The 68948-nt window shown below is 53.5% G+C and overlaps 3 protein-coding genes across 6 annotated transcripts; 2 read left to right on the top strand and 1 right to left on the bottom strand.

The window, feature by feature from the left end:
* The first annotated feature begins 18613 nt into the window (after nucleotides 1–18613).
* On the top strand, nucleotides 18614–29316 carry SLC1A5 (solute carrier family 1 member 5). Its single transcript, XM_061388756.1, has 8 exons — nucleotides 18614–19872; nucleotides 22187–22229; nucleotides 22683–22730; nucleotides 23554–23720; nucleotides 25621–25854; nucleotides 26584–26778; nucleotides 26924–27058; nucleotides 28482–29316. The coding sequence occupies exons 1-8, from the start codon at nucleotides 19310–19312 to the stop codon at nucleotides 28714–28716; spliced, it is 1620 nt and encodes a 539-aa protein (XP_061244740.1). The 5' UTR covers nucleotides 18614–19309; the 3' UTR covers nucleotides 28717–29316.
* Nucleotides 29317–30941: 1625 nt separating this feature from the next.
* On the bottom strand, nucleotides 30942–44194 carry FKRP (fukutin related protein). 2 transcript variants are annotated; one of them, XM_061388757.1, is made up of 3 exons: nucleotides 44155–44194; nucleotides 42601–42662; nucleotides 30942–38002 (listed from the first exon to the last, which is right to left on the bottom strand). In XM_061388757.1, exon 3 carries the CDS (start codon nucleotides 37961–37963, stop codon nucleotides 36476–36478), a length of 1488 nt encoding a protein of 495 aa, XP_061244741.1. In that variant the 5' UTR covers nucleotides 37964–38002; nucleotides 42601–42662; nucleotides 44155–44194; the 3' UTR covers nucleotides 30942–36475. The 2 variants fall into 2 exon arrangements, with proteins under 2 accessions (XP_061244741.1, XP_061244742.1); XM_061388758.1 differs by lacking the exon at nucleotides 44155–44194 and adding an exon at nucleotides 42977–43685.
* Nucleotides 43785–68720, top strand: STRN4 (striatin 4). Of its 3 annotated transcripts, none has more exons than XM_061388751.1 (18): nucleotides 43785–44098; nucleotides 50969–51072; nucleotides 51556–51629; nucleotides 52648–52726; nucleotides 54752–54949; nucleotides 57087–57228; nucleotides 60385–60544; nucleotides 61072–61185; nucleotides 61547–61641; nucleotides 63481–63656; nucleotides 63747–63794; nucleotides 64158–64279; nucleotides 65344–65514; nucleotides 65650–65790; nucleotides 66249–66347; nucleotides 66529–66615; nucleotides 67321–67558; nucleotides 67785–68720. In XM_061388751.1, the coding sequence occupies exons 1-17, from the start codon at nucleotides 43814–43816 to the stop codon at nucleotides 67488–67490; spliced, it is 2265 nt and encodes a 754-aa protein (XP_061244735.1). In that variant the 5' UTR covers nucleotides 43785–43813; the 3' UTR covers nucleotides 67491–67558; nucleotides 67785–68720. The 3 variants fall into 3 exon arrangements, with proteins under 3 accessions (XP_061244735.1, XP_061244734.1, XP_061244736.1); XM_061388750.1 differs by having other exon boundaries at nucleotides 61526–61641; XM_061388752.1 differs by lacking the exon at nucleotides 43785–44098 and adding an exon at nucleotides 44337–44539 and having other exon boundaries at nucleotides 61526–61641.
* Nucleotides 68721–68948: the final 228 nt, after the last annotated feature.

Raw genomic sequence — 68948 nt, 5'->3', positions numbered from 1 at the left:
TCAAGGAGGGCTTCCAGGAGGAGGGGACACCCAGCTCCTTGCAGAGTCTCTGACATCCCTCATGGAAACCTACCTTTCCGGCTGCCTCTGATAAAACTTTCCATCACTCCCTCAAATCTAGCCACACTGGCCTTCTTTCTGATTCCACAACTCTCCGAGCTCATTCTCATTCCTCTGAGCCATTGCACTTGCTGTTCCCTCCTCCTGATTCTCTCTTCCCAGTTCTTCACCAGGTGAACTCCTTCTCCTCATTCAGACTGCAGACGACTTACTCTTGTAGTTTTTAGTTCTTTTAAAGAATTCTCTTGTTTCTGGTTCCTACTGACTCCTTTGTTTCCTGCCCTTCCCAGCTAGGATGTGGCCTCTCCTTAACACTTGCTCCCTGACCCCTGGCAGGGTGCCTGACAAACCCTTGATGCCTGGTAAATCTGTGACATGAAGGAAGGAAGCTAAGACCTCCGGGCTAAACCAGGGTCCAGGGAAGAGGCAGGGAAAGGAGTTCCAGGCGGAGGGAACAGAAGGGACAAAGGCACTGAGCCTTTGGAGAGGCAGTTGGTGTTTCAGAGGCGCTGAGGAGGTGGTGTGTGGCTGGAGGGAGGCTCCAGATGAGGGAAGCAGGGAAGCGGGAGGAAGAGGCGGGGAGAGGAGCAGGGAGCGGGAGGAGAGAGGAGGAGGTCGGAGGATGAGTGGGAAGGCAGAGGGAGAGCAAGAGAGAGGAGTTTGTATCCGCTGACGCTGACCGGCTGGGGAAAGTGGACTCTTACGGGGATATTTTCATGTAGAGGCGGAGCTGTCTTTTTTTGGGAGACCCGCCTGTCTGGCTTGCAAAAACCCCAGGCTTGAGGGACAGGGCTGGCCTCCCAGAGCCTTCTAAGGGCTTCGTGGAGAACATTCCACAGTCGGACCTTCTGGAACAGGCCATGAAGGCTTGGCAGCCGCATCCGGCCCCCGCTCCCAGGTCACTGCCCTGGCCTCCTCCTGGCTCAGGCTTGCTCTCCTGGGTATCCCAGCTCACACGGCAGCCTGTGGCAGTACTTTTAATAGAACACTTGAAAAAAAATATTAATAGGTAATTAAAGGCACATGGCACAGATTTCCAAAGGCACACAAGGGATACAGCGAAACCTTTCTCGTCTCCATTCCCCCGGAGCGCTTCCTGCGAGGCTCTGGGGCCGGCAGTCCCTTGGATTTTCTCCCAGAGACTGTCTGTCGTATGTAAGTACAGCTAGGGGAATATTATTCAGGTTATTTACACCATTCTGCAGCTTATTTAAAAAAATTTTTTTTTATTCATTTTTAAAAAACTGACCTAGAGTTGATTTACAATGTTGTGTTAATTTCTGGAAACAAAGTGATTTAGAATATATGTGTGTGTGTATTTTCAGATCGTTTTTCATTTTAGGTTATTGTTGCTGTTATTGTTCGGTTGCCAAGTCGTGTCTGACTCTGCACAACCCCGTGGACTGCAGTACACCAGGCTTTCCTGTCCTTCACCATCTCCCAGAGTTTGCCCAGGTTATAGGTTATTACAAGAGATTGAACAGAGTTCCCTGTGCTATATACAATAGGTCCTAGTTTATCTAGTTTATATATGGTAGCTCGTACCTGTTAATCCCAAACTCCTAATTCATCCCTCCCCCCTTTCCCCTTTGGTAAGCATAAATTTGTTTGCTGTGTCTGATTCTGTTTTTTAAATAAGTTAATCTGTATTTTTTTTTTTTTTTTGGCCACAGTGAGGCTTGTGGGATCTTAGTTCCCCAAGCAGGGATCCGACCAAGACCTCAGCAGTGAAACTACTGAATCCTGCCCACTGGTGGTTAGTCTTGTTGTCCAGTTGCTAACTTGTGTCCACTGGACCACAGGGAATTCCCCATCTGTATGATTATTTTTAGATTCTACATATAAGTGATATCATATGATATTTTTCTTTCTCTGTCTGACTTCACTTCGTATGATACACTCTAGATCCATCCACGTTGCTGCAGATAGCGTTCCTTCATTCTTTTTTTATGGCTGAGTAGTATTCTATTCTGTCTATGTACCGCATCTTCTTTACCCATTCATCTGTTGATGGATACTCAGGTGGCTTCCATGTCTTGGCCATCGTAAATAGTCTATGCTTCATTTTTTTACCTAAGTGTATACTTATTTATTCAATAAATATTTATTGAGCACCCTATATGCCAGGCACTCTTCTAGGCACTGGAGTTAGATCAGAGAAGAAAACAGACAGAACCCCCTGCCTTCAAGAAGCTAATATTCTAGTGGGGGAGACAGTCAATGAATAAAATGACAAGAACTTTTTTTTTTGGCTTCAGGGTCATGGGGGGTCTTAGCACTCCATGTGTGATCTTAATTCCCAGACCAGGGATTGAAGCCACGCCCCCTTCATTGGAAGTGTGAAGTCTTAACCATTGGATCACACGGAAGCCCTGGCAGGTATTAATACATTTTAACATTACATAGTAGGTTGGATGGCACAGTCAGTGCTGTTGCTAGAACATAAGGCAAGCAAAGAAGGTGGAATGTTGAGGAGGCTGGAAGGTTTCTATTTTTTTAACAGCGTGGTCAGAAAAGGCCTCGATAAATGTGGCATTTGAGTAAAGGCCTGGAGGAGGGGAGGAAGCGAGTCATGTGTGTTATGTGAGTGGGAGAAGGGTAACAGCAAGTGCAAAGGCCCTGAGGTAGGTGTGAGCCGGAAGTGTTCCAGATCCATCCTGGAAAGGAGAAGTAACGGGGAGGGCATGTGTATCTGTGGGGGGTGCGATAGAGTCCTGCAGAGCCTTGTCTGTAAATCGACTTTGCTGTTTCATCTTGGAACTGTTCCGTGGTGTGTGGGTGCCAACTTGTAACAGTTTGTGAGGGCTGATTGCTAAACTTCTGGGAATTGTGCAAGCCTGTCATTAAGGATAGCTTTTACCAAAACTTAAATTATAAAAATTTACAACTCGGTAAGTTTGTACATTGCCTGGGAAATCCACTGGACAGAGGAGAAAGGCGGGCTACAGTCCATGGGGTGGCAAAGAGTCGAACATGACCTAACAACTAAACAACTCAAAAAATTCTGTTATGCACAACGATAAGTAGGCACAATTTATCGCTTCTTAACTGTTATCCTAAAGGAAATCAATCCTGAATATTCATTGGAAGGACTGATGCTGAAGCTGAAGCTCCAGTACTTTGGCCACCTGATGCAAAGAGCCAACTCATTAGAAAAGACCCTGATGCTGAGAAAGATTGAAGGCAGGAGGAGAAGGGGACAACAGAGGATGAGATGGTTGGATGGCATCACCGACTCAATGGACGTGAGTTTGAGCAAGCTCCAGGAGATGGTGAAGGACAGGGAAGCCTGGCATGCTTCTGACTATGGGGTCACAAAGTATGAAAATCTCACATCATGGTGAGCTATTGAGGAGATCTTCCAAGTTCTGCCTTCAGTGAGGCCACGTTGGTAGCTTACAATCAGCTGTGATGGAAGTATTAACACTTCCGTACGTGCCTGTGTGCCAAGTCACTTCAGTCCTGTCTGACTCTGCAACCCAATGGACTGTAGCCCGCCAGGCTCTTCTGTCCGTGGGGATTCTCTGGGCAAGAAAAATGGAGTGGGTTGCCATGCCCTCCACCAGGGGATCTTCCCGACCCAAGGATCAAACCCACTTCTCTTATGTCTCCTGCCTTGGCAGACAGGTTCTTTACCACTAGTGCCACAGACACTGGCAAATGCTACATGTCAGGACTGTTTCTTCCCCCAGAGACCTGGCAGTTAAACATTTACCAGCCCACCAACCTAATGCATAGAGATGTGGCTCATTCTTTTGTAAAGCTGCATAGTACTCCAATGCACAGATGGGCCATGGCGTAGCTTGCTGCTACCTTCCTGACGGTTGTTTGACTAGCATCCAGTCTCTTAGGCACACAAACAGTGTTGATTTCCCGCCTGTGTGCCTGTAACGGTAGGATCAACTCCTTGAGGAACTGCTGTGTCAGAGGCCATGGGACCTTCTAATGTGAATGCCTCTTGCCTAATACATCTCCATGGAGGCTGTACCAATATCCACAGCCTCCAGCAAATGGGTCAGAGTTCAGAGGCTTCTTCTAAGGACGCAGATTTGATTGTGTCACTCTGCTGTTTAAATCCTTAAATGACTTCTGCTGCTCCCAGGACAAAGCCTTCAGGTTTTTACCAAGGTCTAGGCCCCTCATCATCAGGCCTTGTCCTTTTCTTTCTGCAAGTGGAGGGTGGCACGATGACCCCCCTGTGACCACTCGTAAATTCCACATTGCAGTCACCTTGATCATCTGCTGTTTGTCCCCGGAAATGGGCCATGTTCCCACCTACTCTTGTTTGTTCATGCCTGTACCTTCCCTGGGAATTACTTCCCAGCATCTTAATCACCTGGCTAACTCCCACTCCATCGTTCTGTCCCTTTAGAAAAAAAAGTCATTTATTTTAGTTTTGGCCATGCTGCATCTTACTTCCCCAACCAGGGATTGAACTTATGCCCCCTGCAGTGGAAGCTCAAAGTCCTAACCACTGGACCGCCAGGGAAGTCCCAATTATGTCCCTTTTTGTTTCAAAAGGCTGAAAACCCCAAGGTAACTGTCTTCTGCAAAATCGGGAATTGATCAGCTCATCTGAGTAAAGGAATCACCAAGTCGGGTTTCAGGAGTTTCAATGATTCCATGAAGCCAGTCTTGGCCTGTCAGCTCTGTTCTCTTCAACATCGGGACTTTTTGGCACCCCTGCCTTCAGAAAGGTGGCTCAGCAGGTAGAGAATCCACTTGCAGTGAGGGAGATGCAGAAAATGTGGATTCAATCTCCGAGTCAGGAAGATCCCTTGGAAGAGGGTATGGCAGCCCACTCCAGTATTCTTGCCTGGAGAATCCCATGAACAGGAGCCTGGCGGGCTACAGTCCATGGGGTCGCAAAAGAGTTGGACACAACTGAACTGATTGAGCACTCACGCACGCACGCCTTTAGAAAACTCCCTCATGGTCAGAGGAGGCAAAGAATTAGAGGTGGAAAAGAAGGTTCTAGGCAGAGAAAACAGCCCAGAACCGGTGTTCGTAAAGCCAGATCCTGACTGGGTGTGGTGGATAACCTGATAGGTTCATAACATCCTGCCGGGTGAACTCCAAGGAGAAGACAAATTCTTGCCCCCATGCTAAATTCTTCAACTGAGGGGACTTCCCTGGTGATCTAGGAGCTAAGACTTCACATTACCAGTGCAGGGGGCCTGGGTTCAATCCCTCATCAGGGAGCTAGATCTCGAATGCTGCAACTAAAGATCCCAGATGCGTGTGTGCTCAGTTGCTTCAGTCGTGTCCGACTCTTTACCACCCTATGAACTGGAGCCCGCCAAGCTCCTCTGTCCATGGGGATTCTCCAGGCAGGAATACTGGAGTGGGTTGCCAAGCCCTCCTCCAGGGGATCTTCCCGACCCAGGGATCGAACCCCAGTCTCTTACATCTCCTGCATTGTCAGGCAGGCTCTTCACCACTAGCGCCACCTGGGAAGCCCCAACTGAGACCCAGCACAGCCAAATAAAGAAATAAATATATGTTTTGAGAAAAATAAATAAATTCTTCAACGGAGAGGCAGGAAGAGCTGCTTGGGTTCCGGAGGTAGAAAACCTGGGTTCAAATCCTGGGGTGATGAAAAATATTCAGAACCAGGTCGGGGTGATGGTTACACACCACTGGGAGTGTGCTCACGGTCACTGAACCGGACACTTGAAAATGGTTGGCAGGGTCACTGCCACGTTATGTCTCCTTTACCACAGTATAAAAGTAATGAGGCTGACGATGCAAAAAAAAAAAAAAAAAAATAGAATAAAAACACAAAGAGGAAAAAAAGCCTGACTTACCACTTATCAACCATACGCCTTCTCTGCTGTTCAGTCACTCAGTCGTGTCGGGCTCCTTATGACTCCATAAACTGGAGCACACCATACTTCTCTGTACTCTTGTTCATTGGACTATAAAATGAAGACAATAATAGGCCCCCCCCACCACCACACCTGCTTATTTAGAGCCTCAGGTAGATTAACACATGTACAGTCTTTGGGGTAGTATCTGGAATCTAGTTAAATGTTCAACAAATATTAGTTTTGATGGTTAAATCAAAATATTGGGTGGATGGCCCTGTGAAATAGGCCAGATGCAAAAGGTTACTGCTTTAGCTTGTTCGGGCTGCTACTCTGACAAAAAGCACAGATGGGGTGGCTTATGAACAACATAGATGTATTTCTCAGGACTTCCTTGGCAGTCCAGTGGTTAAGACTCTGCTCTTTCAATGCAAGGGGCATGCATTTGAATTCCCTTAGTTCCTGGCAAGGTCCAGGAACTAAGATCCCACAAGCTGAGTGGTGTGGCCAAGAAAATTTATTTTTTGAACATGTATTTCTCACAGTTCTGGAGGCTGCAAGTCCTCAATTAGGGTAAATGGTTGGCTGAGGCTCTTCTAGGTTATAGACTTCTCACTGGATCCTCCTCACATGGGCAGAAGGGCTGAGGCATCTCTCTGGAGCCTCTTTTTAAGGGCGATAATCCCAACCTTAGGGTACCACCCTCAGGACCTAATGATCTCCCAAAGGTCCTACCTCCTAACACCGTCATCTTGGGGGTTACATTTTTTTTCTTTACATGCATATATATCTATATTTTTAGCTTCTTTTCCTTTATGGGTTATTACATGATACTGAGTATAGTAGGCACTTGTTGGTTATCTGTTTTATGCATGTGTGTGTGTGTGTGTGTGTGTGTGCGCGTGCGCACGTGCACACTGTGGTTTCCCTCATATACAGGTGGCGTCAGTGGTAATGAATCCATCTGCAATGCAGGAGACGCAGGTTTGATCCCTGGGTTGGGAAGATCCCCTGGAGGAAGGCATGGCAACCCACTCCAGTACTCTTGCCTGGAGAATCGCATGGACAGAGGAGCCTGGTGGGCTGCAGTCCATGGGGTTGCAGAGTTGAGCACAACTGATTGAGCATGCACGCATACATACGTTAATCACAAACTCCTAATTTATTCTTCCCCCCTTCCTCTTTGGTAACCATCAGTTTTGTTTTGTTTTTTCCTATGTCTGTGGGTCTATTTCTGTTTTGTATATAAGTTCATTTGTATTATTTAAGATTCCACAGGTAAGTGATATCATATGATCTTTGTCTTTATCTGACTTCACTTAGTACAATAATTTCTAGGTCCATCCGTGTTGCTGCAAATGGCATGATTTCATTCTTTTTTTTTTAATCCCTGAGTATTATTTCTTGTATAAATATACCGCATCTTCTTTATCCATTCCTCTGTTGATGGACATTTAGGTGGTTTCCATGTCTTGGCTATTGTGAATAGGGCTGCAAGGTAGATTTCAACATATGAAATTGGGCGGGGGGAGGGGATGCAAATACTCAGACTATCACAGTGTTGTAGGATTCCATTTGTCTGAAAACATCCAGAATACGCAAATCCTTAGAGACAGAAAGTAGACTAGCGGTTGCCAGGATCCGGTGGGAGGGGATGCAGGGTGACTGCTGGATGGGTGTGGGGTTTCCTTTGGGAAGGTGATGAGAATGACTCAAAATTACTTAGTGGCGATGGTTGTGCAATGTTATGAAGTTACTAAATGCCACTGTGTCATACACTTTAAAATGGTTGATTTTTATGTGAATTTTACCTCAAACATTTTTTTCCATTAGTACTTTGGAAAAAAAAAAATGGAATGTATCTTGATGTCCTTCTCAGACTGCGAAGCCTTGAGACTTCGTTGTCCTGGATGGACTGGGCGCTTCTCTCTTCCAGGGACTGATAAACCACCCCTACGCAGGGCCTTAGCTGGCTTGGCTTACAACTCATCCCCTGGGTCTTGCAATAACTAGCTGTGGGTCTTTGGAACTCAGCTTCCGTGTCTGTACCAAGAGGGACTTGGACCCATTGGTTTCTCTTTTTTTTTTTGGCCATGCTGTGAGGCTTTCAAGGGCTTCCTAGGTGGCTCGGTGATAATGAGTCCCCCTGCCAAAGCAGGAGACACTGGTCTGATCCCTGGGTTGGGAAGATCCCCTGGAGAAGGAAATGGCAACTGATGCCAATATTTTGGCCTGGAAAATCTCATGGACTGAGGAGCCTGGCAAGCTACGGTCCACGGGGTTGCAAAGAGTCAGACACGACTGAGTGACTGAGCACGCACGCACGCACACATGTGAGGCTTGTAGGGTCTTAGTTCCCCAACCAGGGATTGAACCTGGGCTATGGCAGTGAAAGCGCTGAATCCTAACCACTGGACCTTCAGGGAATTCCCCAGACCCGCTGGTTTCCAACGTGTCTTCAGATTTCACAAGCCCAGGCATTACTTGAGCCCAATACCGAAGCTGAAGCTCCAACCCTTTGGCCACCTGATGCGAAGAGTCAACTCACTGGAAAAGACCTCGATGCTGGGAAGGACTGAGGGCTGGAAGAAGAGGGGGTGACAGAGGATAAGATGGTTGGATGGCATCACCGACTCAATGGATGTGAGTTTGAGCAAACTCCGGGTGATGGTGAGAGACAGGGAAGCCTGGCGTGCTACACTTCATGGGGTTGCAAAGAGTCAGACATGACTTAGCGACTGAACAACAACAACAACGAGGTGGTACCCCTTCACCCTACCCTTCACCGCTAAATGCAGACTCTCTCCCAGCTCTAGGATTTTGTTCAGGGCCGGGGAATCAGCATTCAGACACCCACCCCCGTATTGGACTGCAGACTCTAACTCCTCTCGAAATCAGGCCACCTGCTCCTCACTCCTCTCAGAAAGGGAGACCGGGGCTCCTGGGACTTTTCTCCCGGGATCCAGCTGGCTGCACACAGTGATGGGAGGGACCGGGCACTCCAGGTCTCTAGCCCCAGGCAGTCAGAGGTGGCCATTGTCTGCAGACTCACAATGTCCTGGTCCTTCGGGCTGGCCGCCTTCAGAGATGGAGCCCACACAGTCACAGGAACAAACTGTGTGGTTATCCACCCTCAGAACTGGTTCCTGACAGGGCCTCATCCTTTACAGCCCCAGGGCAGCCTAGTGTCCCCTCAGCCTGCCACCGTCTGTGGCTTGGTTTGCCTCTGACCGGGGCTCTCTAAAGAGAAAAGCTAATAATCACAGTAATAAAAGCCTCCCCAACATACTGCCTCTTAATACATCATCCAGACCCATGCGAAGGGCTTTGGTCATGCCATTTGTTCGTTTCTTGTTTTTTTGGTTTTGTTTTTTGTTTGTGCTCTGCTGGATGTGGGATCTTCATTCCCTGGCCAGGGATTGAACTTGTACCCCCTCCAGGGGCAGCACAGTCTTAACCACTGGACTGCCAGGCAAGTGCCCTCTCACATTCTCTTACACCACTGGGGTGGAAACTCCATTCATCCTGTTTTAGACCAGAGGATCTGAGGCTCAGAGGTGGAATCCTTTGTCCAAGGTCAGCTAAGGAGTGGGCAGGCTCATCTCTCTGGCCCTGCCCCCTCTGCCTTTGATCATTTGATGTTGTTGGTCAGTCGCGACGTCGTCTGACTCTTTATGACCCCATGGACTGCAGCACTTCAGGCTTCCTTGTACTTCACTGTCCCCCGGAGTTTGCTCAGACTCGTGTCCACTGGGTCGATGATGCCATCCAACCATCTTGTCCTCTGCCGTCCCCTTCTCTTCCTGCCCTCAATCTTTCCCAGCATCAGGGTCTTTATCAATGAGTCCATCATCATAGCCTATCTCCCTGGAAGCATCAAATATCTTTCTCTGCTGGTCACCTGAGCTCCTGGACACCTGTGGAGTCCCAGGGCAGGGCCTGGAGTGGTGGCAGGGTCGACTTCCTTGGAAAACAGCTCCCATGGCCTTGGCTGATCTGGGCGAAGGGCACTGTCCAACTCTCCCAGCTCTGGGCCTCGAGAAACCTGAGTTACATGTTGCACACAAGCTGCAGGGGCCGGACAGCCTACAGTTGGGGGAGGTGGGGCAGAGCAACCCAGACAAGCCCGCTTTTAAATAAATAACTAGAGAGGTAGGAAAGGAAGGTCTGGGCCAGTCTCCAGTACCCCCAGTTGCAGCTTCCCAGCCAGGCCAGAAAGCATGAAGTCCCCACGATTCTTGGCCCTGATAGACCCAAGGGTTCTGCTTCCTCGTTTCCTTCCTGTTTCTTAAAGACTCAACCCATACTCCCAAAGTCCCTACTGTGTGCCTGGCCCCACGCAGGGCGATGCCTGGGGGGATTCAGCAGTGGTTGAGAAGGTCCCCATCCCCAGTCCAAGGGAGGGCACAGACTCATCCCCAGAGAGTGACCAACCAGAGTGGGCAGGGCTGGATGGGGGAGTCCAAGGCGCTGGTGGGGACTAGAGGGACACCTGAGCCGGCCTCAGGGTCATGGAGACTCCAGGGATGCCTCAGGGGAAATCTGAAGATCTTAGTTACTTGAAGAGAAAAGCATGTGAGAAAAAGAGGTGAGGAAATAGGTCTAAAAATTTAAGGAGGGAGATCACGCGGGGCTCCTTCGGCCACCGGTTTTCAAGCTGTTTTGAATTAGAGACACCATAAAGTGTTTATTTTGCACGCAACACAGTATGTGTATGAACAAGTATGCACACACATGCATAAATTAAAATTTCACGAAACAGTAATGACTTGTACACTATGTTCTATTTGACCTTTTTTTCACTTTTTTAATCGAAGTATAATTCCTTTACAATGTTGTATTAGCTTCTGCTGTACAACGAAGTGAATCAGCTATATGTACGCGTGTATCCCCTCCCTCTCGAACCTCCCTCCCACACCCCTCCTCTATTTGACATTTTGAAAAATTAACTGCTTGGAACCCACTACTTTATTTCATGCCCTATTAATAGGTTAACACTGGGGTTTGAAAATATAGATGTCCAGGCTGTGCTTAGAACACCTGGACTCCAATCAAAGGAGGAGAATTCTAGAATCAGCAGGCGTGATGTCTTAGGTCAGCTCAAGGATTCTCCCATCCTCCTATCCCTCTGGGAACGTGGTGTGGTTGTACTTACCTCCCTTTGGAAGGTAGCCTTGAAGCCCAGGAATCTGCATTTTAACAGACAATAGGAGCTGTGAGACTTGGGAAATTTAAGAAACAGTGATGTAGTGATAAACTCCGAGAGGACAGGGCAGAATCTGCTTTGGCCATTTGCACAGACCCCAGAAGGTGCTTAGAAAACATGTGTTCAAGGAATGATTTTAACTTCAGTCTTTTTATTTCTGTCTACCTGATCTAAGGCTTCCCTGGTGACTCAGTGGTAAAGAATCTGCCTTCAGTGCAGGAGCCACAGGAGATGTGGGTCCAATCTCTGGGCCAGGAAGATCCTTGGAGGAGGGCATGGCAACCCACTCCAGTATTCTTGCCTGGAGAATCCCACGGACAGAGGGTCGCAAAGAGTCAGACGTGATTGATAGCACTTCTCTCCAGCTTCAGTTCTCAGTGATTTCCTGCTTCCACTCTGCCGGATGGAACTCTTCTTGGTTTCATAAATTTCCCATCTCCAGGTCTTTGCCCTTTCTGTCTCCTCTGCCTGTTTCCTTTTCCTCCTCTCTTCACTGTATGGCTCTGACATCCTTCCAAATGCACCTCATATGTCCCCTCTTGCAGGAAGCCTTCCCTGACTCCATTTCCCAAGCTGGGTTTCCCCTCTGAGCTCCTCCATTCCAGCCTTACTCACTCTGGGTCATCACTGTCTGTCTATCCCGCTGGATTCTGAACCCCAGGAGAATAGGAACTAGGCTCGTCTCAGCCACTGATGGGTCCCCAGTGCCACCCAGAACAGGGCACCCAGTAGGTACTCAGAAAAGGTCCAGTGAGTGCATGAACGCAAATCTGAAGTAGGAGGAGAGGCCTGATCACAGGCTTGATGGAGAAGCCTGAAGCCCTGGAGTTTACTCAATCCCTCCTGAGGTCAGACACCTAGTCCTCTAGGGAGGATGAAGTTCAGAACTATGCCCATTCCACAGGCAACAAACTGAGACCAAAAAGGACCTTCTTGTTCTCATCCCAGCCTTCTCCTGGACCCTCTCACCTCCTTCTCAGAGTCTTTTTTTTTTTTTTTCCTAATGATGAAATCTGAATCTGGGTAGGAGGTTTGGCTGAATAGCAAGAAAGCTGGCCGAGACCAGTTGTCTGTTTTTCTCTCCGAGCCTGAGGAGGACAAGGGGTGGGACCTGAACCAAATCCTCAAACCCTGCCCTCATGGCTGGGACCCACTCTGTACTTCCTGAAGGTTCTGGGATTCCAGGATCCCTTGAGTTCTGGAGCCTTCTCCCTTCCTCCCCTCCCTGTCTGGCAGCCCTGTAGGCGGCCAGTGACTAGACCAAGCCTGGCCCACGCTCATGTTGCCCAGCTGGCCTGGGTTGCTTCTCCATTGCCAGGGGCTCTAATTAGCAGGAAGGCTGCCAGCAGCTTGCTGGTCCCCAGCCTGGCCACCTGGTGCTGGGTCCCACCTGGGACCTCTCAGGCTCTTTTGCTCTGTGGTCCCTGGGGCCTGAACATTCCTGGGCAGAAGCACCAGTCCGTGAGTCTGCGGGAACTCACAGAGAGCCTTTTTTTTACTTTCACCCTTAGGTATAATGTCGATATCAAAAAGTCTTCGGAGCTTAAAATACCATGAGGCTATGATTTGCCAGACACCAAGCCAAGCATTTTATACACATGAACTTGGTTCACCCTCCGTGACCTTGGAGGCAGATGCTACCCTTTAAGCCCATTTCACAATCATGCAAACTAAGGCTGGAGGATTGAGTGACTTGCTGGAGGTCATTCAGCTACTAAGCCATGAGACACGAAGATGATGGCTTCATGGTGCCGTGCTGTACTACAAAGCCACAGACTTCCTTCCTGTAAGTTTCCATTCTGAGCAGTTTCTGTGAATTCTTGCAGAGATAGTCAATGCAGAGGAAACATTTATATATATTTTTTTAAATTTACTTTATTTTATATATTTTACTTATTTTTAATAAATTTTTATTTTAGTTATTTAACTTTATTTAATTACCTATCAATAATTACCTTAAATGTAAAGGGTTGAATGCCCCAACCAAAAGACAAAGACTGGCTGAATGGATACAAAAACAAGACCCCTATATATGTTGTCTACATATTTTATTTTTATAAATATTTTAATTAATTAATTAAATTTTTGTTATATATTTTTAATTTATTTTTATTTAATTTTTTACGTAACTGGGAGGCATGTGGGATCTTAGTTCCCATCTACCTAACAGGACTGACCCACTCCAGTGTTCTTGCCTGGAGAATCCCAGGGACGGGGAAGCCTGGTGGGCTGCCGTGTATGGGGTCGCACAGAGTTGGACACGACTGAAGCGACTTAGCAGTAGCAGCAGTAGCAGTAACAGGACTGAACTCGAGCCCCCTGCAGTGGAAGCACAGATTTTTACAGATTCTTAACCACTGGACCACCAAGGAAGTCCCTATATACATATTATTATATGTATACGTATATTTTTTGTTATATAGATTGTTTTTTTCCCCCACAGATGGTAGGGTGCCCTGTCTTATATACTCGTCCTGCATCTTACCTTTATTTCCTTAGCAATATTTCTTGACCACCTGATTTGGTACTGAAAGCTGCCCTCCACCCAGATCCCCGTCTGTCTCACTCTATCTGGTGCCTCTCAGTGGGTCAGGAGGGCTTCCCAGGTAGCACTGTATAAAGAGTCTGCCTGCCAGAGCCAGAAACTCAGGCTCCACCCCTGGGTGGGGAAGATCCCCTGGAGGAGGGCATGGCAACCCACTCCAGCATTCTTGCCGGAAGAATCCCATGGACTGAGGAGCCTGGCAGGCTACAGTCCCTGCGGTCGCAAAGAGTTGGACACGACTTAGTGATTAAACAATAACAACAACAAAACGTTCCATTCAGTGGATACGGTTTGTTGAATGATTGAAGGAATGAATTACTGAATAGACAGATGCCTGGCTAAAGAGCTTGGACTTTGTCCTGAGAGAAGCCACTGGGGTGACTAGATTAGATCTGTGCTTTTGAACATTCTAGGCTCTTCTCATGTACTTGTCCCTTTATTCTTTCCCTGGATTTGGTCCAACCCCTCCCTATTCCAACTGGGATGCCTCCTCTTCCAGGCAGCCCTCCTTGACCCCTGGTCCGGGTCAAGCATCCCGTCTGGGCTCCTTCAACCCAGCTCTGCTCGCTCTGTGTTGTCACAATCGGAGGGTGTGTTTGTCACCTCCTCTGGACTGTGATTCTCCAGAGGATAGGGTTACGACTATCTTGGTCATTCTTGGATCCCTGGCACCACCTATCATAGGGCCCAAAGCTGTGATCAGAATAGATGATGGTCCCTGGAAGGAAATAGCTCTGCTTGGGATGGGGATCAACTGTAGGATAGTTGAGGTGTCAGATAAGGGTTGAGGACACCTGAGTTCAAATCTCCTGCCCAGGTAGGGGTGGGGCCACAACAAACCTCATTATCCTGTCTGCTTCCAAGTCACTAAAACGGGATTGATCTCAAAGATTAGTGAAGATCTGAAAATGTTTGATAGCATCCACACAAGGGCAGAAACCCCTCCTGCTGCCTTAGAGGTTTGGACCAGGTTTGATCCCTGCTCAGGGAACTAGATCTCACGTGGCACAACAAGAACCCAGGTGCCGCAACCAAAGATTCTGCATGTTGCAACTCAAAGATCCCACTTGCCGTGATGAAAAGTTTCCACGGGTCACAGTGAAGATCAAAAATCCCACGTGCGGAAGCTAAGACCCAGGACAGCCAAAGAAGTTAATTAAATAAGTATTTAAAAAAGAGAGATTTCTTCCCAGATTGTCCCAGTGGGCTCCTTCTTGTCATTCAGATTTCATGGCAAATGTCACCTCCTCAGAGTGGTCCATCCTGTACTGTTCTTGCTGTATCTGCTGGGCAATGAACGGTTTCTCTTTCTCCAGATCTTATTCCCACCTGAAAACCCAAGTTCATTTCCTCATCTCCCCTTGCTAGAACGCTAGTGAGGAGTTTTGTATGAGTTATTATTTTTAAATTTTACTTAGAAAGTTTTTATCAAAGAATGGTTGATTTACAATGTTGTGCTAGTTTCTGATCTCTAACAGTGATTCAGATATATATATGATTCATATATATATATGTATATGATTCAGATGCGTATATATATATATAGTTTTCTTTTCCATTATAGGTTATTGTAAGATTTTGAGGGAATTCCCTGGTGGTCCAATGGTTAGGACTCATGTTTCACTGCCAGGGCCTGGATTCAACCTCTGGTTGGGGAACTAAGATCTTGCAAGCCACATGGCATGGCTCCCCCCCAAAAAAATAATGAATATATTTCCTGGGCTTTATTTTTAATTTTTTCCTTACTGTGGAATCCCCAGCACCTTGAATGGCACTTGGCCCCTAGTAATGGCCCAAGGAGTATTTGTGGAATGAACAGAGTGCTGAGGAATTGTCCCCTCGTGTTTTGCGTCAGGGGTCTCTGTGTACACCATCAAATTCACACTCACAGTGACTCTAGGACAAATGCGGAAACTGATGCTTAGCTGATAAGTGGTGGAGCCAGGACTCAAACCAGTCTGTGTGGCTTTAGGGCCCACGTTCTGTGTCTAGCAGAGCGCCAAGCATGTGGGAGTTTAACGTGAGTGTCGAATGAATACAGCTTTAGACTCGGAGGGTAGGGTGATGGACGGGGGCCTTCTGAAGTAGGAGGCATGGAATCTGGGAGAATTTAGGAGGGAGAGCATCCAAGAGACCCAGGAAGGAGGTCTATATGGCCACTTGTGCCTGGGTGGTGGGCTGTTCAGGTTCTGGGCAAATTCTCTGCTCGGTTTGGCCCCTTCAGTTCCTGCCAGATGTCATCATAAGCTCTCAAAGCTCCTGTCCAGGCAGGTGGAGGGTTAGGGCTGGCTGAGACCAAGTGACCAGGAGGAATAATTTACCACCAGGGGCAAACACCATCTGGAGCTGGTTGGGGACTCCCAAACCATGTTCTTCAATAATAATGACAATAACAACAATAGGGTCTTCCTTGGTGGTCCAGTGGCTAAGATTCTGCATTCTCAACACAAGGGGCCCAGGTTCAAATCCTGGTCAGGGAACTGGGATCCCACACGCCACAAGGAAGATCTAAGATCCCGTATGCCATAACTAAGACCTGGTGCAGCCAAATAAATAACATAAATGCCAAAATATTTTAATAACATAATAATACTTATTTATTTATTGCTTCTGGGAAGAAAAGCTATGACAAATGTAGACAGTGTATTGAGAAGCAGAGACATTACTTTGCCAACAAAGTGATGGCAAACAGTCAAAGCTATGATTTTTCCAGTAGTCATGTACAGATGTGAGAGTTGGACCATAAAGAAGGCTGAGTGCCAAAGAATTGATGCTTTCAAACTGTGGTGCTGGAGAAGACTCCTGAAAGTCCCTTGGACAACAAGGAAATCAAAGTGGTCAATCCTAAAGGAAATCAACCCTGAATATTCACTGGAAGGACTGATACTGAAGCTGAAGCTCCAATACTCTGGCCGTCTAATGCAAAGAGCTGACTCATTGGAAAAGACCCTGATGCTGGGAAAGATTGAGGACAGAAGGGAGTGATGGCATCACCGACTCAATGGACATGAGTTTGAGCCAACTCCAGGAGATAGTGAAGGGTAGGGAAGCCTGGCATGCTGTAGTCCATGGGGTTGCAAAGAGTTGGACATGAGTGAGTGGCTGAACAGCAACAACAAATATTTTAGAGAGATAGTGACAACAATAAGAGTAGTTATAGTTAACTTTATAGGGGTTAACCTGTACCCCATCTAAATACTTTGAATGTAGGGTCTCATTTGATCTTCAGTACCCAAGGAGGTCTGAGCTACTATTATTCTCCCCATTTTACAGACTTATAAGTGAAAACAGGCTTATAGAGGTGGTGACTTGCCTAAGGACCCACAGTTGCTTCAGAAGGAAGCTTCTGAGATGATCACTATCAATAGTCTTTACAAGTGTGAACACCTGATACGTTATCAGAGAACAGTCCAGGTGGGAAAGAAGTAGGATTTCAACATGGCCAGGAGAAGGAGGAGATCACAACTGATTCCCTTTAAGGGTAGGGTCTTGAGAGGCAGGCTTGCAGCTCCCAGCTCCCTTCAGGTGTGGCTTCAAGATGAGTGACTTCCTCTGGCCATAAGGCCCAGTTTTGCCCATCTGGAGAATGGGTATATTAGTGGACCCAACTTCACCAAGCAATTTTGGAGATTCCAGTGAAATCAGGCATATGCATTCGTTAAAAACCAGCAGGCGTTACTAATGGTTTGTGCATTTTGTGAAAAAGGACTGTGTACAGGGAATTCACTGGTGGTCTAGTGGTTAGGATTCAGCACTTTCATTGCCCAAAATGTGGGTTCAAGCCCTAGTCAGGGAACTAAGATCCCACAAGCCAGTCAGCATGGCCCCAAAATTAAAAATAAATAAATAAAGAGGACTGCATACAAATATTGAACTGTGATTAATAAATGCATCCTTAATTGTTTAGAAAGGGCGCTGATATTTGCAACTTACTTTGATATGTAGCCAAAGAAGGTGAATGGGTAGATGGCTAGAGAAAGATAAATGTATAGAAATTGTATATAGAAGTATGGTGAAATAACTCTAGACTCTAGGTCTAGGCTATATGGATGTTCACTGTAAAATCCTCTAAACTTTTTTGTATCTTGAAAATTTTCATAATAAAAAGAGAAAAATATTTGGTGAAAGCAAAAGCCTTAGATTAAACTGAATTACCGTTTAAAATAGATAATTGCAAATTACCTACCTAGGGGGAAGTGGATTACAATCTTCAGTTCAGTTCAGTTGCTCAGTCGTGTCCGACTCTTTGCGACCCCATGAATCGCAGCACGCCAGGCCTCCCTGTCCATCACCAACTTCCGGAGTTCACTCAAACTCCCGTCCATCGAGTCAGTGATGCCATCCAGCCATCTCATCCTCTGTCGTCCCCTTCTCCTCCTGCCTCCAATCCCTCCCAGCATCAGGGTCTTTTCCAATGAGTCAACTCTTCGCATGAGGTGGCCAAAATATTGGAGTTTCAGCCTCAGCATCAGTCCTTCCAATGAACACCCAGGACTGGTCTCCTTTAGTATGGACTGGTTGGATCTCCTTGCAGTCCAAGGGACTCGCAAGAGTCTTCTCCAGCACCACAGATTCAAACGCATCGATTCTGCCATTAATCGACACGTGTGGGGCTCTGAACTGAGAACCTTTATTCTGAAAATTATTAACATCATTCACGTGAGGGATCTGTATTTTACTTTGACATCGAGGAACAAAAAACCGGAATTTAGGGTGGAAGGAGCTAAACAGATTTACACGATAAGCCCCCCGCGGATCACCTGGCACTTTCTAGATGATTTGGCTCCACGGACTTTTGTGATTTAAAGCCCCCAATCCTAGCCTTTGGCGGGAAAAACAAACCTCCTCCCAACGCCCCGCCCCTGCGGACCCTCCACGCCCCATCCGGACCCCGCCCCTGAAAACAAACTCTGTTATTTAGCCTTCCCTCGGGGTGCCTTGGCCCCACCCCGGTCCTAAGTCCCGCCCTATAAGCGCGAGAGCCAATCAGCAGCGGCGCGCTGGTCCCCGGCTCTCTCCCGCCTTGCCCGAGGATTCTAGATCCCGCCAGCTTCCGCTAAAGCCACTCAGAGCCACGCGGCGCGCTCGGGAGGTTTGGTGTAGGCTAGCAGCTGTTTACTCCTGGGGTCTCGGGCCGCCGCCTTCGGCACCCCGGGGCTTGAATCTCCCCTCTTGGACCCAAGAACCTGGCCCCCTCTCTTCCCGGAGCTCCGTCTTCTGGCCCCCAGACTCAGACTCCCCAGCCCTCTGTTTCCAGGACCCCGCCAACCGCCAGGTTCCCGCCTCCCGGATCCAGGCGTCCCGGATCTGAGCCACCAGGACCTAGTCTCTTGAAGACCTCCGCCGCCCGGACGTCTTCAACACTTCCGGAGCCGAGGACCCCAGGGTCCCATTTCGAGAACCTCCCGTATTCCTAACCCCGACGGTCAAGAACGCCAGCGCTCCCACCTCCCAGCTTTCAGCGCCGGACACAGAGAACAGAGGAACCCCAGCGCCCAGCCAAGGGACTCTCAAACATTTCAGCTTCTAAGAGCCAAGGAACTTGAGCGCTGTGAACTCACAACTGCAAAGAATTCTTGAAAGTTCTAGCCTCCGGACTCTGTTAAAGTTTTAAGGAACGTCAGCGTCCTGAGAAGGAACCCCAAGCGCTCCCAACTTGCAGGCGCTAAAGGAACCCCAGCGGCGTTCATCATGGTGGCCGATCCGCCTAAGGGAGACCCCAAAGGGTACGCGGCGGCGGAACCCACCGCCAACGGTGTCTCGATGTTGGTCCCCATAGAGGACGTAGGCTCGTTAAAAGGCGGCCGTTGCGGTTCCGGGGATCAGGTGCGTCGCTGCCTTCGCGCCAACTTGCTGGTGCTGCTGACGGTAGTGGCCGTGGTGGCCGGCGTGGCGCTGGGGCTGGGGGTCTCGGGAGCCGGCGGCGCGCTCGCCCTGGGCCCCGCGCGCCTGGAAGCCTTCTCCTTTCCGGGAGAGCTGCTGCTGCGCCTGTTAAAGATGATCATCTTGCCGCTGGTGGTGTGCAGCTTGATCGGCGGCGCCGCCAGCCTGGATCCGAGCGCGCTCGGGCGCCTGGGCGCCTGGGCGCTGCTCTTTTTCCTTGTCACCACACTGCTAGCGTCGGCGCTCGGCGTGGGCTTGGCGCTCGCGCTGCAGCCGGGCGCCGCCTTCGCCGCCATCAACACCTCGGTCGGGGCCCCGGTGGAAGAGGCCCCCAGCAAGGAGGTGCTCGATTCGTTCCTGGATCTTGTGAGGTCAGAGCCCGCCTTACCTGGTGGAGGGATGGGGGATAGGGGTGCTTCAGCCTGGTGGGAAGGGGAGTCGCCACGTGGACGGAAGAGGGGTTTGGGGTCCTGGGGTGGGAGGCCCGGGACATCCCCAGGGCCTCAGGAAAAATGGGGTGGGATAGTTGGGGGGGCTCTGGGGAGGGTCAGGATAGGGAGGGTGAAGACGCAGTCCTGGAGGTTTCTAAATGTGAGAGCTTGGGTACATAAAGGGGACCCCACAGGAGAGTGAAAGGCATGAAAGTTTTAGGAGTGATGCTTGGCAGCTGGGGTGGTGGGGAGGGTGTGTTGGGGGGGTGCCTAGGGGGACCTCTGCTGTGAAGGGGGAGGATGCTGAGGGGATATTGGAAGGGAATCTTTGAGTGTTGGAGGGCCCCAGGATGAGATTTCTGGATAAAGATTTAAGTCCCCTGTCCGGATAAAAGTTTGGGAGCCCTGCATCAGGGGGCCCTGAAGGACTTGAGGAGATTGGAGAGGACCCCCCCCCAACCAGGCCCTCTACCCACGTGGTTCCCCCACCACGTGTCACCCAGACAAAGCCAGGTCCTTTTCTGAGCCTCTCTTCCACGCCTCGTTCATCTGTGCTGGACCGTGCATGCTGCCACCTGTGCAGCCTTACCATCCCATTTCCTGTTCTGTCTAGTCCCCAGCCGCCCTCCGCTGGCACTAGGCTGCCCAGAGAGGGGGCAGATTCTTTTCCTTTGGGCTTTTGCTCCCTGCGCCTCAAGAATGTCTCTTCTCCCTTTTAAGGAGGGCGGACGGGCTGGGTCCACATGGCCTTGCCTCTGAGGGCTGCTGATTCAGTGTCTCCAGGTTGGTTGGGGACTTCCTGGAAGTGGCAGAAGGAAATGACGAGTCACGGAACAGGGTTCCCCACTGGCCTCTTGACATCAACACAGGCTGATACTGGGGGAAGGCTGGGTGTCCAGAAGTTAACGTGGGTGGGCACCTCCTGGGTCAGGCAGATAGCAGCGTCCCGACCCAGCCCTGGCTGGCCTGGCTGAGTACAGGCTGACCTGCTGACAGGCAAGCCACCTGAAGGCTGTTTTTATGTGTATAAGCTTTGGTGTTGTGCCAGATCCAGGCACACTTGGCCAGTCACTCGACAACTGACCTGGAACATCTCAGAACCATCCAGCTTTATAAGCAGCTGACACACAGCTGGACACAGGCACGCAGATACACGGCTGTGCCATCTCACCAACACATGGGCTTATATCGTCACACACACTGGGCACTGCCACCTTTTTAGCACAAACAGCCACTCACTGATGCTGCCGATCACACCAACATGTGAAACCTGCCTAAACACAGCTCGAGAGCACATAGACACTCACATACACCTTCAGGGTCGCACATCTCTAAACACTAACCCGCGCCCCCCCACCCCCACCCCTAGCTGCGTACCCGTGGCTTTGGTGAAAGGGAGGATCTGAGGTTGCCGAGTAGTTAGGACTGTGAAACCAGCCAGCAGGGCTCAAATCCCAGCTCTGCTGCTCCTGCAAGTTTCTTCACCTGTCAGTGCTTCAGTTTACTTTCCTGTCAAATGGGGATAATAGGGCCCCGCCCCAAGGGCTGTTGGGAGTCTGAAATGAGTTGATTTATATACAGCACTTAGTCCAACGCCCATAGTTGCCTTGGCTGTTATTTTTGTCTTAACCTGAGAGACAGGGGGCTGCTGTCTGACTCCCTCACACGCTCTATGGGATTTCATGCATGCTGCTGTATCCTTAATCACACCGACACCCTTACACAAGAGTGGCCGCATAAACAAAGATGCCTTCACGACAGCACAGGCAGTCCTTGTCACTCTGTCACCAACACACCCAGGTCTTCCCCACACCCTGCAAGCCACCAGGCAGCCCCCAGGGCCACCCCTTCCTCAGGCCTGAAGGAGGAAGTGGCTGATGCAAGATGTCTTGGGTATTGAGGCTGCTACAGGGGTGGAGCCCAGGCCCTGTAGCCCTGCCCCAGTGGGCATGGGAAGGGCATGGGAAGCTGGCATTCCTCAGTCTCAATCAACACTCCCTTGGGGCTACAATACTAGTCTCCTGGGGCCCCAGGAGTCCAGCTCAGACTCCCCACACCCTGGAAAAATGTGCAGGGCCAGGTCCATCTCTACCTGGCTGAGGCATGGTTGGGGACCACGTCTGGGTACAAATGGGGCCTCTAAGGTTCCCTTCACCCCAAGAAGCCAACCCAGTAACCCTGATACCCCCTGATCTCCTGCCTTATCTAATACTCCCTACCCCCCCCCCCACCCCGCCCATGTTTCTTTCTGCAGAAATATTTTCCCCTCCAACCTGGTATCTGCAGCCTTCCGCTCAGTGAGTCTTTGGGGGTGTCCCTCGGGGTTGGGGGGGACAGGGAGGGAGACAGGCAGTCACAGCTGCTGGATGCCGGATTTGGGGTGGCACCTGGAAAAACACAGATGCCTACCTATTTATAGCCGTAGTGCGGGGCTCCTGGATGACCTATGAACGAAACCCATCCACGCCTCTCATGAGAATATGGGTTCTGAGCCCCGTCTGGGTTCTAATTCTAGCTGGGCGACCCTGAGCAAGCGCCTTTACCTCTGTGAGCCTCACAGTTTCCACCTCTGGAAAATGGGGGTATGAATGGTCCTACTGCAGTGGGGTTGATGGTGGGATGGAACAAAATCAGTATAAGGGATGCCTAGGGTGGGCTTTGAGTATTAACAGAGCCAGGGTTGGATGGGGGAGCCTCGATGACAACTGACAAAGACAATTGATCCTGACTCTTCCCAACCCCTCCTGCAGTACACTACCTCCTATAAGGAGAGATTGTTCAACGGCACCCTGGTGAAGGTAAGAGGTGGGAAGGGTTGGGGTGGGTGAGGGGCTGCACCGTGGCCCATTGCTGTGGATTTTTTCATTTTGTTCTTACCCGTCTTGTGTGCCCTCTGGGTCTTCTAGCATTTGGGGTGCAGTCTGTTTTAAATTCTCTGAAGCCCCTCCCCAATTTCTGTCTTTTCTGCCTTTCTGGAATCTCCATTTTGCCCTTCTTCCTCCCTACAGCCATGCTCTGATCTGGGTTGTTACTCTCACCCCCACCCCGCTTCAGCCTGGCTTTCCAAAGCGCAAACCTGACCTCTCCTCTCTTCCACCTAAAGCCCTTTCCTGCTCCTGAGTGCCCTCGGAAGAAAGCCCAGGCTCCTCACCATAGTCCATGGGGCTCTGTGAGGCCCCAGCCCTGCCCTTCCGCCCACCCAGCCCCATCTTGTGACTCTGCCCAGCCCATTCTACCCCAGCTTCTTTCTCTTCTTTGAATGCCTGGATTAGAGTCATTTCTAGGTTGTTGCATATTGTTACCTCTCTAGAACCTTCTACCCCTTCCCTGCTTTACCTTGTTCACCCCTAGTCTCCAAGTCTTCACCCTCTCCTCCAGGAAGTCCTCCTGATCCCTCTCCTCTGAGTTTGGCAGCACTGCCTTCCTCAGTTCCCATACTCCCTTGGGTTCTCCCTTGCCCACTCTGGGTGGTCCCTGGACCTGGACTATGAGCCTTTGGAGGAAGGGGCCTGGGGAATGGTCTTGTCTCTGCTGGGTCCCAGCAGTGCTCAGGACAGGCCCCCAGTCCCTGTGCAGGTTGACCAAATGGGCCCTCCTGACCCCATCTGTTCTTGCCCAAAGGTGCCCACTGGGGGCGAGGTTGAGGGTATGAACATTCTGGGCCTGGTGGTGTTTGCCATCATCTTTGGCGTGGCCCTGCGGAAGTTGGGGCCCGAGGGAGAGCTGCTCATTCGCTTCTTCAACTCCTTCAATGATGCCACCATGGTGCTGGTCTCCTGGATCATGTGGTAAGTGATGGGAGTGGGGACATCTGTCCCTTCAAACCAGATCATCTAGATTCAAATCTCGCACTGACTGTTCCCTGGCTATGTGACTTTGGACAAGTGACTTACTCTCTCTGTGCCTCAGTTTCCTTATCTATAAGACAACAGTGCTGTATTCCATGAGAGCTAAGACTGATCCCAGAACCTTCTTGATTCTACTGCTAAGTCGCTTCAGTCGTGTCCAACTCTTTGCAACCCTTTGGACTGCAGCCCACCAGGCTCCTCTGTCCATGGGGATTCTCCAGGCAAGAATACTGGAGTGGCTTCCCATGCCCTCCTCCAGGGGATCTTCCTGACCCAGGGATGGAACCTGTGTCTTCTGCACTGGCAAGCGTCTTTTTTTTTTTTTTTTTTTTTTTTTTAACCACCGAGCCACCTGGGAAACCCAGTAGAAAACTCTCAGAGGTTGGGTCAGAGTAGGCTCTGCAGCTGGATAGCCTAGTTACCATCCTGGTGCTGCCACTCCCCAGCTCTGTTCCCTATGACATGTTATTTATCCTGCTATGCCTCAGTTTGCCCATGTGGAAAATGGAATCGATAGTACCGGGCACAAGTGAGTTAATATGTGTAAAGTTCTTGGGTCAGTGCCTGCCCCATAGCGTGCCTACAATAAATGAGCTTAGCTAATATTTGTCAAGTAATGGTGTAATTTCTGGGCGCATCCCAGTGGCTAAAGTTCAGGCATTTGGCCAAACTGTGGTACACAGGTGGCTGGGAAATGGTGCTTTTCTTCTGTTACTAAAGAGGAGAAAGGGGGCACCTCCCTAGTGGTCCAGTGGTTAAGACTCCACGCTTCCAATGCAGGAGCCCTGGGTTCCACCCCTGGTCAGGGAACTAGGTCCACATGCTGCAGCTAACTCTCAGCACAGCCAAATAAATGTTAAAAGTAGAGGAAAAGGGGTTTGAAAACAAGTAGCTTTAGTGATCAGACAGTCGAGGTGATGATGGGAGCCCTCCTGGCAGGGAGGCACGAGCAACCCCTGGGATCTTCGCTCCAGGAGTTAGAATAAATCCCAGCTGAAGTCTAATTGTTATTTAGTTGCCAAGTCGTGTCGGAGTCTTGAGACCCCCATGAGCTGTAGCCCTCCAGGCTTCTCTGTCCCATGGCATTTCCCAGGCAAGAATACTGGAGTGGGTTGCTATTTCCCTCTCCAGGGGATCTTCCCAACCCAGGGATCGAACCTACTCTCCTGCATTGGCAGGCAACTTCTTTACCACTGAGCCACCAGGGAAGCCTAGCTGAAGTCTATGGACTTCACTTATTGGGCACAGAAAGCTTTCAACTCATTTCAACTGGCATCTCATTTAATCCTCCCATAGTTCTTGTGAAGTTGGTAGCATTATGGGTCCCTGTTTTATAGACCGATTTGATTTTGCTTAATGCAACGACAGCTGCAAGAGTCTCAAAATAAAAGCTCCCTCATGGGGTTGTGGTGAAGATTTCCATCCTCTTCAAGCACATCATAAAATGCTTCATACCTGGGAGCTGTCATTAAGACATGAGTCACAATCCTTGTTTTTCATGGAGAGACAGTATATTGGTTTAAGTCATGTCAGCTGCTGTAACAAACCCCAGAAAATGTAAATGGTGTGCATGGTGGGTGTTTCTTTCCTGGTCATGTGTTAAGTGCAGTTCTGGTGGGTGACTCTACTCCAAGTGGTGATGGAACCACCCAAACTTCTTTTACATCCCAGCAGCACCATATTCAAGAGGAGAGAGTGGCTGATGACAGGGGAGGTGTCCAAACATCAGCCCACGATGCAGTGGGCGCTTCCTTTGAGGAAGGCTGAGATGTGCCCAGCACAGTGCCTGGCACTGGGTAGCACATGATTAGAGGTGGCAATCTGTCTCTTGGATAATTAGGTACGCCCCTGTGGGAATCTTGTTCCTGGTGGCCGGCAAGATTGTGGAGATGGAGAACGTGGGGCTGCTCTTTGCCAGTCTCGGCAAATACATCCTGTGCTGCCTGCTCGGCCATGCCATCCATGGGCTCCTGACACTGCCCCTCATCTACTTCCTCTTCGCCCGCAAGAACCCCTACCGCTTCCTGTGGGGCATCATGACGCCGCTGGCCACCGCCTTCGGGACCTCCTCCAGGTATGACCTTGGAGCGGACCAGGACAGGGTTTTTAAGAGTAGGGGATCTGGAGTGGGCATCTGATGTCTAAAGAGCCCTAGAATTTTGTTTGTGGGACATGGGATCTGGCACAGAGGCCATACTTCAGTATGTTTCTCATAAGGTCCTGGAAAACCCCTCTTAAGAAACTGCTGTCTTGGAGATTTATTCCTCCCTTTCTGAGAAGCCCTCCCCGCCCCCAGGCCTGCCCTTGAGGGACTCTAGGACCCTGGATCCAACCTCTCAAAATCTCCTTCCACCCCTCCTGGGTAGTTTGTCCATCTGCTGGCCCTGTCCCCTAGAAACCCAAACCTCCCTACAGCAGCCTAGTCGAGGTCTGTTATAGGTAGAGGGAAGGGGTGTGAGTCAGCGAGCACTCAGAATTTAGGTATGAGTCTTTATGTGTATTTGGCGAGTAGTGGTCGGTACTCTCCCTGGGGGTCCTGGACTCTATTTTGGAGTGCTTTCATTCTATGGGATCCCTAGTGCCTTCTATCTCTGGGAAGAGAAGGGCATGGAGGGCTGGGAGGTCTGGGGGTGTGGGAAGCAGGGGGCGGTCTAAGGTGGTAGGCGGAGCTTGTGCCCCAGTGGAGGTGCTGTGGGCGGGGCCTGACCCAGGGGCTGGTCAGGGGCGTGGCTTGGGCGGTGGGCGGGGCCCAAGTGGCCCAGCCTAGGGAGCGAGCAATGACTCTGATCTGTGGTCCTCGCAGCTCCGCCACGCTGCCGCTGATGATGAAGTGTGTGGAGGAGAAGAATGGAGTGGCCAGACACATCAGCCGCTTCATTCTGCCCATCGGTGCCACGGTCAACATGGACGGTGCCGCCCTCTTCCAGTGTGTGGCTGCAGTGTTCATTGCACAGCTCAACCACCGGTCCTTGGACTTCGTGAAGATTATCACCATCCTGTGAGTGTGGGGTGGCTGCGGCAGGGACCCCCGACCCACCTGACTCCTCCCTTGACAACAGAGAAAACCTGGGCAGAGCAGCCGCCCCCCGCAGCTCCTCCCACTACCCAGGGACCTTCTTGTGACCTCCCTTCTCCTCCCCTAGGGTCACGGCCACAGCATCCAGTGTGGGTGCGGCGGGCATCCCATCTGGAGGGGTGCTCACTCTGGCCATCATCCTCGAGGCGGTCAACCTGCCGGTTCACGACATCTCCTTGATCTTGGCCGTGGACTGGCTAGTGTGAGTGTGGGTTTGGGATTTCAGGGTTTGCCCAGGCGTACTCCTGGGGAAGGGAATGAGCAAGAGGGTCATTGATAGCCTCTGAGCAGAAGAGGAGAGGAAGGAAGGAATTCTAGAAGAAAGGGGAAGGGATCTAGAGTATTCCAATCAGAGGGAAGGAAGGGATCTTTGGGGTTCCAACAGGAACCCCAAAAAAGTAGCATGCCCTGGTAGTTAATAGAGTAGACTCTTCAATCAGGCTCCCAGATCAGCTGTTGCTGGCTATTATGACCTTGGACATAAGATGTGTAAGATTATTATACATAATATTACACATAAAAACTTGATCACACATAAAAACTTAATCTCCTTGTGTCTCAGTTTCTCCATCTGTAAAATGAGAATAGTTTCTCCTGAAGGATTAGGTAACTTAATACAAACAGCTTTCTTAGAAGAGTAAGTGCTACATCATTGTTAGCTATCATGATGAAGTATTAAGAACCTAAGAGATTAGAAGACAGTTTAGTTTCAAAACTTAGAGAGTTACCATGTATCTTAGCAATACCACCCCTATGTTTAAACCCAAGAGGATTGAAAACATGGCCACAAAAACTTGTACATGATTGTTCGTGGCAGCACCATTCATAATAGCAAACAGGTGGAAACAAACCGAATACTGATCAGTTGATAAATGGATAAGCAAAGTGTCATATGTCCATACAATGGAATATTACCCAGCAATACAATGGAATGAAGCAGTGATAAAAACATACATAACATATGACCCTTGAAAATATTATGCTAAGTGAAAGAAACCAGACTCAAAGGACCACATTGTATATGATTCCATTTATATGAACTGTTCAGAAGAAGCAGATGTATAGACGAAGTAGATTAGCGGTTGCCTAGGGCTGTGGTGTGGGAGGAAATGGGAAAAAATTGCTTAATGGATACAAGGGTTTCTTTCTGCCATGATGAAAATAATCTGGAATTAAATAGTAGTGATTGCCTAACTCTGAAAAAAAACTAAAACCCACTGAGTTGTATGCTTTTAAAGGGTGAATTTTATGATATCTGAATTAGATCTCAATTTTTTTTAATAGCATACACACTCACACAAAATGTATAAGAAGAGGAAGGAAGAAGATCCTTAGGGTTCTAGGGAGTTCAGGGGGCCTGAGGGAGAATGTCGTATTTCAGAAGGAGAAAGAGGCATTGAGGGCTCTTCTGGGGCCCCCAGGAAAGGGAGGGGTGACTTTTTGAGGTTCCAGAAGGAACGAATCTTGTATTTTACTGGAAGGAGGATCGCTGGGGATCCAGGGAGAATGGAGGAGATCTTTGAGGTTCTAAAGCAGAGAACTGCATGATGGGGCACTTGGGATTATGAAGATAATCCCTGATCTCTCCCCTCCCACTTACTTCCCTGTCACTGTTCCCCCTTCAGGGACCGGTCCTGTACCGTCCTCAACGTGGAAGGTGATGCCTTTGGGGCGGGACTCCTCCAGAGTTACCTGGATCGCACAGAGAACTGCAACTCCGTGCCGGAGCTGATCCAGGTGAAGAGTGAGATGCCCCTGGCCGCGCTGCCGGTCCCCGGCGAGGAGGGGAACCCTCTCCTCAAAGGCTGCCCGGGACCTGCTGGGGATGCTGACACCTGTGAGAAGGAATCAGTCATGTGAATCCCTGCAGAGACCTTCCCTGCCCCATGGGGGTGCTCTGGACATTGGAATCATGGGGGATGGATGAACGGACAAACAAGGCCTCTTGGAGGGCCCTGGCCACACACTCGGGAGCCATGGGCCTCAGCTTCCCTCCCTGTCGTCAGATCTGGGAGGCCTCGCTGCTGGGGTGTATGTTGCTTGTGTGTGAATGAGTGTGTGTGTGTGTGTGTGTGACTGTTTCCAAATCTGCCCAGTCCTCAACTCCTGGCCCCCACCCAAGGCTAGGAAACCATATAAGAGAAGTAGCATGGCCTCCACACCCCATCCTGGCAGCCTGCCTGGCCTTCCTGTCTCAGGGCATAGGGCATCATGGGAAATTCTGCTCTCTGAGAGCAAGGATGTTCTGACAGGTTGCTGGCTCCTTTTCTGGTTATTTTAGTGGCTGTGGCTGTGTGTGTGTGTGTGTTCTGTGACTCTCCACGGTACATCCCACCCTGTCCCCGGGCCCTCTGTCCCCTCCACAATACCAAACACTCCTTGGGAACACTGAAGGGAGACTCATAACATGTTGCTATTACTCTGAGGATGTTTATAACAATAAAACTGTCAGTTTGTAGTTTTATCTCATCAGATGTTTGTAAGAATTTGACTAAAAATGCTAGCTATGTGGAAAACAACAGAAAATACAAATAGGACTTCATTGAAATGAAATATTCTGCTTATCGAAAAACACCATTGGAAACCACCATGAGATACTGGTTCACTTGGCAGGGCAGCGATCAAAAGCAATACCACGTGCTGATGGGGTGTGGAAGTGGATAGAGCCCGTGTTGTTGCTGGTGGGAATGCAAAATGGTATAGTCATTTTGGAAAATCACTGGGTGATTATGAAAATGGGGTGTTTTAATGTCAAAGCATATATTAAAATATCTACTTAACCAGGGAGCTTGTGAGTCTCAGTCCTGGGAATGTACCCAAGAGAAAGGAAAGCTCCTATTCACTCAAAAACTGGTACACAGATGTTTAGAGTTGCTCTCTGTAATTGCCAAAACTTAGAAACATCAACTGGATTACTGGGTACAAGCATCATTTGATGAAAGGCTGCTGGGCAAAAATATATAGATAGATAGATACACTCAATGTGATGCATCTCACAGATAATACTTTGAATGGAACCGGAAATAGTAAGTGCCTTATAATTCCATTTATATGAAGGTCTACATGCTAAGTTGCTTCAATTATGCCCAACTCTGTGCGACCCTATGGACTATAGCCCTCCAGGGATTTTCTTGAGATCGAACCTGAAGTGGGTTCTTTGCCACTAATGCCACCTGAGAAGTCCCATATGAAAGTCTAGAGCAAGCTAAACTGGTCTATAATGAGAGAACTCAGAACAGTGGTGACTGATTCCTGGGTCAGGAAGATCCACTGTAGAAGGGATAGGCTACCCACTCCAGTATTCTTGGGCTTCCCTTGAGGCTCAACTGGTAAAGAATCTGCCTGCAATGCTGGAGGCCTGGGTTTGATCCCTGGGATGGGAAGATCCCCCGGAAAAGGTAAAGGCTACCCACTCCAGTATTCTGGCCTGGAGAATTGCATGGACTGCGATCCGCAAAGAGTAGGGCATGACCAAAGAGTAGGACGAGACTGAGTGACTTGCACATGAAGATCTATCAATTTGGAGAGGGCAGAAAGGAACTTTAAAACAAGCTGTAGGGCATGTGCCATCTTAGTTCCCAACCAGGAGTTGAAATTGTGCCCCCTGCCTTGGAAGCTCAGAGTCTTCATCACTGGACCACCAGGAAAGTTGAGGGCAACTTTCTATGATGGGAAATGTGTATCTTGATATGACTGATGGTTACACAGATGTAAACAGTTGAGAAAACATTAACTGGTACACAATACGTGGGTATTCTCTCTCCTAGGTATTTTATCTTTTAGTTAAAAGTTTTGTACCACCAGTGGTAAATTCCTTTCCCACTGTAACCATCTCCATAGTAATGCAGTTTCCTCTTGGTATCTTTTTTTTTTTTAAGTCTTTGCTGAATTTGTCACAACACTGCCTCTGTTTTGGTTTTTTGGCCCCTGAGGCATGTGGGATCTTATCTCCCCAAGCAGGGATGGAACCCACATCCCCTGCATTGGAAGGCAAAGTCTTAACCACTGGACTGCCAGGGAAGTCCCTACCTCTTGATATCTTAAGTCTCATTACCCTAAAATAATGGCTTGCTCTTTTTTTTAAAAAAAAATCCCAATTTGCTGTTTGAATCAAAAACTTGCTGTGTAACTGTTGGCAGTCCTGTTTGAATCCCTGATGCGGAAGATAGCAATCAAGGCTCATCTGTTCTAACAGGATCCTGTCTTGTGCATTGTTGAAGCATATTACTCCTGACTGATAGTCTCTTCCCCTCCCTGGGTTGGTATGTAGACTTCTGCAGGTGCCTGGAGGCACCACCAACATGGATCCAATCATAAATGTTATCTTGTAGCTTTGACCTTTCTGGAGAGTTATTTAGTTACATCTCCTGATCATTGCTGTGTGACCCAGAAAAAAGATTCATATCTGGTTCTGTGCAAAACTGTGTATTGTGCACGAACATAGCCACTCATGAGTCCACTGAGTTGAAAAATTGTTTTCAATGTTTTCTATTATGCCAAAATCCTTAGTGGGTAGTTATAGAAATGTTTGATAAGAGTGTTGAATGATATTTAGGGAAATCATTTGGGGCTTTTGGGTGGAGAAAGAGGTGTCTTATTTTCCTCAATTGAAACAGTTATTTATTCTCCAATTTTCTATTTTGTGCTTTTGGGGGAATGGATTAGATTTGGGTGATGAGGGGTGGCTGTTTAAAGAGATAAACACCTACATATGTAATAAATTGTGTATACAATCTATGTAGAAAATACATGTACATATAAAGAATATGTAGTGGCCAAATTCTGCTTTCTGGGGGGTCAACATTATTGAGTATAACTTACATACAGTAAACTGCCTCAGTCAAAGCACACAGTGGGAGGAGGTTTGTGGGAGGAGAACTGTGGGATCTTAGTTCCCTGACCAAGGATCGAACCCATGCTCCATGCAGTGGAAGCTCAGAGTCCTAACCTCAGGACCACCGGGGGAGTTGAAGGATGAGTTTTGACAGATACTTACACTCGTGAAAAACCACCACCACAAAACACAGTATTCCCACTGCCTCCCCAGATTTCCTCATGCTCCTTTGCAGTTATTTCCTTCCTTCGCCCCGGGTCCAGCCACCACTAATCTGCTTTTGATTCTGAAGGATTTCCTTTTGTCTCTTAGAATTTCACAGTAGCAGAATCGTACAGTATGGAGCTTTCTGCATCAGCTCCTTTGACTCAGCATAATGCTTTAGAAATTCAGTCATGTCTTCACATGTATCAGGAGTTCATCCCTCCCCCTGTCCACCTTAATTACTGAGAAGTATTCCATTGTCTGGATGTATACAGCTTGTTTCATGTGTTCAAGGACATTGCATCGTTTCCAGTTGGGAGTTGCCGGGCATAAAAGTGCACTTGTAAACATGTCTTTGTGTGCCATTCGCTTTTCAGACCAAATACTCTGTAATGTCCAGTGGTGATACACAAGAGACGCTACTTAGTAAATGCGTTGGCCCATCTGACAGCCACTGAGACATTTCCTCCCACTGTGCCTAGTGTTAACCCTGGGCTGCTGGGTCAGGGGGAGATCTAGGGCGGGGTCCCCAGAGAGAGCCAGGGTAATAGGGTACTCTTGGTGGTCCAGTGGTCAGGGCTCTGCACTTCCACGGAAGGAGGCATGGGTTCCATCCCTGGTCTGGGAAATAAGATCCCCCATGCTGCACAGGGACACAAAAATTAAATTAAACAAGAGGGACTCTTGGCAGAGACCATTTACCAATGAATTAATAACCCGTAAGTTAATGCTTTTGTGTTTAAACCACAGGCAGGGCCACACCAGTGCTTGTGCTGACTTCCATGTCAGCTCTGGGAAAGTCCTCTTGGTTCTCCTGAAATGAGGTTCATAGGTAATATAACCCACTCACACCTGATATTAAAATGATTCCAAAAAGCAGCAAGGTCCTGCTATGCAACACAGAGAACTAGATTCAGTATCCTACAATAAGCCATAACAGAAAGGAGTGTGTGTGTGTGTGTGTGTGTACAACTGAATCACTTTGCTGCACAGCAGTGATTAACATAACATTGTAAATCAACTATATTTGGATCAGAAATAAAAATTTAAAAAGCAAATCCTTTCACACACACAAAATAATCCCATATTGCCCAAACTGTAAGAAAAAGGAGAAATCAAAGAATAGGAATTTGGGACTTTCCTGGTGGTCCAGTGGTTAAGAATCCACCTTCCGACGCAGGGGATATGGATTTGATCCCTGATTGCGGAACTAAGATCCCACATTGTGGTAGGCCACCCTCCCTTCGTGGTGCCTCAGATGGTAAAGAATCTGCTTGCCATGCAGGAGACACAGGTTTGATCCCTGGGTGAGGAAGATCCCCTGGAGAAGGGAATGGTTTACCTTGGCTTCTTGCCTGGAGAATTCCATGGACAGAGAAGCCTGGTAGGCTACAGTCCTGCCAGGGGTTGCGAAGAGTCTGACACGACTAAGTGACTAACTCTAGCTGCTGCTGCTAAGTCGCTTCAGTTGTGTTCGACTCTGTGCAACCCCAGAGACGACAGCCCACCAGGCTCCCCTGTCCCTGGGATTCTCCAGGCAAGAACACTGGGCCAGCCCGCAATTACTAAGCCCGAGAGCTCTTGAGCCCATGCTCCACAATAAGAGAAACCTGTGTACCGCAAGGAAGACCCAGTGCAGCCAAAATAGCAAATAAATAAAAACTAAAAAAACGATAAAAATTTATAATATGTATTTCAATATGCAGATATGTGGGGCCATCTCCCCAGAAGCTGAGAAAAACCAAACATTTACACCTGTAAAGTAGGCAGCTCCCTAGTCTGCTATAAACACACAACGTAGGTATCAAGTTACTGAGAACCAGGTGGAACATGATTTTTGGATATTGTTGACAATCCCTGGCCAAGCTTTGAACAAAACCTGATACTCCCCTCATCTTTCATGGTAGTTGCACTTCCTGGAAAATTCAGAACTAGTGAAAACCACCCAGTAAGGACTTGGTGTTTGCCCAAGGAGAATCTAGTTCTGGACTTGGATAATTCTTAACCAGGTTTTTCCAAGTAGGGCTAAAATTTCGTTCATTTGTGCTAATGTGGATGGGCTGGTTGTTAAAATATTGAAAAAGCTTCCGTTCTGGCTGGTGAACAGTATAAGAGTAATTGAGAAAGCAGTACAATTCAAAAAGACAAATTGCAACAAACTTATTAGTTCAAGTTAGTTGTTTTGATAGGTTTTCTGTCATCCCATTACTTAGTGGAATATAAAGATATTGAACAAAGTGATTACACAATATTTTAAGGGCTAGAAAAGTCTCAAACGTAATTGCTGTAAGTTCAGGAACTGCAGAGAGTTCGAAAAAAAAAAACACCAACACACTAAGTTTGAGTCTAAGAGAAATTCTTTATCTACTGAGATCTCAAGTTTCTAATGATTCTCATTTAATGGAAAGTTGCTAGAAGCATATGATGTGGTTCCTTTCTCAAACCACAGCTAAGAAAAGGTTGTTTTAAATATATATATGTACATATATTTCATGTATATATGCATATACAGCTGTGTCAATCAAGAAGTCACACCAACAATTTCTAAATGAAACAAAACCATTACCATAATTTAAGTGATTTGAGCTTCAAGTTAGGTTCTTGGCAATAAGAAGTATGGATATATAGATAATTTTGATCATTTTGAGAATTAAAAAATATTTTTAAAATGTGATATATATATTGATTTATACATTTATATTACCATACCAGTTGCAAAATATTTTGAATATCACCAGTCCTTCGTGAATGTCTGATGGGACATTTTGAAACACTATGTGACAAGGGTCCCTGCTTCGTTGTGTGCAGGTGCTCTGCGTATAAGACATTTCCCTGGACTGTGCAGAGAGCCAAGAACACTGTCCAACCACATCGATAACCTGAATCATCCCCGTAAGTTTCCAGAATGTTCCCTGGGAACCCAACAGACTGCCAGCAGTTGGCAGGTTCAGTGGTTAGAAACAGAGGCTGCATTATAAGAGGTCAGGCTTGGGATGTCTGAGCCTCTGGAGATTGGGCCGAAGTGGCATTTAGCTTCTCTTGCTGGTGAAGCCTTCTCCTCCAAGGGCTTCACACTTCTGCAAGATCACCAATCCCTCCACTGGTTCAGAGAAGCAGTGACTTGCCTACGGTCACAAAGAAAGACAAGAGCCACACTTGGTCCTGACTCACAACCCCTTTACTCCTGCAGGTCAAGGATCACCGTTACCTACTTCTCAGGTGCATACTGAGGTGCAGGGAAGCAGAGTCCCTCATGGCCCAAGTTCATAATGGGAGGACACAGCAGTCCTTGGATTTGAACCCAGGCCTCTCCCTTTTCAGAGCCTGTGCTCTCAAAGCCAAGTGCACATACCCAAGGGGTGTGCAGGACATGTCACTGGGATAAGGCTGATCAACAAAGCCCTCTCTATTTTTTAATTTTAAAATGGAATAAGTTGAGCTGTATTACTAATATACAGAATGCCAGTAGTGCCTGGATATAATTTAGCAATAAACACTCATATTGGAGGTACATGTCCAAGCAGGATTTCCTCTGAGGTGCCCGATCACCAGAGGAAGGCTGCCACCGCGTCACCTGCTAAGTGGTTTGGCTTCCCAAGCCCCCACCTTGGGGTACCACATCTGCAAAGACGATGTGGGCAACGGCAGTGAAGTCTCCAGACTGACAGCCTGGGTTCGAGTCCCCCACTCTGACACTTCCCAAGCTGTCTGGCCTTGGACAAGAGACTTTATCAGTTTTCTCCTCTGTAAAATTAAAATAATAGCAGCTCTCACCTCAGACAGTAGAGGTGAGGGATAAGTCAGTTACTCCGTGTGAAATGCTGAGAACGAAGCCTGATATACAGTAAGTGCTCAGTAAATGTGAGCTATGAGGACTGTTCATCCTGCCTTGCGAGTGGGCGAACAGGTGCAGAGAGCTAAAATAATGAGGTAACACAGTTTAGTGGCCTGGGGCTGGGATCCAGAACCATATCTGCATCTTTGAGCTCTGAGCCTGCTTCCTTCTCTCCAAGATGGGGTGAATAGCAGCATGCACCCCCCAGGGCTCGCCCAGGAGGGAAGGAGGTCATTTTCTGAAAAAAAAAAAAAAAAGGGGGGTGGTGGTGGTGGTGGTGTGCAGATTGTTATCCTGTCCAGCCAGGCGCAAGAGACCAGAGCGAAGACCAAAGTCTCAAAAGACGTTAAAGCCAGTGAACCCAGGTCCTGGGCTTATGCTTGCCTTGGCACCAAGGTAGGACAAGGTCGCCCTCTAGTGGCGAAAGCAACTCAACAGCCAAGCGTCCTGGGCTCTGCGCTAGACTCCGAGGGTTCGCGCGCAAAACCGAAGGAAACCCGAGGCACAGAAAAATTGCAACAAGACAGTCTGACCCCAGAACCTACACTCATATTCTCCTTCTCTTTCAAAAACTGTCCCAGCCCCAGAGCCCCGGTTCTGGAACTCTTGGGTAGGGCGCATCCTTGACATCCGGGGCTTGGCGGTTTCGCATCCCTGGCCCGCCCACCAAACTCCAGCTGCACCAAGCAGAGGACAGCGCCCTGTGCCTGAATGTTCTCTGGACGCCGGGAGCAGGCACGGCAGCTTCAACTGCTTCCCCCCAAACTCAGGAGCGCCGGGTTGGGATATTCGGGGTTCTCGATGACCCCGGGGCCAAACTTGAGTTCCAGGAAGCGGCGGTAGTTGTTAGGCGCCTGCGCCACGAAGCCTGCAAAGGGCAGGGGCACGAGAGGTTGCAGGAAGTGTTCGGGGAACTCGACATCCTGCCGGTGGTCCAGCCACGTGTCCTTGGTCATGACCCCGTTCCGGGGGTAGAAGGGCCACAGGTCCACGTGCAGGTGGTTGCTCTCGCTGTACTGCACGCGGAAGAAGTCGCCCTCCACCGCCTTCTCCCACACGAAGCCGCGCTCGTCCACCACCGAGCCTGCCTCGGCGCCCCGCAGCTGCTCGCAGTTGCCCACGTCCTCCAGGTAGATGCCCAGGTCCACGTCGTAGTCCCACGGGATGATGTCCCCGTGGCGGGCCGCCCCCAGCAGCGAGCCGCCTTCCAGCCAGTAGCGCACGCCAGCCGCCTCCAGCACGCCCACCACGTAGCGGGCCGTCTCGCGCAGTGCGCGCAGGCAGCATGGGGGCGTCCAGCGCTCCTCGTACAGGTAGGCCGGGGTGTCGCCCACAACCGTCCCGAAGCAGCGCGGGGTCTCCTTGTTGCAGCCGAACCACTCGAGGCGCCCGCCCTCCCAGCTTACCAGGCGGACGCCCAGCGCTCGCAGCAGCGCCGCCCGCCGTGCGCGCCCCTCACGCTCCGCCTTCCAGCGCGCATGGGCCGTGGCCAGTGGAGGCTGGCGCGCCACGCCGAAGGGCAGGTCCAGCATTTGCACCGTCCAGCCGCGGAGGGCGGTCTGCAGGAAGAGGCCGGTGCCCACGGGCCGGGCCAGGGGTGCCGAGAGATTGAAGAGGTCGCGGGCGCGCAGGAGCACCACGGCGTCCCCGTCCAGGGCGTCGCAGTGCGGTGCGGAGGGTGCTGGGCCGTAGCGGGCGGTCCACTCCCGCAGGCTGACGTTCAGGGCCAGGCACCGGGCTGGGTTGGCCGAAGCGATGGGAGCGGCCACCAGGCGTGCGCCGCCCGCTCGGAGCACCTCGACCATGCGCTCCAGCTGGCCTGGTGCCTCGGCCCTTGCCCCGTCGGGCACCAGGGCCACGTACTCGGTGGCCACGTACGTTTCCGGGCGCGAGGCTGAGGCGGGTCGGTCCAGGGCGGGCTGGAGCAGCGCCAGGCGAACGTTGGGAATGCGGGGCAGGGCCAGGGGCGGGTAAGGGAGCGTGTCGGCCACCACCACCACCGGCTGGGTGGGCTCTTGCTGCAGGAAAGAGTCCACCAGCTCGGGTACCGCGTTGTCAAAGGCCTCGAACTCTCGCACCAAGATGGTGACACGGGGGCCAGAGGTGGATCCACGGCGAGAACCCCTGGTCCGGGAGCTCCTGGGCTGGTGATGCAGCCATGAGACGTAGAACAGGACCAGAAGGTTGAGGGTGATGGCGGCTGCCAGGGCAGCCTGGCAGCGGGTGAGCCGCATGGGGCTGAAGTCAGGCCCTAGCCGAGCTTCCGGGGTATCCTGGGGTGGGGGTGGGGTGATAAAAGGGGAGACTGGAACTGGTGTCAGAAACTCCCCCACCCATCCTCAGCCTTGTCTTCCTCTCCCAGCCCTTTATTTTTCAGTTCTTACTTTTCCTCCTACAGGAAGCCCTCCCTGATCCCAGGCTGAGTCTGGGATCCTTCAGCCCCCTCCCTGGTCTGCTTCAGCCTCCCCCAGGTTCTCTGACTCTAGCTTACCACTCTAATTCATTACGGGTAGGGACCAAGCTGTGTGAGGGGGGTCCAGAGCCTGTCTTCGTCACTGTTGGGTCCCCACAGCCACCCAGCCCAGAGCCAGGGACACACTAGATGCTCAGAAGTTTTTATCAAATGAACCACCTTCCCGTCTTCCTTGTTCAATCCCACCCTTTTATTCATTGTCAACTTCTTCAGTTTCGGGTTCAGTTACAAATGCCCAGACCCCTTCCTTGTCTGCTCTTACCCCAGGTCTTTTCCTTCCTTCCCCTCCCACACTGTGGCCCTGGGGTCAGAGCTGTGGCCATCCAGCCCCTCTCCCCTACTGTCTCCTCCTCACTTCCTCAAATCCTGTGCCATCTGGCCATCTCTTTCCTGATGATCAGCCAGATGGTTTTGCAAGAAAAGCTAGAAGTTTTGAGTCAGAAATTCCAATTTGTAACGTTGGCCACTAATTAATTTTCTTTTTTAATGGAATGGGTCAAACTCACAGAAACAGGAAGTAGATGGTGGTTGCCAGGGACCATGGGGAAGGAGAAAGGGAATTGTTAGTTAATGGGAATGGAATTCCAGTTTCGCAAGACAAAAAAGTTCTGGAGATTGCTTCCCCAATAGTATGAATATACATAACTCTACTAAACTATACACTTGAAAACAGTTAAGATGACAAATCTTGCTATGTGTCTTTTGTTACAATTAAAAAATCATTTTTTAAAAAGTAGAGTATGTGCATGCTAAATCGCTTTACTCGTGTCCAACTCTTTGTGACCCTATGGACTGTAGCCTGCCACACTCCTCTGTCCTTGGGATTCTCCAGGCAAGAATACTGGAGTGGTTTGCCATTTGCTTCTCCAGGGAAACTTCCCGACCCAGGGATTGAACCTGCATCTCTTAGGTCTCCTGCATTGGCAGGCAGGTTCTTTATCACTAGAGCCACCTGGGAAGCTGCTCTCCCCACCCCCAAAAAAGTAGAGTGGGCTGCATCAAAGGAAAGGCTATGCTCCATAGAGCACCCTCTACGGTCTATTCACTGGTCACATTTCTAGGCAACCCCCAGGTGGCGCTGTCTCCCTTTCCTCATCACAACTTGCTTGCGCGGGTTTCCAGCATAGAAGGAATAACTAACTCGCCCCATTTTGAGCAGATACTCAAGAAACAGTTTCCCCACGAAGGATCATCTTAGGTTCAATCCATCCCAGAAAGGGAGACATTAGAGACCCAGCTAATCTTCCTCCCTCCTGAGTACTTCTGACCCCTCCTCTTCATTCCCCCAGCTCCTGCTTCAATCCAGGTTCACCCAGATCCCCACTCAGCCTCCTCCTGGTCTCCTGACCAAGCCCCTTCCTCATGGTAGCACAGGGGTCTGCAGAAAGCACACCTTCTCTTGCTCAGAATCTGCCATGGCTCCCTAGTGCTCTGGGGAGAAAGTCTAAGTTTCTCACAATGTCCCACAAGGTGTGACCTGCCTGCCCAGCCTTGTCTCCTGCCACACTTCCTCGAATTCTGAGCCTAAGCCATCTTGGGCTTTGCTTCAAACAGGTCTTATTCACCCCCACCACACACGATTTTTAAATTTTTTCTGGCCATACTGCACTGCTTGTGGGAGCTTAGCTCCCTGACCAGGGATTGAACCCAGGCCCACAGCTGTGAAAGCTCAGAGCCCTAACCACTAGACCACCAGGGAATTCCCAAACAGTCTTATTTCTAAGCCTTTGCATATCCTGTTCCTCCTGCCTGGAAGAGTCTTGAACACCTTCTCCCCATGCCTCTCTTCCTCTGGAGAACTCCTGCTTATGTTCAGGCTTCAGCTCAGATGCCCCCCTCCTCCAGGAAGCCCTCCCTGAACCACCAGCTGAGTGAGAAATTCCCTCTAGGCTCCCAGAGCCCTTGGGCTGCCCGTTCTGGTTTGCCACTGTCTGGGAATGGGTCTGTCTGCCCCCACTAGACGGTGAGCCCCAAGAAGACAGAGCCAGGGCTGTCTTGATCACCGCTGTGTTCCTTGCATGCAGCTGGACACTGAAAATGTACTTGGAGAAAAGATGATGACCTGGGACATGGTTTCTGTGTGTCTGTGTAGCCCACTCAGGTCCCCAGGGCTGCACGGGGGCTATGTACCTGGGGCCCTGCCCTGGTCTCCCTGTCTCTTCTCTTTCACCCACCAGGAACACCCTCCCATCCCCTTCAGCCATCCAGGCCTGCTTGTCCTTCTCTGATCCAATTCAGATGGCGCTTAAGAATCTGCATTGCACTTTCAGAGTGACTTGTTATTCTTTAGGACCTTGGAATTGACTTCTGGACCTTCCATGGACCCCTCCTTCCTTTCACCCTTCAGCATCTATTTGTGGAACTCTACAACGCAGAGGGCACTGTCCTAGGCAGTGGGGACCCAGCCGTGGACACATAAGAGACAGACGAGACTCCTGAGCTCGGACAACGCACATTACAGTAGGGGGAGGAGACTTTGAAACCACAGAATGTTTGGGGTCTTAAAAACCTGAGAATTTTAGCACTCAGGTACACAGAAGCACAGAACAGACCCTTAGGTGGTTTCAGAATCGTCTAACAATTCTAAAGAGACCATCCTGGGACTTCCCTGGTGGTCCAGTGGTTAAGACTCTGCGCTTCCAATGCGGGTTCAATCTCTGGTCAGGGAACTGAGAATTGCACATGCCGCTGTGTGGCCAAAAAGTAAAAATTAAAAATTGAGGACTACATGGCTTCACTTACAAAAAAAATAGAGACCATCCTGCTGCTTCACCCTTGTCCTCTATGGTCTGGGTCCCACTCGGAGCCCAGAGGGATCCTGTTCCACTTTGACTTAGATCCTGTCCTGCCCGCGTCTGCTCTCAAACCTTCTGTGGCTGGAGACTGACTCAAATGGAGGGCCAGAGTCTTCACTGGGACCCACAAAGCCCCACGTGATCCCTGCCCTCTCCCACTCAGCTGCAGTCACGTGGACCACCATTCTCCAAATACACCCGGGAGACCTCAGCTGCAGCAGTCACTTGTTCCCTCTGCCTGGATGCTCTCCCGGCCCAGCAGCAGCTGCATGCCCCCCACCCCCGCCTCGCCAGCCATCAGACCTTGGCCCCTTCCTTTGGCAACCCTACTTAAAACGCCTCACCCTATCACCCTCATACTTCCTATGTCTTTTTTCCTCTCCTAATAGTTCTCATGTAGATGTGACTTATCTTGTGTCTTGTTTTGTCTGTTTTGTTTCATGTTGTATACCTGGAACATGGCTCAGTACCCTGCCCACTCCAGGTGCTCAATAAATTTGCGTGGAAAGAATGACTGATTCCTGTTATTCAAATGTGGAACCTGAGCCCCAGAGAGAGGAAGGTCAGAGGGAGCAGAATCCAGGTCTCCATCCCCCAGCCCTGACTTTCACTAGGCACTGTCTGGCTGACTCTGGGCCAGGAGGTGCCCAATAGAACACAGGACGGGAGCTGGTTTCTCAGAGACCGGTGGGTGTGTGAGCCAAACGAGGAGATGATGGGACCAGCGAAGAGAGAGAGAGGACTCATCTAGTACCGTGACAAGTTCGGTCTTGGCTTTCCCAACTGTAAAGACTCAAAAACACTGGGGCCAAGTGGGTGAAACGAGGCTTCTGAAAGATCATAACAGGATCATAATAATATCAGCAATTCTAGCCACTCATGCTGTGCCAGACTGTATTCTAAGCATTTTACCAGTATAAACTCGTTTAATCTTCACATTTGATCACATTAAAAGATGAGGAAACTGAGGCACAGAAAAGTGAAGTCACTTGCTGCAGGTCACACAGCGGGGAAGTGGCCAACCCAGGATTGGATGGGGAAGCTGGGTTCAGAGTTCTGATTTTAGCCAATAAACTTGGCTGTCTCTTTTGGGTCCACAAAGACAGTCCGACTCAGCCCATCTTCAGTGAGACAACCCTCTTTTCCCAGTCCTCACCTAACAGGTGCTTTCAAAGCTGAATATGGCCTGTTAATTAATTTAACTCGTTACTCAACAAACAGGTATTTATTGAGTGTCCTCTGTGTTCTGGAGACCCAGGATGAACCAGACAGTGGTTGGGCAGGTCCTTCCAGAGGCTGTAAGACAGACAAAATCCCTGCAAACAACTTAGAGACAGAGCAGGAAAACAAAAGCGGGTGTGAGCGAGAAAAAGTGGTCAGTGAGGAGAGGATTGTTAAGCTGAGACTGTCCTGCCATTGCCCACGAAACAGTGTAAGAGGATCGATACTCACTTCAGGCCAGGCTTCACCTGGCCTGAGTCTCAATGGCTGCATCTGTAGAATGGTAATGTGATGGATAAAGAAAACGTCTGACGTGTGGAGAAACCTTTGGGGACAAGGGCAGTTTCCCCATGAGTGCTGGTAACACTGAGGGATTTCTTACCTTTTAGGTTGCAGGATGAGGGAGCTTCAGGGGGGCGGTTCCAGCCCAGCTCAGCTGCACCGCTGAGGGAAGGAGAAACCAGGAGACCCCAAATCAGTCAATTTCACACAACAGAACACAATTTCATCTCACCTACAAAAGTGAGATGGGAAGGATGTCATAGCAACGTGTAACCACCCCTTCTTTCATAAATGTGTCCAGAAAGGTCAGACTCGGAGTGACAGAAGGTGTTACCACGACAACCCCTTCCCTAGACCCACTCCATCCTGAGAGACAATCTTAAAATGTCCTTTACCGTGGTGGGTCTTAGGGTCACTGGAAGGGGGACTGCCCCCATTACCATAGTAACCAGGACTTCGCTTTGCTTGTTTCTCACCTCTCTGGGGATGGGCCAGGCCTTGTAACCATAGCAACTACTTCTCAGCAGAGCATCTCCTCTAAATAAAAACACCTGGTTGGTTTGGTCCACAGACCTCCCACGATGGGAAAGGGGGAGATGGTTACCATGGTAATGCCAACTGTGTGGCTGCGGGGAGGGGCTGGGAAAGAGCTGCTTCCCTCAGCAGTGTCCTTGGGGCTGGGGTCCTTTCTACCTGAGTGCTAGGTGAAGTTGCCATAGTAACCGATGAGGGTAGGGGCATAAGGACCACCAGGGACTTGGGTTACCTTAGCAACCTCTTCCTGGTGCAGGGCCAGGAGAGAGTTGGAGCTCCATAACCACAAAGGTGGAAGGGAGGGGAGGCTAAGGGTGTTCCAGACTGGGAGGAGTTACCATGACAACCGACCTGGGCCAGAAATCAGGATGGGGTCATTGCTGAAACCACCCCTGGTGGTAGTTCTTTCCCTCAAAGAGTGACAGTGATTGTGGAGGAGAGTGCTGTTTGGGTCTGGAGAGGGCTAGAGTCTTTCTTTGGGGTGAAACGGGAGGAGGGGGGGTAGAAAGCGGTCCCTCCCCAAGTACCGCGTTTCCCAGGGGCGACCCTCGCGCGGGGCCTGGATCGCGTTTGCCCTCCTCCGGGCGCGCGCCCCCTTTCCGCCCCGCGCCCCCTCCCACGCGCGCGCCTTCGGGGTCGACCCGGGTGGGCGAGGCGCGCGCCCGACTTCGTTCCCGTCACCCGCCCCCCCGGCCCCCACCGAGCGCGCGCGCGAGGACTGGCGCGGCCGCGCAGGCGCGCGAGGCACAGCGGGCGCGCGGGCCGGCCCCGGGGCCTCCATGATGGAGGAGCGAGCGGCCGCCGCCGTCGCCGCCGCCGCCTCCTCCTGCCGCCCGCTGGGCTCCGGCGCGGGCCCCGGCCCGACGGGGGCGGCCCTGGTCTCCGCCCCCGCCCCCGGGCCCGGCCCGGCTGCCAAGGGAGGCGGTGGCGGCGGAGGCAGCCCCGGTCCCACAGCGGGACCGGAGCCCCTGAGCCTGCCCGGGATCCTACACTTTATCCAGCACGAGTGGGCGCGCTTCGAAGCGGAGAAAGCCCGCTGGGAGGCCGAGCGCGCCGAGCTGCAGGTGAGCACACCCCCGGGACCCCCGACCCTCGCCCGCCCGTCCCGGCCCAGCCTCACCCGCCGCCGCCGCCGCCGCCGCCGCCATCTTGGAGCAATGGCCGCCGGGACGGCCGGGGGGGCGGGAGGGGACGGCGACCGGCCGGGAGCCGGAGTGAGGGGCCGGCCGAGGGGCGTCCGGAGGGCACCCGGGCGGCCGGCGGCGGGAAGGGGGCCCGCGCGGTCGCCGGGAGAAGGCGGCGCGGGCGACTCGAGCCTGCTGAAGGGGGAGTAGGAGTGAACCGGCTGGCGGAAAGGTTCCTGAGAAAGTGGCCTCGGGAGGCCGAGGGGACCCCAGGAGAGGTCGGCGAAGGGCGTTGGGAGAGGATGGAGGGGTCTTGTATACGAGTGAGCCAAAAGCTCCCAGGGTGCCGCACGAGGGACTCCGCATTCCGTCCCCGACCAGGTGCGCGTTGGAGGTGGAGCCCGATGGACCCCGGGTGGGTGAGAGGGGGCGTCGGGGGTGACCTGGGATCAGCCGGGGGCGAGACCGGGGCGGGGAGCCCGTGTGAGTCGAGAGAGGAAGTCCGGGAGCCCGGGACGGGTGGGTGTTTCGGAGCGTTTGGACTGGAGGGACTGAATGACGGCTGTGTTGAGGACTCCAAGGATGCGGAGCAAGGTCTCCGGGCGGGAGGTGGGGGGGCGTGAAGGTGTGTGACCTCTCCTCTGAGGAGGAAACTTTGGGGAGCCCCGGCAGGCCTGGCTTCCGAGTGCAGGGTAGGGGTCCCAGGGTTGGAAGCACGAATGGAGGCAGGACGTGAGCCAGGAGCCTGTGTTGGAAGAGAACGGAGAGCCGAAACTCTTTGGGGATATGGAGGCGTGGGGGCCCCCGCCGTGAGATGGGAGGTGTGTGGGATGTCAGATGGAGAACCCCCGAAGTGGAGTATGGGAGGGTCAAACTTGGCCAGCTGTGGAGAGGGGCGGTGGGATGGAGACAGTGAAGAGGAATCGGGGGACCTGGGGCATGGCATGGGGAGCCTTTTTGTAGGAGCAGGAAGACAGCCAGAGGAAACATTTCAGAAAGATCCTGGGGTGGGAGGTGTTCGTGGAAGTTTCTGGGAAAGGATCCTATGGTTTGTGGAGTAGATTCGGGGAGGGAGGTGTCCTGAGATGTTTGGAAGAGGCTGAGGAGCTGGGCTGGGTTTTGTGACCTTGAGAAGTGTGGGTCAGTTGGCACAGTGTCCTGAGGAGCCTGGTATCCCAGTGGCAAGGATTTGGAGGGTTGGGGCATTGTGAGCAGAAGTCAGTATCTCCTTCTAGCATCTGGTCTTTCCTCTTCTGAGTTGCTGTTTCGTATCTGGTTGAGGTGGGGACCCAAGTAAATAACCAGATTAGAATTTTCTTCCTAGGATGACTAAAGAGAGCATCCCACACTTCTCCCACCCCGAAAGGGATCTTCACTGTGTGGTAGCTGAGGCTTGGGGTTAGGGTGGGAGAGAAAGCCTTATGTAAGTACCCCTTGCTATGGTATCCCATCTCCACTTCCCGAGCGCTTGCCCAGGGTCTTATTATATCTTCTCAATACCCCCATTGTGGAGACAGGGCCAAGGACATTGCCCTTATTTAGCAATTATAATAGCAGCTGCTATTTATTGAGTATGTATTATGGGCAAGACACTGTATTAGACACGGCAGATACATGGTATCGCTTAGTCCTTGCAACATCCTGGGAGGGTGGGGGATGTTATTCCCCTTCCCTTCCTTTTCAAAAATAATCAAAAGAGGAAGTGGAGATTTGGAGAAGGTCAGTAATATATCGAGGGTCACAGCCTGTGGGTGGCAGGGGTGGTCTCTGGGCTTTCAAGCCCATGGATTATACCCATCTGACGCCCAGGACAGATGACAAGCTTGTTTCAGGGCAGCTCAGTGACCTTCCCAGGATCATCCACGCGGTCATAGCAGACCAGGGTACCCTACAGCACCCACCATGCTGCTGCCTCATCTTTGAGACCAGCAAGAGGAGAGATGCGCGTGCTCCTGCACTTAGTGATCCTTCTTGGAGGCTGAGCGGAAGTGGTGGTTTGTGCCCCGTCGGGCTGTCCTTTGTCCGGGCTCCAGCGTCACTTATTTTGTACTCTCTTGTTGTCGTTGTTCTGTTAGATTAGTAAATTTCAAGGATCTCAGAAGTGCCTGTGTGTATAGATGTACACACACACCCAAGTGAGTGAGAAGGGAAGGAGCCGCTCCCCCAAACCCTATCATTGCTATAAAAGTAATTTAGCTCTGTGTGTGTAATATATGAAATCCTATTCTGTTCGGTTTAGTCACTCAGTCGTGTCTGACTCTTTGTGACCCCATGGACTGCATCACGCCAGGCCTCCCTGTCCATCACCAGCTCCCGGAGTTTACTCAAACTCATGTCCATCGAGTCGGTGATGCCATCCAGCCATCTCGTTCTCTGTCGTCCCCTTCTCCTCCTGCCTTTTACATCCTATTACACGCGTCATTTTGTGACTTATTTTCACGTACTTATACATCTTTTGCGCTTCTTTCGTATGAGCACACAGAGCGCTTATTATTTTTGGGAACTGCACCCCGCGGGTGTCTGCGCCCACAGCTCATTTAGTTTGTGTCCCCTTAATGGATTTTTTGGTAGTTTCCAGGTTTTGCCCATTGGAAGTGGCTGCAGGGACTGTCCTCGTATTCCCTCTTGTGTGAGTGTACAGCAGAATAAACAGGTGGGGTGGAGGAATAGACGTGTTTATAAACTGGTGATTGGTTCTGCCAAGTTGTCCCACATTTACACTCCCCGCAGCAGCACCTCTTTTTATACACTTTTACTTGAGCACTTATCACTTAGAGAGGTGTGACTTCTCCCGCGAGAGCCTTCAAGGCCTGGACTGCGTCAGATTCCCCATAAACCCCGAATACCTCTTCTCCAAATAGCTTCTTTGTGCAGCTGCTCCTGGCACCAGACAATCAGTGTGGGGGAATGGCAGAAAAGGCAACTTCTTGGGAGGTCCTGCCAGGAGGCGCCCGGAAGATGGGAGCAGGGAGCTGGCATCGTGGGGGGATTCTGAGAAGGAGGTGATGAGGTTTCTGCCCTTCAGAAACTTCCAGGCTAACGGAGAAGGCTGGTTTGCGCAGGGGGTTACAGAGGTTCGCACGCAGTTGATATTTCAGTGGTGTGGCTGTGGCACTTCTGCAAAGGGCTGTGAGCTTTTTTGAGGACAAGAGGAACCTCGAGGGGGTGGGGGTGGGGGTCTGACTGGACATTCAGGGATGAGCAGGGGCAGCGAGTACACTGTTGCAGGTGGAGAAGATGGGGAGCTGGTCCCCGCCCCCTGCCCCTCCACCGCCCCTGCCAGCCTCACAAGGAGCTCTGAGGGATCCACAGGGACTCAACCCTGCCAGAGCCTGGGGAGGAGGGAGTGGAGTGCAGGAGACACAGGGCCAGATGGGACTGAAGGGCCCGGGAGCTGGGGGACGAAAGCTTGGGATGGGGAGAGTCAGCAAGGGCTCCGGGGAGGACTGAGATAGCCAGGTTCCTCCCGTGCCGCCTGGATGGGGAGGGAACAGCCGGAGGAGAGGCTGCCGCCCTGTCTCAGTGGCAGTGGGCGGAGGTGCTGGTTGGGTAGAGAACTTCCAGATGCCAGCCTTGCCTGCCAGCCTGCCGCGGCCCCGGCAGGTCAGGCAGCCGCGGCCGTGTGGCTGTGACCGCTGGTGTGCGCAGGGTGGGAGGGCCGGGCCCCCAGCGCTTCCCCTCTCTGTGGCATTCCACCAGCTCAGGACACTTCACCCATGTGTTTCTGGTTCTCCTTCTCCTTTCTTTGCCGGAGGAACTGGGAAGCGGACCACAGAGCAGAGTGATATTCTCGCATCATCATTGGATGGGCGCTCAGGGAGCAAGGGAGGCCATGGGGGGTGAGCAGGGCGTGACTCTTACCCTGCTTCTCCCCCTCCACTTTCTTCCCCCACAGGTGAGGGCCACCTCCTTAGTACCCTAAACCCACTCCTCACCCCCCTGCCTGTTCCTGGTTTGAGCCCCCGTCATTTCTCTCTGGGATCTGCCTCCTTCTGTGACTGGTTTCTGGGCCTTTAGCTTGTCCCTCTCCCTGCCCCCGCCCCTGAGCAGGTTTGATGACATCTCTCGTCTGCTGAAAAAGCCCTTCCATAGCTTCCCCTGTGTTTTACGGTGGGTTTCAAACTCGTTTGCATGGTCTGTGATTCTTTGTCAGGCCGACAAGCTTCTCTTGACTTCCCTCACTAACCCTTTTACGCATTCTCAGATGGAGCCATACCGGCCCTTGTAGAGTTTGCCGTTCTCTACCAGCTGCGCATTCCACCCCTGGCCGCCTGCTAACCAGGCTCAGGTCTCAGCTGAACTGTCACTTCTTCACAGAGGTGTCCCTCCTCCCCACCCTCCTCTGTTCCCTCCTGGGGTCCGAGTCGAGTCGTGTGTTAGCTGTGGCTGCTTGTGCCCAGCCCGTGCCCTGGACTGAGGGCTCTGTGGGGCCAGGAGGCGCTCATCTTCTCTGTTACTCCGCCAGCCCCGCACCCTGAACCTGTCCCATCACAGGCGGTCACCAGTGTCCAGTGGGGAACGCCTGTGGGCTCAGCAGGCGGGGCAGGCACCCAGTATCAGAAACTTGTGGGTGGAAGCCCAGAGTGGCGAGGGCATAGGGAGACGGGGACCTGGGGCATGTGTTTGGTGATCAACCTCGTCTTCTCCGCCACTGCCCTCACCTTCTAAAACTCACTCCGGACAGCGTTGATTTGGGTGGCTGAGAAGATCCACAAAGGACATGAACTCAAACTCCGAAGATGTTGATCACGTGTGGCCTTAGATATTTATGTACACACGTGTTGATTTAAAGCGTAGAGAAAAGAAGTATTGGGAGGAGTCCCTTTCTCTCAGTGGACAGGTGAGGTTTATTTTCTGTAGCACATCTGTGACACATATTTATTTGTTCACTGCTGGTCCCACACCCTCCTCTAAGATATGAACTTCATCTTGTTCGGTTCTGTGTCCAGGATTGTATCTGATACATAGTAAATATTTGTAGAGTGAATGAAAGACACTTTTGTTGTGCGTTAATACATGCAAAGAAAGGAAGTCTGCCCTTGCAGTTATACTTACGGGGTAAACTCATTAGAAGTGGAACTGCCAGGACAAAAGGAGTGTGTATTTAACATGTTTGTGGATGTGGCCAGATTGCCCGCTGGAGGGGTTTGTGAACTTGTGGCCCCCCCGGCGGTGCCTGAGTGTGCCTTTTCCTCTGGCCCTGCACTCAGGGCAGTGCTCAGCAGTACTCAGCCCACATTTGATTCTTTACTGACCTGAGGGAGAGACCTGGTCCCTGGAGCAGGAGGCGGGTGACGGGAGGCATTTGGGCACAGGGCCGTATGGGGCATAAGTGCCAGGGGCAGGGAGGTCGGGGCTCTTCGAGCCCCAGGGTGAGGAGAAAGCATGTTCATGGGCATCTGAGAGGCCACCAACCACGGACAGTCCTGGAGCAAGGCTTTGGGAATGTTCACCGCTTGGCAAAGGTGTCTGGGGGCTCTCCTGAGGGAGCTGCGGAAGTTCTTCAGCAAGCTTGTGATGTGTGAGGGTCGGCTCCAGGACGACGCAGCTGCCGGGGTGGGCAGGAGGCCTGTCAGCCACGGACACCTCTGCTCCATGGTCTCAGGTCTCGAGGATCCTAGCTCCCGTGAAGAACCGGGCCCCGGGACTTTTCTGGTGGTCCAGTGGTTTAGAATCTGCCTTCCAAAGCAGAGGATGTGAGTTTGATCGCTGGTCGGGGAACTGGGATTCTACATGCAGCCAGGTAGCTAAGCCCACAAGGGAAGCCTGTGGACCACAAGGAGAGATCCCGCATGCCTGCATGCCAGAACTGAGACCCAATGCAGCCAAATAATTAAGTACTTTGAGAGAATAAAAATAACAAGAGGTGGGAGCTGACATTTGTTAGCCCTTCGTCTGTGCCAGGCTTTGGACTGAGAACAACTTAACACGTGAGGAGCAGGCACTCTCAGGAGCCCCATTTTTTGGAAGGGGAAGGGGTGGTTCAGAGAGGGCTGATGACCCGCCTAAGATCGTGCCTTGTGGAAGTGGCCGAGCCAGGGCTGAAGCTCGGGTGGTCCCAGCCTGGGTCAGAGGAGCACTTGAGGGGAAGCCAGGGAGGAGCACGGCACTCAGGGCTCTGGCACTGGGCTTCCGGAACATGGTCGGGGGCCAGGAGCATGCCTGGAAGGCAGTTGGTGTCTCCAAAAGGCCCGTTGACAGGCCAGAGCAGACAGGGGCAGACCGGGCCAGCAGACAGTGTGAAGTGGTTGGCAGGGGTCCGGGGTCATGTCTGTGACATGTCTCCCTTCCTCTGGGCTGACTCCCCCAGGACGGTCGGCCCCACCTTGGAGGTCAGGCGGCGAAGCTGTTGCATTGCAGCGGGAGCCGAGCCGAACCACCCACTCCTGTCCCTAGACTCCAGAAGCAGCTTCCCACACCCCCCAGAGACAGAAGCTCTGCTTGAACAGTGCTGTGCCACCTCCCCCAACAACCTCGGGGACGGCACCTGCCCGGGGATGGGGGAGGAGGCGCCCAGGGGTCTTAATACCTACCGCCCCCACTTTCTCCCCAGAGGTGGGGGCCCAGGGAGCCCCAAGCTGTTCCCATTTAGTCTCTCTTCAGTCGTCTCATCACGGGTGACAGGGAAACAGATCCAGCCGCCCTCTCATTGCCCCGCTGAACCCTGGCTCAGGGTCTCCACTCTTGAAGAACTGGCTGCTGCATGTCCCGGGGGTGGGGGTGCTGGAGCTGCCTGCCCCGAGCGAGCACGGGACACAGGTCGGTGAGCCTGAGCCCTGCCGTCCCCCACCCCCTTCTGTCCACCCGCAGGCTCAGGTGGCCTTCCTCCAGGGAGAGAGGAAGGGGCAGGAGAATCTCAAGACGGACCTGGTGCGGCGGATCAAGATGCTGGAATACGCGTTGAAGCAGGAGAGGTGAGCCCTGCCGTGCCCTGGCTGCCTGCCCTCAGGGATCGAGCCCCTGGGAGAATCCTCTCCTCCATGACTCAGTACTGCACGGTCCAGGAGAGGGGGGCAGAACAGGCCTTCGTGGGTGGGGTTCAGGGCAGACCGCAAGCAACGGCTTCATCATGGTGGTGGCCCACCACGTGGCAGACACCACACAGTCCTCGTCTCATCCCTCCCTTCCAGGGGCCCGATGGGTGCAGGTGAGGCTTCTGGAGGGAGAGGACTTCTTCAAGGACTCTAGAGCTGGGACAGCAGCCTGGTGTGCCCGGCTCCCAAGCAGCGGGCTCGCCACAGTGCCATCTGTGCCACCGCCTCCGCCACGGCTGCTTCCCAGTCAGGCAGGGCGGAGGGCGGAGGAGAGCGAGAACCCGGGCTCTGGGATTCTGGAGGCGAGGGCTGGCCCTGTCGACGCTTCGGTGCCTCTCATTCATTCATCATTTGACCTTTTAGGGCCAAATACCATAAATTGAAATTTGGGACAGACCTGAACCAGGGAGAGAAGAAGCCAGAACTGTCAGAACCAGGTACCCACGCCAGCCTGATCCTCCCCGCATGCCCGCCCCCTGCAAACCGAGCGTGACAGAGCAGAGATGGACTCCTGAGTCTCAAATGCTCCACGGAGAGCAGCTTGGCCGGGACTGGGAGTGGTTGGGTCTCACTCATGGTGCCCTTCTGTTGGGGGGCAGGGGGCAGGGAAGGCCTGGGAGTCCTTCCCGCTGACCCTCTCTCTCAGGCAGACAGACACACGAGGCCCCTGGGAGTCGGAGCTCCTAGGAAAAGGGCAGGGAAGGCCTGGGAGTCCTGCCCGCTGTCCCTCTGTCTGTCTGAGGCAGAGAGACACACGAGGCCCCTGGGAGTCGGAGCTCCTGGAAAGAGGCATCAGTTCACCATCGGGGAAGTAGGGAGGGTGTCCAGGTGGAGGGAGGAGGGTCCAGGAGCGTGGAGACGTGGAAGAGTGTGGTGTGTTCACAAGGTGAGGCTGCGGTAGCCATCGTTCTTCATGTCGAACGCTGACCAGAGTGCCTTCCACAAGGACAGGTCTGTGTTGACCAATACAGTCCAGGCACCTAGCTGGCCACATAATAGATGCCTGATAAATATTCGATGAGGAAAGTAAACAGGCTGCCTCATTCAGTCCTCACAGCAGTCCCAAGAGGTGGGTGCTGTGATTGTTAACTTCGTTTCTCAGATAAGGAAACTGAGGCTCAGAGAGGTAAACCGACCTGCTCAGTCCACATAGCCGGGAAGTGGCCGAGGCAGACTGGGCCAGTCATCTGCCTGTTCGTTCAGAGCCAAGCCCGTTTGCTGTGTGGGGAAATAGCAGAACAGAGTCTGAAGACAGTCCGGGGACGGTCTGGGGAGTGACCCAAAGAGACCAGAGAGGAGGAGGGCAGGGGAAGAGGGAGGCTCCAGGCCCTCCCAGCATGTGGCTCCACAGTGACCGACTTGGGTTTGAGGGTGAGGACAGGGCCGGTGGAGGAGGTGGTGGGCACCTGGATGGTGCCCTCGAGACAGCCCGCCTCCTTTCTCTCTACCCTGCAGTCTCCAATGGCCCCGTGGAGTCGGTCACCCTGGAGAACAGCCCGCTGGTGTGGAAGGAGGGGCGGCAGCTTCTCCGACAGTGAGTGCGCGCCGGGCCAGGGCGGAGGCTGGGCCAGGGAGATAAGCCCGGGGACGCCACAGTCCTTCCTGTCCCCATTGGGGACCGTGAGTTCTCAGGATCCCTGCTGGCCACAGCCGAGAGGGCCCATCACCCTGTGGGGGTGGAGCGCGGGAAGACTCCTGGTAGGAGGCAGCCCTGGGAGACCCCCACACTTGGAAAGCAATCCCACATGCCCTTTTCCCCTCCCCAGGATGTAATGTTAAGATTTTTTTGCTCTTCATTAGAGAGATATGTGTGTTTTAGAAAACTTGGGAAACAGGAAAACACAGAAAAGAACAAAAATCACCCATAATTCCACCACCCAGGGAATTTCATGCGCCTGTAAACATTTTGACACACAGGCTTTCTCGTCTGTGTATATGTATCTGTGCGTGTGTGCGTGTTTTATAAAAGCAGGGGTTCCCCCTTTGCATTGTTTCATAAGGCATTGCTTTTAAGTGTTGTCAGTGTTTCTCCACGTAAATTAATTATGTTGCATCATTTCAAGATCTATGTAATCATCTGTTATGTGGATAATCATAATTTCCTGTGGCCAGTCTCTTCTTGTATATTTTGTTGAAGGCATTTTTTTAATAGACAGTGTGACAAACACCAGGAAGTTATTTGTCCGTATCCTTGATTTCCTTATGCTAAACGTCAGAGAGGATAGTTGCAGTTGCTAGCTTAAAGGGCGTGCACACAGTGATGACAGAAGGATTGTCCCAGGCGACGCCTGCCAGGTACTGTTATGTGCCCGGCGCTGGGCCAAACGCCCGGCACACAAGGATTCCTCACGGAAATCCCCGGGCAGTGTAACTGCTAGCGTTCCCTTCATTTTCACAGGCGAAAAAAACAAGGTGCAGAGAGGGCACCTGTGCAGAAGATCTCAGCTAATAAGTGGAAGGTCTGACGTGTGATCTTAGGAACCCGTCCCCGGAGCCCAGCTCCTTCCACCCCACCTGCCCTGCCTCCCCCGCCTCTCCCTGGTGGTGGGGGCAGGGGAGCCTCAGACACACACACACGTGCCCAAGATGGTGTGTCTGTTGTTGCCCAAGGGGCAAGGTCACGGTCAACAGAAAAGGCTCTGCGGGCACCCCCTGAGGACCAGCCAGGGACTCCTGTCTCCAGTGATTTGAAGCCACAGATACTCATAGTTGAATTTTTTCCGTTTTTTTAGCCTTTAGGCCAGTCTCAGCTGGCTTCAGGTTTTGTAATCCTGGGGGTAATAAATGCTCGTGTGTAGAGTAAATGACAGAAGTTCTACTGACATCCCTAATCTCACTCTGCAGAGATCACTGCTCTGAAGTTCAGTGTGTTTCTTTCTAGGCCTGGTGCAGGGCATGATACAAATGTGTCTGTGTGTGGTCTATCCTTAGACGTTCTTTTTTTTTTTTCTACAAACACTTGAATTGTAAGGAACACTTAACTTACAATTTCTGTTGTGCTATTTATTGAGCAGGCCCTCTCCTCTTTGGGCTTCCCAGGTGGCTCAGTGGTAAAGAATCCGCCTGCAATGCAGGAGCCGTTAAGAGACACGGGTTCGATCCCTGGGTCGGGAAGATCCCCTGAAGAAGGGACGGCAACCTGCTTCAGTATTCTTGGACAGAGGAGCCTGGTGGGCTACGGTCCATGGGCTCACAAGGGATCGGACGCGACTGAGCACGCATTGAGCACTTGGCACTCTGCCTCGTTTATCCTGTGCCTAGTGTCCCATCAGCCATCTACTTCCACAGTCCTCATCAGCAGACGTGTGGGTCGGCCCCTGCCTTTAGGTCCCCCAAATGTACATTGTCTCTGCGAGCATCTGCGACAGCGTGATGCCCACGTAGAAAGGCTCAGGGGAACGCTTACGTGAGATTTCGGTGTGTTGTCTTCAGTTGCTTCTCCAAAAAGGCTGGCCCAGCTTGCATCCGTCCCTGCGGTATAGAAAGGAGCCATGTGGTGCCTGACCCACCCCAGTTCCGCCTCCCCGGCCCGACCTGTCCTGGTTCTGCCTCCCCGCAGGTACCTGGAAGAGGTTGGCTACACTGACACCATCCTGGATATGCGGTCCAAGCGCGTGCGCTCCCTCCTGGGCCGCTCGTTAGAGCTCAACGGGGCCGCCGAGCCCAGCGAAGGGGGCCCTAGGGCCCCGCCGGTGCCCGGGGGGCTCAGCGGCGGAGAATCGCTGCTGGTGAAACAGATCGAGGAGCAGATCAAGAGGTGAGCCCTGGGGTCTGGAGGGTGTCTACCCACCACTCCCCCTCCATGAGGCTGGTCGATGATCTGGGGTCACATCCTTCCTGGAGCGTATCGTGGGTTCCTCTGCTCCGGAACCTGCTGTCAATCCCTTGTGGGATGTACAGATTCTGTCCTGGGTGGCCCTCCCCTGGTGTCATCTCCGTGCTGCTGCGCTGCATAGCTCCCCTCAGGCCTGGCCCTGCCCGAGGCTCTGGCCCTGCCCGAGGCTCCGGCCTGCACGCGCCCCATCAAACGCCAGGTCCCTACTGAAGGCAGCCCTGGGCCCACGCCAGGACCTGGGGATCATAGCCCAACACGTGGTCACTGCCCCCCGGGGAGCTCTCCTGTGTTCATTCTGTCGTCGGTAGCTGCTGTTTGTCAGAAAATAACTAAATTGCTGATGATGTGAGGAGGTCTATGAAAGGCAGTGAGAAAGCAGTGGGAGGGGGCTTCCCTGTGGTCCAGTGGTTAAGACTTTCCCAGGTCGAGAGCGAAGATCCCACATGCCTCATGGCCAAAAGCCCAAACATAAAATAGACACAATATTATAATAAAGTCAGTAAAGACTTTTAAAACGATCTACATCAAAAAAGAAAAAAAAAAATCTTAATTTAAGAGAAAAAGAGAGATGGGAGAAGCAGTACTGCTTAGGACAGGATGACGTTTGGGCAGAGAACTGCATGGAGTGGAGGCCGAGCCAGCCGAGTAGCTGGGAGGGGAGTGTTCTCGGTAAAGGATCCAGGACAAGAGAGGGCTGGCACACCCAGGAGCAGGCAGAGGCTGGCATGGGGGCAGCGCTGCCAGTACGTGGTGCCGTGGTCTGTGGTGAGGCTGAGATCTCAGGAGTCCGATCACAGCGGGCCTCACGGGCCACGATGAGGAGTTTGGAGACAAGCTTGTGGTTTCGAGCCAGGGTGTGACATCATCTCATAGCCTTGGTCTTCTTCGAGATGGAGAGGCTGACCGAGGGCTGGGCTGGGAGCAGGGAGGGCCGATTGGAGACTCCTGGAGATGTCCAGGCCAGAGATGGTGGACGTCAGCAGTGAAGGGGTGAGGCTGGTCCGCTTCTCAGTGGGTTTTCAGCAGGAGTCGACAATAACAAAAGGACTGGCTGTAGGGGGAAATGCAAAGAAACTGGGGTAACTGGAAGGTGGAGTCTGAGCAGCTGGGAGCAGCGCTAACCCAGGTGGGGGACTTCAAGGGGGCCATTCAGAACGAGTGGAGTGTGAGGTGTCTGTGTGAGCCCCCGTGGCGAGGGTAGGGGCAGCACTTGACTCATAAATGTATCTCCAGTTTACCAGCACACAGGCGGGCTTGAAAACCCTGGGGCTGGGCAGTCACTGAGGCAGAGGGTGTGGAGATGGCGCCAAGGAAGGAGCCTGTTCCACGTGTGGAGGCCCCCAGAGGAGCAGGGAGGCTGGGAAGTGAGGGCTAGGGGCTGGACTGGTAGCCCAGGGGTGGGAGGTCTCTACCGAGTGGCACCCGTCTCGCCCGGGCAGCTGACAAGAGCGCTTGGAGGATCAGCCCGGTGGCAACCTCCTTTTGGGAGGCTGTTCGCGTTAGTCTGAACTTCGAATTCTGCCCTCCTTTCTGCCCTGGAGTCACGTTTGGTGACTCCATTTGGCAAATGACTCCTTGGCTTAAACTTGTCATCCCAAGGGAGCCACGCAACAGCAGGCCCAGAGGTGGACGGGCAGCACTGTCTGGTGGTGGGGAAGGCGCAAGCCGTGTGGGGCCCAAGCAGTCATGGAATGACTGGTTCCGCTTCCCTGCCACCGGATGTGTCCCTGCCGTGCTGAGTGTGCGTGGTTCGGCTGTGGTGACGGGCTGCGGAGTCAGCGGTGATCTCTCAACCAGCTCTCTGTCTGACTCAGCACACACTGGGGATGTGTGATCAGGGTGGGGGTCTGGTCTGGAACCGCTCTGGGGAGGGTCAGAGCTCAGTGAGGGGTCTAGCCGGGGTCCGCCCTGCTGAGGCTGGGCTCCAAGCCCCATGCACGGTCAGAGTCGAGGCTCCCCTGGGCTCAGGCTCCGGCCCCCCAGCCTCCGTGCACTCCCAGCCGAGCTTTGTCGCCCGGCAGGACTGACCCCCCCTCTGCCCCACCCCCATCCTGGGCAGGAACGCGGCCGGCAAGGACGGCAGAGAGCGCTTGGGTGGCTCGGTGCTGGAGCAGATCCCCTTCCTGCAGCACTGCGAGGATGATGACAGTGACGAGGATGATGAGCTGGATGGTGCGCAGCACAGGAAGCAGCGAGTGAAGGTGAGCACGCTGGCCACGCCCAGGAGGAGCCCCTTCCGCAGAGGGCCTCCAGGGCATGCTCGGCTCTTCTGAGGGCTGCTCCATCCCTTCCCCACGTCCCGGCTCCTGCCAGCCATGCTGTGGCCTCTGGTCCCTTCTGAGGCACCTTAATCGTTTTTGTTAGGGCAACCCCTTCTCCAGCTGTACCCCCGTCATTCTTTCCACATTCCCTCCTTGGGCTCTGATGTTTCCAAGAGGCCTTTCCTGAATCCCCAGGCCAGGCCAGCCCCGAGACGCCCTCTCATGGCGTGTTCTCCTTCCTGCCAGCCCGACCACAGTGGGACTTGGAAATGTTCTGATGTGCCCCCAGCTCTGTCTCCCGCAGTAGACAGTGAGCTCCCTGAGCCAGGGGCTGTGTGGGTCTTTTCTCTTCCCTCCCCAGCACCCTTAGGGGATGTGGCTGAGCTCCCAGCGTAGCCTTAAGTCAGGTTGGGGGGCTCTGGGGGGCACTTCATAGGATGCGAGTGTCTGGTCTGCTGTTGGTGTCCCAGGCCCAGGGACACTGCTCACAGGGTAGAGTCCAAGTCTTCTCAGCTTGGCCTGGAGGTCGGGCTCCGACCGCATTTCACCCCCGCTCCTGAACTGCCGGAGCCCAGTGCTCCTGCCATCCTGACGGCGCTGTCCTTAGGCAGGGCCTGGTCTCACCGGTCAGTGTAGGCCTTGTGGGCCAGGCTCTGTGCTGGCAGCGAGGACAGGGAGACATCAAGGCCTGGTCCCTGCAGGGAGGAGCTTGTGGCCAGCAGTGGGCTTATAGGTAGTCACAGGCAGGTACACGAACCCATGAGGGGGGGCCTGAGGGAGAGGAGACAGCCTCAGGGGCTTTCCTTGACCAGCTCTTCCCACCTGAACTCCCTTGCTCCCCTTCTCCCCACAGGGTCAGGAATCTCCTCTGGGCTGCCCCATCCTGACCGGGACCACCCTGGGTCCTCCCTGTCTGGTGTCAGGCCTGTTTTGGCCTCCACTCTGTATCCAGGGCCCCCACCATGGCTTAGCACAGGGTCCCACGCAGGTCAGGCGCTCAGTGACCACGCTGAGGGGAACGGAGTGCCCGGAGCCGGAGCCCTGGCCTTGGGGCTCCAGGAAGAGCAGGGTGTCTCTGAGTCCAGAGCACCTGGTCCCTCCTGCCCCCTGCTAGATTTCCACTCCTTTCTCAGGTCTCCCTCAGCCCCCTCTGGGAAACTCCCCTCTCCCCTGCACTCCTGTTAGAAATGCTCGCGTGCTCCCCACGGCGGCCACCTCTGTCCCCACGTCTGTCCCACACACCCTGTCAGGCGGCTCCCTGTGCAGGGTCTCATGCTTCCCTAGGCCTCTGTCTCCACGAGTGCCTCCCAGAGTGGCTACTGGCCTGGCTCTATAATCGGGGTCACGTGATTCTCTTTGTCATGGTTTCGGCCTCAGAGGCTGGTAGTCTGTTTCTGAGTTGTTGAGGAATTCAGTAAAATGAGTCCTGGGAGTTCTCTGGCGGTCCAGTGGTTAGGACTTGGCGCTTTCACTGCTGCGGCCCAGGTTCAGTCCCAACTCAGGGAACTGCAATCCCATAAGCCCCCACATGGCAGGGCCAAAGATAAATGAATAAGTAAATAAAATCTGTATGTTTGAAAAATAAATGAGTTCACACTGGGTAGACGCATGGCACTGACGGTCCCAGGCGGTGAGAGAGAAGCAAGGCCCCTCTCAAGGACCAAGCCCTACTGTCCTCTCTCTGGGCAGGCCAGGTCTTCTCCCAGAAAGGAAGGGGAAGGCAGTCACATCCCATCCCCCTCCTCCCACACAGGCCAGAGGCTGGCCCCTCAAGATGCCCTAGCGCAGCCACCTCCATGTCCATACCCTCAAGACCCAGCTTGGGGTGCTGAGCCTCTGGGACAGAGTCACCCGCGCCCCGGAGGAATTCACAGCCTGACTGAACCTGGGTCCAGGCTGGGGACACTGAGGAGGGGGAAGGCTTCCTGGAAGAGGTAGCGTTTGAGTCCACTGGTCCTGGAGTCCCAGTGCTGAGGGCGGGCTGTGTCCTAAGCCAGCACTGAAAGCAGAACTCAGATATCCAAACGGTCTTTGAAAACTCTGAAACTCTCTTTAAGCGATCTAAGTGCAGTCTGTGAAGAGCCTAGTACACAGCTCCCTCCCGGACGGCACTTGATGTAAAGCATAGTGATGCGTAGGAAGTGGGAGGCTGAAGGATTACTTGCGAGATGTCACTTCCCGAGGCTGCGTCTCAAAGGTGTCTGGTGGGAAATGCAGGCACGATGCTGCCCCTCAGTTCACAGGCCTGGGACGGGGTCCAAGCTCGTGGACTGAGGAAAACGAGAGGATTTGGTTCTCAGCCCTGGTTACGACCGACTGTGGGAAAACTCAGCAGACTCTGTGTTCACTCGCCCAGCATTCTGTTTCTCAGAAAGGAAGACCTGGGGTGTTTTCTCATTCTAAAAGTAGCTCCTGCTTGTTATATAAGAAAACAAAAATGCAGCCAGTATAGGAGTTATCGGGAAGACTTGGAGACCCCCGGGTAACCTCACACCCCAAAACTTGTCTTTGATGTATGTGGAATGGCTTGGACCTGGGCCAAGGGGCTTCTGCTCAGCCTCAGTTTCCTTAATCTGTAATATGGGAATAATAATTAGAAGAGGGATAACTGTTCACGGGGTTGTGAAATCATGTGCGAAGCTGATCAGTGCACTGAGTAACTCAGAGAGGCCAGCACTGTGCTAAGTGTTCATCGTCATTACTGTTGTAGCCATGGATCTGATCTCACTTCGTAGCGTCTCCTTCGACGCCCGTACACCCATACACCCAAATATAGCTTCCCTTGCCCCTGCAACAAGTTGTCATATTATCTGACGTTGTTTTCATGAGAAGTGTACTGGGCTAGGAGGCAGGGCACGGGGGAGCAGGTCCAGCCTGAGCGAAAGGAGGAGGGCCCTGTGTGGGGGTCCATGCGGGCAGCAGCGAAAGGGGTCTCCAGAGCCAGGCTGGGGGCTGGCACGCCCCGAGGGCTTCCAGTAGGGGGAGCATGGCGGCAGGCTGTGGGACTGGGGGCCACGGGCGGGAACGCTGGTTTCCCCGCTCTGAGCGAGCAAGTCGGCTGGGGCCCTGAGCTCTCTGCTGGTCTCCGTGCCCCAGCTGCCATCCAAGGCCCTGGCCCCTGAGACGGAGGACGAAGACGAGGAGGATGACTCGGAGGACGCTATCAGCGAGTTTGACTTCCTGGGCTCAGGAGAGGACGGGGAGGGCCCGCACGACCCGCGGCGTTGTGCTACAGAGGGCGCCCACCATGAACTGGGTGAGCTGGGGCGTCCGGGCCGGCCTTCCTCGCCGCGGGCACCACCGCCTGCGCCTGCAGCTGCTTCCTGCCTCAGGGTCCCCACCGGCCGGATATACTTCCTGAGAGGAGAGTGGCCCTGCAGAGCCGACGGCTGCACCGCCGTGGCCAGGCTTTGTCCCCTTCCCTGGAGAATCTCATGGGGTCACAGGCAGGCCCAGCTCTTCCTGAGGCAGAGCCTCCAGCCCTCCAGCCCTGGGAGGATAGGGAGGGGAGGGGGGACAGGATGCAGACCCAGCGCGGGGGAGGCAGGGGGGCAGCGCTTCCTGTCCTATGACTCTGAGCTCCGAGGCCCCCGGGGTCATGTAGGATGGCGGGGGATTGAAGCCATGGAGGGTCCCCTCTCCGTCTGTCTCCTCCGCCTGTCCCCCACCCCTACTCAGAGCCCAGGGCTCTCCAGCCCCCCCCACAGTGGCAGGGGAGCACCCTCCCCACGTGGCTGAGTGGCCAGTCAGTGACGCCCGCCCGCCTGCGCCCTGTGCCTGCAGAAAGCCGGCGGGTCAAACTTCAGGGGATCTTGGCTGACCTTCGGGACGTGGATGGGCTGCCCCCCAAAGTGACCGGCCCACCTCCCAGCACCCCCCAGCCCCGGCCCCACGAAGGTAAGCAGCCCCTGCACCCTGGCCCAGTCCTGAGGGCCCCACGGCAGAGGGAGGCTGCAGAAACTAAGCCCCGGGCTTCTGTGTCCTCAGGGTCGAGGCCCAGCCTCTCTCTGGTCTGCAGCCTCCCTGTCCGAAAAGTTCGTCTGTCTATCTCTGTCTCCCTCTCTTTTTGTCTGTCCTGCCCTGTCTGTCTGACTCTCCCTGTTTCTTTCTCTCCAGCTGTGATTCTTGATCTTGTCCTCTCTCTGTCTCTCTGTCTCCCTTCTCACCTCTCTCCGCCTCTTTCTGTCTCTCTCTCTCCCGGCCCCTCTCTGCCCCCTCCCTCCCCTCCCCCTACCAGGTTCCTTTGGCTTCTCCTCAGACGTTTTCATCATGGACACTATCGGGGGCGGGGAGGTGAGCCTGGGGGACTTGGCAGATCTCACCGTCACCAACGACAACGACCTCAGCTGTGATGTAAGTCCTTGGGGTGCCCCATCCCTCGTGGGCCCCCCCAGGCGTCCGGTGCAGCGCTGGGACTGGCTGAGCTCTGGCCGGGTGCCTGCCTGCACCCAGTCCCTCACACAGCAGGACGATGTGAGATCATTCGCCAGCTCACCCTGTGTCACAGGGGTGCCGATGCAGGCAGGCGCTGGGACTTGACGGGGTCACCAAGGTGCCTGGCCTGGCAGGCTCTGGGGCCTGGGTTTCAGTCACGCTGCCAGGCTGCTCCTCTCAGCAATGCTCCCTCCCACCCCAGACTTCCCATGCACCTCAAATCTAGGACCCACCATAGGCGCGAAGCAGGAGCAAAGGGGTGCTGAGTCCAAATACAGCATCAGAGGTGGCAGATGCTTTTGGGTTGGGGCAGAGCAGGTAGGAGTCTGTGCAGAAGGTGGGGATTGTGAACGGGAAGGTGATCTCCAGCCACAAAACAAAACAAAAACAGGCTGATCTGGTATGAGTGGAGGCTGGTGGGACAGTGGGGCTGGAGTGCAGAGAGACCTCAGGGCCAGTGTCCTGAGCCTGAGATCTGTGGCCAGGCCGCTGGCTCTCCGGACGTCTCTGAAGCAGGCGCGTGTGAGCTTCTTCCTGTGGTAGGATGCTTACCGCAGCTTCCAGCGAGACTCCATGCGGTTGGTGATCTGAGCCAGGTTAGGCATTCTAGGGGTCGGGGGGCGGGTTGGGAGAGTTTGAGCAGGAAGATGCAGGGTTCTTCTGCTCCCCCAAAATGAAATGAAGACACTTCCCACCCGGGGCTGCATACGCATGAGGGGGTAGACCCTCTAGTCCTGAACAACTGTGGCAGGAGCGATGACCTCGAGTGACAGAGCCCAGATGTAGGGGTCCGTCGGGGTGCACCCCGCCTTAGGGCAGGGCACTGAGGCTTGCCTGACAGTCTGCTCGTCTCCTTTCCCCAGGGGCCCTCCCTGGGTCCCCTACCTCGAGAGCAACACCATGGTCCATCAGGCCCTCTGTGGTGTCTCAGGGACTCTCTCCCAGAGGCCTGTGGACTCCGCTCCCCGGTCTCTCCCACACGGTGTGCTGGTCCCCTTCTCCACTCCCCGTGTCGGGTCTGCCTCACCACTCCCTGGGAGACTTCCCTGGGGACCTCCTCCCGCCTCTCTCTGCAGCCACTCTCCTCTTCCCCAGTCCAGCACCCCCGCCATGGAGCAGCCAGAACAACCTGGGCCATTCCTCTGCTCTAAACCCTCCCGAGGGCCCCCCCCGCAACCCCGTCCCTGAGAAGGAGCAGCAGGTTCCTGAGTGTGGGCCACCCTTCTAGGGCTCTTCCCCTGCCGCTCTCCCTCACTTGCTGGGGCCCTGGCCTCCTCTCAGCTCAAGATCCGCCTTTGCTCTGTCTGCCTCAGGGACTTTGCACATTTGGTTCCGCCCTCTGTTCCCTTCATTTACCTAGTAACATCCTGATCACATGTCATTTCCCCAGGAACGCCTTACTGACCCGCACAGATGGGGACGGGTTGCCCGGCACCTCCTCTCAGTGCATCTGAAATTTATGGCACTGCTTGTTAATCATCTCTGTGATGGAGACCATCTCTGACCATCTCCCCCAGGCTCCCCCTGAATGGGGACACCCCAGGGCTTGGGCTCACCGTTGCTCCTCAGAAGCTAGCATGGGCCCTGCACACTGCAGGAACTCACTGAGCAAGTGAGGGGGCGCTGCGGGCGGGCGAGAAGGAAGCGGCCGGGCCCGGGCCAGAGGCTCGTGTGTGCCGTGTGCCACTTCATGTGGGGCTGGGTTGTGGGGACCGCCAGCTGGGATGGGCAGACCCTGAGGCAGCTCCCCCACCCCAGCTGTCTGACAGCAAAGACGCCTTCAAGAAGACCTGGAACCCCAAGTTCACTCTCCGCTCCCACTATGATGGCATCCGCTCCCTGGCTTTCCACCACAGCCAGTCGGCTTTGCTCACCGCTTCCGAGGACGGCACGCTCAAGCTCTGGAACCTGCAGAAGGCGGTCACAGCCAAGAAGTGAGGGCAGCAGCCCTGGGGTGGAGGGCTGGGTGGGGATGTCCGGGCGTGAGGATACAGGGTGACCCCGGCTCCTCTGCCTGCCCACAGGAATGCCGCGCTAGACGTGGAGCCTATCCACGCCTTCCGGGCTCACAGGTAGGGAAGCGCCCCTGCCCCCGTGGCAGCCTGCCCCTGGCCCGCTCACTGCCATCCTGGGGGCCAGGGCAGACGGCAGGGCAGCCAAAGGCTCCAGGTCCCCGTGGCCTCTGCACACACCCCACCCTCTCCTGGCGCCCTGCAGACTTCCGGTGCCCCACATCTGGTTCTCGGCACAGCCTTTAGAGGAGTGGGGGAGGCTGGGGACGGGCAGCTAGCCTGGGTGGCCCAACCAGAGGTCCAGATGCCAGATTCCTTTTCAGCAGCCTTGAAATACACTAGCGGTGTACCCTCAGGTCCCGTTGAGGGGAGGTGAGCCCAGAGTGTCTGGTCCCCACTTCACCCCACCTCGGTATCCTTCAGGGGCCCCGTGTTGGCTGTGGCCATGGGCAGCCACAGTGAATACTGTTACAGTGGTGGGGCAGACGCCCGCATCCACAGCTGGAAGATTCCAGACCTCAACATGGACCCCTACGATGGTTACGGTGAGGACAGCTCCCTCCCATCTTCCTTTCCCTACCACCCACCTGCCCCTGGGGGCCTCTTGGTTCCTCAGCACCCAGGCTTCACACTTCAAGAACTCAGGAGGGAACGCCAAGGGCTCCCGCTCTGGGGAAGCCAGGACCCAGGTGATTCAGCACGTGACCGAGGGTCAGATGAGACGAGGCAGCAAAGGGGCGATGGGTGAGCGATGCACAGAGCAGCTCATTGGGGTGGAGCTTTGGGACAAAGCCAGGCAAAGGCGTGGTGGCCCTGGCAGCACCTCATGGTCTCCGCCTGCATCTGCGTGGTGGAGTGGAGGGGCCAGTGCAGGGGAGGTGGAGACGCTGGCTGGGCTGGGCTGCAGGGTTTACTGTTAAGTGGAGAAGGGAGCAGACCGTCCCCTTTGGTCAGTGTCCGTGTCCCTGCCCTCTGACACCTCTTTTGATAATGCTTTTGATCACACACTTGGCTCCATGCCGCAGCATGTCAGGGCAGAGTTTGGGGATCTGTGTCTCCTCTCAGGATCGTCTCACCCTGTCAAAGGTCAGGGGTCAGCCCCAGGCAATGTCTGCGGTTCGCCCGGCAGGCTGTCACATGTTGGGTGTCAGCAGGGCCCAGCCAGAGCACCCCACGTGGACTCGAGTGACCAGGGAGGCCATGGTGGGAACAACCAGAGGGCTTTGGAGGAGAGAGTGGGCAAGAAAAGACTGCGGGGACAGAGGGTGGGGCTGACTCCAGGGGCCAGGCTGCAGAAGTCTTGGCCCTTGTCTCCTTAACTGAGTCCTAAAAGGTACATCCCATGCAGGGCTTTATGGCAGGCACTGTCGCGGGCCTGGGGAAACAGCTTGGGAGCCAGATCATCCCTACCTCTGGAGCTTCCACTCTGGGGGCGTTGAAAGCCTGAAACCTTCGCAGAACAGCCAGCCCACAGTTGCAGCCTGAGCAGCTCTGAGGGCATGAGGACTGGGGGCGGGGGGTGACTCTGCAGACCTGGGGCTGCCGGGGTCTGAGCTGGAGCTGGGCCGCGGCCCTGATGCAGCCCTCTTCCCCCCTCCGGCGGATCCAGACCCGAGTGTGTTGAGCCATGTCCTGGAGGGCCATGGGGACGCCGTGTGGGGCCTGGCCTTCAGCCCCGCCTCCCAGCGCCTGGCCTCCTGCTCTGCCGATGGTTCCGTCCGCATCTGGGACCCCAGCAACAGCAGCCCGACCTGTCTCTGCACCTTTTCCACAGCCAGCGGTGAGGGGCAGGGCGAGGGGCCGTGACACCCGGGGGTGGAGGCCCCAGAGGAGGGTGACTCCTGACGAGGGCCCAGGCTTCCCGTCACAGGGCAGGAGCAGGGCTGTTGGCAGCCTTCCTCCCCTCTGCCTTCAGATCACGGGACCCCCACCTCAGTGGCCTTCACCAGCACCGAGCCTGCCCACATCGTGGCCTCCTTTCGTTCTGGCAACACCGTCCTGTATGACCTGGAGGCTGGCAGTGCGCTCCTCACGCTGGACTCCCGGGGGAACAGTGGTAAGGGGGTGCCCAGAGCCAGGGGCTGAGGTCTGAATGCTTCCAGGGCCCCAGTTTCTCCTGGGGCTTTGGTGACCTATTGCCCAGTCAGTGGACAGTGGCTGCCCTGCCCTCTGCAGGGCTCTGAGCAGGATGGAGATCAAGTCCCAGTCACTGTGCCCTTAGGGACAGCTCCAGAGGGCTGAGGGAGAGATCCCAGGGGCTCCCCTGTAGGCTCTCGGTGGAGCAGAAGCACTGCCCTCACGGTGGCCACCCCTCCTGCTTGCCCCGGGGCCATGCAGTGTCCACGGCACAGATGGAGAAGCCCTGGGCCCTGGAGGGAGCGGCTGGGGCGCCCAGCCCTGCTTGGCATCTCGGCAGAGGACAGGGATGGGGTGGTAGTTCTCCTCTTGTCTTTGTCCCTCCTGATCTCCCTACTTCCGCCCCACTTTACTTTTTCTGCTTTCTCTCCTTTTCAGGCCCAACCCAGATCAATCAGGTGGTGAGTCACCCCAGCCAGCCCCTCACCATCACCGCCCATGACGACAGAGGCATCCGTTTTCTGGACAACCGCACAGGTGAGCCCCAGCCTCCCCGGCCCCCGCTCACCTGTGCTGGTGGTAGGCAGGGTGAGCCCAGCTCAGAGGGGGAGATTGGTCAGTCCACCTTGGAGGCTCAGTGTCCCTGCTAGCCCCTGCACCTTTCCAGGCTGGGCGCAGAGAGGAAAAGTAACCTGCCGCCCACCCTCTCTCTCTGCAGGGAAATTGGTGCACTCCATGGTCGCCCACCTGGATGCGGTCACCTGCCTCGCCGTGGACCCCAATGGCGTCTTCCTGATGTCAGGAAGTAAGTCGGGAGCCTCCTGGCCCCTCAGGAGTGAGGGCGCGTGCCCTTCCCGGCAGGAGAGGGAGAGGAGTCCTCGGGGGCTCCCTGAGGCTGGGCTGCTGGTGGGAGTGCTGTCTGAGCAGGGCTCAGGAGCCCCTCTGTGGCTGGTTAGAGTGGTCACGGGGGTGGGGTCATTGGAGCCACGGTAGGCACGCTCCCACACGGCCCTGTTGTATTTGAATGAGGTTGGTACTGCAGCCCCCATTGCGCACATGTGGAAACTGGGCCTAGAGAACTCACTTCACTTGGTCACAGCCCAGCGGGTTGCAGGGATTGACGTTCAGGCCTATCTGACTCTCAGTCCCCGCAAGACAGGGGACTCTTAGCAGTTGGGGCACCTGCTGTTTGTGGATAAAGACACCAAGCCCCAGTGACCGCGGGGCTGCTCCTCGATGGCGTGGCTGGGACTCGGGTGGATGGAGAAGGGGCTGAAACTCCCCAGGGGGGTGAAGGGGGTGCACTGGCCTGACCAGAGCCCACCCTGCCCCGGGATATCAGCAAATGCGTGCACGCACAGAGGCACGAGCTATGGTGGTGGAGGGCGGGGTGGCCCAGGACTGTTCAGCTGTCTCCAGGGAGGCCAGGTTCAGGAGGCAGGTCTGGGCAGGGAGCTGGGGAACCTGGAGCTGCTGAGCAACAGCCCCTTCTGCTCCCGCACCCGCACAGGCCACGACTGCTCACTGCGTTTGTGGAGCCTGGACAACAAGACGTGTGTTCAGGAGATCACAGCTCACCGCAAGAAGCATGAGGAGGCCATCCACGCGGTCGCCTGCCACCCCAGCAAGGCCCTCATCGCCAGTGCGGGCGCCGACGCCCTGGCCAAGGTCTTCGTATGATGCCCACCTGGCCCCCCAGCCCAGGCTGCCACCGTGGCTGGGGGGTGGGGCCGGGCAGTGGGACTGAGGTGAGGGGATGGAGGGAGGGAGGCTTGGGTTGGGAGGGCAGAAGCCCCTGGCACCCTCACTCCCGCCTGGCATTTCCAGCGGGTGCCAAATCCCGACACCCTAGCTGGGATGCCCTGCGAGAATTGCCAGGGTGGCCCCAGGCGTTCAAAGGAAGGGCCAGAACTGCCTGACCTCTGGCACTCTGGAGACTGTGGTCCAGCCTCCCCTCCCTTCTGTCTCCTGCAGGTGACTCCCGGCCTCGGTCTGGAGGCCCCAAGGCCTGGCCGCCTCCCGCCTGCCTTGGAGCCTGGTGGTGCTATGGGCCCTCTCCCCAGGAGGCCCTTCCCGCGGCCTCCCGCCGGGTGCGGCCTCCTTCAGGAATTGCCCTCCAGCTTGGTCTCTGGGAATTTTCCCTTTACCCTGGCACCCACTCCGGGTCTCTGAGCCTCCTTCTCAGGAGCCACACATCCAGGCCTGGGTGTCCTTGGGGCTCAACTTTTCCAAGATGCCAGAAGGTGCCGGGTTCTCTTTTGGAACCCCTGACCGCTCCTCTCCACCTCCCTGGCCCCGGGTGGGAGCCGGGTGGGAGGCGCCCCCACGCCCCTACTCTGGGTCTGCTGGGGCCCTGGAGCCAGCTACAGGCCGGGATCGTCCTCCCTGCGGGGGCCTCCCCACCTCCCCACCAGCGTGCCCAGTGATCCCCCTCCCCTCAGTTCCCTCAGCACAGCTTTCCAGACACTACCCAGTGCTGCCAGGGCCAGTAACTGCCTGGGGAGCAGGTGATGCCCTCGGGGGAGCGCCTGACCCTACCTCCCCCAACACTCCTCCAAGGGCAGTCTCCCAAACCCCCATGGGGTTACCCATGAGGGGAGAGATAGCGTTCTCTTGCCCCTCCGCAGGGCATGGAGGGTGGAGTGGGGTCCCCTGGGCCCCCCATAACTCCCTGTATATCTGTATAAATAAATGGGATTTTAATGGAGCCCCCCCCCCACGTTGTTATCACTGTGTGATAGTCTGTCTGTTTCCGCTCCTGACCCTTCACTCTCTTCCTCTATTTATTTCACTGTTTTGGGTTCCACCCTGTGCCCCCAGGCCCCCCTCCCAGGTTCCTGTTTATAAGCCCCATTCCCTCCGCCCTGACTTGTACGTGAAACTTGTCTCAATAAACCCTTTGGAGTAAGATGGGTGGCAGTGCTGACTGTCGAGGGCACCGGGGACTTTCGGGGAGGAGTCACCGGCTCCGCCAGGGGTGGGTGGAGCTTGGGGAGAGGAGATAGGATGGGTTGGGGTTTTGTGGTAGGGTTGTGGGGGCAGAGCTTGGGCGGGGTGTGGGTGGAGGGACGGAAGTGGGGGCACAGGACCGAATCTCCCCATGCCCCTCCTTTCAGTCCCTAAGCGCTCCCTCCCCAG

The sequence above is a fragment of the Bos javanicus genome, chromosome 18, assembly GCF_032452875.1.
Source record: "Bos javanicus breed banteng chromosome 18, ARS-OSU_banteng_1.0, whole genome shotgun sequence".
Taxonomy (NCBI): domain Eukaryota; kingdom Metazoa; phylum Chordata; class Mammalia; order Artiodactyla; family Bovidae; genus Bos; species Bos javanicus.
The sequence above is the reverse complement of the archived record's forward strand: the minus strand, read 5'-3'. Positions and strand labels throughout refer to the sequence as shown.

Excerpts from the sequence above, each read along its gene's own strand:
- SLC1A5 (XM_061388756.1), top strand. The coding sequence starts at position 19,310 with ATGGTGGCCGATCCGCCTAAGGGAGACCCCAAAGGGTACGCGGCGGCG. Across the intron at positions 19,873-22,186 it reads TCGTTCCTGGATCTTGTGAG|AAATATTTTCCCCTCCAACC; the intron begins GTCAGAGCCCGC and ends TTCTTTCTGCAG. Across the intron at positions 25,855-26,583 it reads GCCTTCGGGACCTCCTCCAG|CTCCGCCACGCTGCCGCTGA; the intron begins GTATGACCTTGG and ends TGGTCCTCGCAG.
- STRN4 (XM_061388750.1), top strand. The coding sequence starts at position 43,814 with ATGATGGAGGAGCGAGCGGCCGCCGCCGTCGCCGCCGCCGCCTCCTCC. Across the intron at positions 61,186-61,525 it reads CCAGCCCCGGCCCCACGAAG|GTTCCTTTGGCTTCTCCTCA; the intron begins GTAAGCAGCCCC and ends TCCCCCTACCAG. Across the intron at positions 63,795-64,157 it reads CACGCCTTCCGGGCTCACAG|GGGCCCCGTGTTGGCTGTGG; the intron begins GTAGGGAAGCGC and ends GGTATCCTTCAG.
- FKRP (XM_061388757.1), bottom strand. The coding sequence starts at position 37,963 with ATGCGGCTCACCCGCTGCCAGGCTGCCCTGGCAGCCGCCATCACCCTC.